This window comes from Azolla caroliniana, unplaced genomic scaffold (genome assembly GCF_043228905.1).
Source record: "Azolla caroliniana isolate FFs.n. ecotype wild unplaced genomic scaffold, voAzoCaro1.0.p SCAF_5, whole genome shotgun sequence".
Lineage (NCBI taxonomy): Eukaryota > Viridiplantae > Streptophyta > Polypodiopsida > Salviniales > Salviniaceae > Azolla > Azolla caroliniana.
This window is the reverse complement of record NW_028230440.1, coordinates 22366293-22433711: the sequence shown is the minus strand read 5'-3', so window position 1 is coordinate 22433711 and position 67419 is coordinate 22366293. Positions and strand designations below refer to the sequence as shown.

Genomic DNA, 67419 nt, shown 5'->3' with positions numbered 1-67419 from the left:
GAAGGTGAAACCGGCCGCGGGCCACTACCTGCCGATAGCGAACAAAAGAGGAAAGAAGTCTCGGGTGATCTGACACTTCGGAAGTCTGTGGATATCGGACATGCCTTCACGGATGAGACCCAGAAGAAACTTCGGATCGGTGGAGGTGGTTTCCTTTTACAAAATGAAGAAGAACGATTCCGAGGGATGTTGGAACAACATGGGGAAGCATTTGCATTCACATCGAAGGAGATAGGGTGCGTTGATCCGAAGATAGTGGAGCGGATGGTGATCTTCATGATTGACCATGTGCCGTGGAACCTGAAGCCGATTCTGGTGCCACGGGTGCATATTCCGAAAGTCATCGACTTGCTCAAGGAGAAGGTGGCGATGGGGATTCTAGAGCCATCAAATGCTCCGTACTCAAATCGATGGTTTACGGTTCCGAAGAAGAATGGGTCACTCCGATTTATTCAAGATTTGCAACCGGTGAACAAGGTCACGATCCGGAACTCCGGAGTCGGTCTGATAGTGGACGAATTTGCGGAAGCATTTGCCGCTCGCGCGATATACTCCATCGGAGACCTATACTCCGGATATGACCAATTCCAACTAGCCGTGGAGAGCTGAGACGTCACTACCATGCGGACACCGATAGGATTAGTCCGTATGTGCACACTATCACAAGGCGCAACAAACTCGGTCGCACATATGATGAATGCAATGAACAAGGTGCTCTGGGACTGCATTCCGGAGATAACGATGCCGTTCCTAGATGACATTCCAATGAAAGGATGTGCGGTAGAAGAAAAAGATGAAACTATGGATGATCGGGGATGCCGAAAGTTTGTAGTCGACCATATTCATGATTGCAAGAAAGTGCTTCGAAAATTAGAAGATGTGCACCTAACACTTTCCGGTGAGAAATCGGCATTCGGGCAAGAAGAAATATTGGTAGTCGGACATCTATGTGGGCCCTACGGCCGAAGACCGTCACCAACCAAGATCGATGCGATTCAAGCTATGAAAGAAGTATGCGAGTCACAATCCGAAGTCCGAAGGTTTCTTGGAGCATGTGCGTTCTATCACATATGGATTCCGCACTATGCACATATTGTGAACCCACTCTATCACTTGTTGCGGAAGGGTAAGAAGTTCGAATGGAAACCAGAGCATACCAAAGCCGTGAAGAAGCTCAAGAAATCACTACGGAGAGCAAAAGCACTAAAGAAGCCGAACTATGACCGACCGATCATAGTAACGGTTGACAGAAGTCCAACCGGAATCAGATGGGTCATCAATCAAGCCGACTCGGATGGTTCGCGATATCCGATCCGATTCGGAGCAAAGGTTCTCAACGAGAGGCAACGCGGATATGCACAAGTCAAAAGAGAATTATGGGGAGTTGTCTCGGCAATCAAATCGGATCGAGATTATTTGATCGGAGCCGAAGTAGTGATCAAAACGGATTGTCTTCCAATACTCGGGATGATGTGGTGTTGCACGATACCAGATGTGGCTATGCTAAGATGGATTGCATATGTTAAGTCGCTTAATTCAGAGGTACGACACATCTCCGGAAAAGAAAACGCGGTAGCGGATATGCTATCAAGGGCGTTGTTCGGAGATGACATAACCGAATCCGATAATGAAGAAGTTTCCGAAGACTAGTTTGCTTCGGAGCACATATGCCGGGTGAACGTAATCCGAGAATTCCGGGAAGAAGAATACGAGGGAGAAAGCTTGCTGATCGGGAAAGTGCTACAAGAAATTGAGGAATAATCGGACAATAAAGAGAAGAGAGCCGAGATCCGAAGTAAGACGCGGCAAGTCCGAAAGTTCTTCTTGAGAAATGGATTAATATGGAGGGATCCGAAAAGAGCGGATAGCATACCATTTCGAGTAGTCAGGGCGAAAGAGCAACGAAACCAGATAATGTCCGAATTTCACGAATCTGATTGGGCTAGACATCAAGGAACGTGGGCAACTTTTGTGAAAATCAAACAAAAATATTGGTGGAAGAACATGTACAAAGATATAGCGGAGTTCACGGAAAGCTGCGAGAAGTGTCAAATCTACTCCGGAGTTCGACACCGAGATGAGTTACATCCAACATTCTCACCGACAATCAACTTCAAATGGATGGTCGATATTGTAGCCATGCAACCAGAATCGGACAAAAGAAGTACTTGGTGTTAGCTCGGGAAGATCTCACAAACCAAGTAGAAGGTCGGGCGTTACGAAGGAAAACGTGTTCTATAGTATTCCAATTTCTTTTGGAGGAGGTGTTTTGCAAGTACGGGTGCGTAGGACAAGTGATTGCGGATCGGGGAGAACTCGACTCTAATAAACCTAAGGAATTCTTCACCAAACATGGATTTCGGTTAACACTGACAACGGCATACAATCTAGAAGCTAACAGGAAGATCGAACGAGGACATAGTCCGATTGTCAAAGCACTTGTGAAGGCATGCGATGGAAGGATGAAGAATTGGTCGCAGATGCTTCCGTATGCACTATGGGCGGATCGGACGACGCATAGCTCCGTAACCGGTTACATGTCGGCAGAACTCATGACCGGACAAGCACCGGTGATGCCAACGGAAACCGCGATCGCGACATGGACAGTGCTACCGTGGGAGGAAGAGATGAGTCGGGAAGAACTACTAGTGGTCCGGATACGACAACTAGAGGGAAAACCGGAAGACATAGCGGAAGCAATACGCCGACAACAAGAAGCGTGATTCTGGAATAAAAGTCGGTTCGACACAAAGCACCGACTACGACCGCGGAAGATTGAAGAAGGAGATTGGGTGATTGTCTACAACAGTAGTTTGGATCATCAACATACAACGATGCGGAAGTTCGCGAAAAGGTGGTTTGGGCCATACGAGGTTCGGAAAGTTTTCGACAACGGAACTTACCGACTATGCGAGTTGGATGGAACGATGCTACGAGTGCCTATAGCCGGGAAACGGGTGAAGATTTTCAAGACGCAGACTGATGAAGAACCCTATGTGATCCTAGACAAGACCGACAAGAAGGAGCAATCGGACGAAGATCGCGATGATGCGGGAAGCGAAGAAAGTGGATTACAACTCATAGTCGACTTAAGGGGAGAATCGGAGGAAGCTTCGGATGAAGGTGAATAGCAAGCATCGGGGACTTCGGCACATACCGGAGGATGTGCGGGTTCGGAGGGGGCGAGTGTCGTAGTGTATTCCACACACTACGTGAAAACCATAAAATAATATATCCGATTTTAGATACATATAAATAAATAAATAATATATCAAAATATTTATCACGTGCATAGGGCAAGATTCAAACCTTGCACCTCCACATAGATAAACTTCAACTTTACCATTGTAATAACTTATCTTTAGTGTTATACATATAGATTTAATACATATAAGACCTTTATTTACACATAGCTTTATTAAAAGGTAAAAATCATGTATTCTTTAGGGTGTGAATATTTTATTTACACGTGACATTAAAAGTGACTCATGCACATCTAGCGTGCATGAGCCCTATACTTAGGAAATGACAAAGCATCACATGCACATTTAGTGTGCATGGACACTTTTGGTGAAAAAGCATGAAGCCATGCTTAGCCTCTTCCATCTTTATATAAGGAGGAGAGAAATATGTATAAGGTTGTTGATTAATATACAAGGATTGATCAATCTAATATATTCGTGGGATTCACGAATATTTCCATCTAAATTACTCTTATAATCTAAATATTGTTTTAAATACACTAAACTCGTGGGATTCACGAGATTGCTATCTTACTTCTCTTTCTACTATTCATAACTAGCCTTAAGTTGTATTCCTCTTCCTCCTAGTCCAAAACCTCGGCGGTTCCCACCCGACTCACGCAACGATCCGGAGCTGAAAGGCACGACAACGTGAAATATGTAAAATACTATATCCGATTTAAAGTACGTATAATCAATAAAATAAAATATTAAAAATATTTATTATGTGCATAGGGTAGGATTCAAACCCTATACCTCCACATAAACAAATCCCAACCTTACCATTGTACTAACTTATCCTAAATGTTCTAAATATAGATTTAATACATATAAGACCTTTATTAAAAGGAAAGTCATGCATTTTTTAGAGTGCGTGAATACTTTATTTATAAGAAAAATGTACACCAATAAAAAAATGACTCGTGCACATCTAGCGAGCATGAGCACTATATTTAGGAAATAAAAGCATAGTGTAAAAAGGCAACTCATGCACATTTAGTGTGCATGAACACTTTAGAAAAAAGCATGAAATTATGCTTAGCCTCTTCCATCCTTATATAAGGAGGAGAGAATGATGTATGGGGGTTGTTGCTTATTTTACAAGGGTGGATTAATATAATATAATCGTGGGATTCACGAATTTGCTAATTATTTTTCTCTCTTAATTTGAGTACTCACTAATACACTATACTCGTGGGATTCACGAGTTTTTCATATCTTTCTTTCTTACAACATATTTCATATTCTTCATTGCCTTAGAATCTTCTTTTCTCCTAGTCCAAAACCTCAGTGGTTCCCACCCGACTCACGCAACGATCCGGAGCCGAAAGGCACAACAACATACTACACGTTCCAACTATCACAAAGAACCTGGTGTTGGTTAGACAAATCGTCAACTAGGGGATGTCGGTGCAGTTTACACACCTCGGTTGCTTCATCGAGGAAGAAGGCCGGATAATCGCGCAAGGGTGCAGAGAGGGAGGATGTTCATCCTCAACACTAATGACGTAGGCACCACCATGTTTGCCAAAGGACAGAAGATTGAATCAGACATCAATATCTGGCACAAGCGGATCGACAACGTCAATTACCGGAGGCTTCAAGACCTACAATCGAAACAAGTTGTGTTCGCATTGCCGAAATTCAGTGGCCAGAAGGCCGAAATTGTTGAAGCCTACCAACTCGGGAAGCAACACCAGCTTCCATTCCCCACCGAACAAAACCGGAGCCATAACAAGCTCGACCTAATTCATTCAGATTTATGGGGTCCGACACAAAACGTTAGTCTTGGCGGGAGTCGATACTTCGTCTCCATCATCGATGACTACAACCGGCACACATGGATCTACCTCATTGAGAGGAAGAACGAAGTCTTCGAATGTTTCTGAAACCTTCAAAGTTTAGTTGAACGGGGAACAGAGAGGAATATCAAGTGCCTGCTGTCAGATGGCGGAAAAGAATACTTTTTTGACCAATTCAACAATTATCTGCAGCAAAACGGAATTAGGAGAAAATTCAGTTGCAGATACACACCGGAGAAAAACAGCGTGGCCGAAAGGAAGAACCGGTCGATTGTCGACGCGGCAAGGGCAATGCTGGAGGAGAAGAACATGCCCCATTTCTACTGGGCTAAGGCGGTCCAGACGGTCGTCTACATCCAAAACCGGATCATTGACAAGGTGTTAACACATGAGCTGTATTTCGGGCGGAAGCCGAATTTGAGACACCTTCGGATATTCGGTAGCATAGCATATGTGCATGTAATCCTTAAGGTTGGATATCAATGCTTTAAGAGACATGTGGGTGGGCATAAGGTGTGTAGTTTTCCATGTAATTCTTGGTTCGACGATGAATGTAAGATGTATCTCAAATAGTTTAAGTCCATAGAAGGGGGGAATGAAAAGATTGTTGCATGGCACATATAAAGAAAGTTGTGAGGAGAAAGAAAAGAAGATATTTCCAAATGCAAGAGATGAAAAAGAAAAACTTGTTTAAGCTCAAACCAAAATTAGCATGGGGACAACTCAAGGGTAAGAAAGAAGATGTGAAAGGTCACTTTACAAATGAAGAAATGTTAGACTATGTACAAAGGTTATATATGCATGAAGGTCTGGCTCCTATGGTTGAGAAAATTGAAACTCCGTGCACTACATGTATCGATATTGATGATGTCAATAAGGGAATAAAGAAGATGGCAAGTGGGAAAGCAATAGATTCAACCTACATCTCAAGTGAGATTTTAAAATGGACAATGCCACACATTTGTCATTGGATAATGACAATTTTAGAGCAAGCTATAAAACAAGGATTTCCAAATGATTGGCTTATGAATTGGATTAAACCAATATTTAAAGCTGGAGATAGGAATCAAGTATCAAATTATCGTACAATAATGGTGAGCTAAATTATATAGCACTATTATGGAGCAAAAGATAAGCACATGGGCTGAGAGTACAAGCAAAAGAGCACTTGGGCAAGCTAGATTTAGACCAAAACACTCCACCGTGGATCATTTGGTCACATTAAGAGTAATCATGGAAGAGAGTCGACTACAAGGAAAAATACTTTATTGTTGTTTTGTTTATTTCAAGAAATCTTTTGATACCGTACCACAAAGTGAGCTTTGGAATAGAATGGTAGCCATTGACATGCCATTAGCGTACCGAGTTGCGGTTGCACACCTATATGAACAAGTTAAATGCCAACTAAAAATGGATAGTGGATTCTCAAAGCACTTCTTAAGTAACATGGGGGTCAAGCAAGGATGTCCACTATCACCCACACTCTTTGGCTTATGTATTGATAAATTAGAAGAAGTGGTGAATAAGGTTGCAAGAGAAGAAGGATTGAATGGCCCCAATTTGATGCAACATGTTATCTTATTGCTTCTATATGCATATGTATGTACTATGAAATGTATATAATAATATAGTTATATTACATATATATTTATAACATGCTTAAAATAATATCATCATCATGTAATAATGATATATATTTTTAAACCTTTATTCTTTACTAATAATATTAGTTTAAATTTGATTGAAATTTTAAACAATAACCTTTATTAAATACTCTAAGAGTGTAAACTCTAGGTTTGATTTTAATGTTTTAAGTTTTAAGTTAAAACTTAAATTTTTACTAAACTTCTTTTTCGATAAAATAACCATTTTTAAAAAAAGATAACCTTTTTTTCTAAAAAAATAACCACCTTTATTCCAAAAAAATAGCTTCATTTTTTCAAAACAATAACATTGTCTTCATACTTAATAGTGAAAACATTAACACGATATTTATTTTATGTATTTCATTATCTTTGTGAGGTAGTTATGTTTATTTGTGTTATAGTAATGACATCTATAACAATGTAGCATTTATATAGAGCTTTTCATTTTTAAAATTTGTATGTCAAATGACATGTTAGTTTTTGTAATCTTATGTCATATGACATACATCTTTAAAAAATGCCCGCCAAAAAACTTTGATACTAACCCATCAAATTTAGGCCCTGATGTTTATCACGAGAATATCACTTTCCTCTCTAAATAAGGGAATTTTGCTTTTATTTATCTTCTATAATTTGTTCAGTGATCACATCAAGATTGGGTTGGTTGGCGATTTGCCTCTAGGTAATTTACATTAGTTACATTCTCGTGGAATCTCATCAAACCCACCAGTTTGATGGGTCTCACCCCTATTTCTAGGAGCAGTAGATAAAGAGTATGGTGTGGTTTCCTTAACCCCAAGGTGTCATCAAAAGAACACATTTTGTACCTTTTTCAATGTATTTCATCCAAAAAAGGGGGCATCATATTACAAGTTCTAGATTACCAATGCATAGAAACGTTTGATCTATATCTACCAATGTCTAAAGGCGATGAACACTGCATTCGGATTCAAACACGTGAAAGCTAACTTGAGTGACTTCCAATCGATGTTTTATGCATGTTTCAGTTGGTGGGATGTCAATTCCAAAGTATTTGGAAAATTTCAAAATTTTGATAACCCTAGTAGGTTTGGCATGTGTAAACATCTCCCTTAGTGCATTGTCTTCACGCATTTAATTTTCCCTGAGTTCACTAGTAGGCCATTTTCTTTACAAAAAAAATTGTCTACAATGTGAATGAATCATTAAAGAGTGTTGAGATCCTATATCTATATCTACCATCTTTAAAGGATATCAACACTTCATTTGGATTCAAACATGCGATAGCTTACTTGAGTGACTTCCAATTGATGTTTTATGCATGTTACAATTGGTGGGACGTCAATTCCATTCCAAAGTATTTGGAACAATTTGCAATTTTGATATCTGAGGAGATTTGACATGGGTAAACATATCCCTTAGTGCTTTGTCTCCACGCATTTAATTTTCCCTTAGTTCACTAGTGGGCTACATTCGTTATGAAAAAATCGTCTACAATGTGAATTAAGCCTTGAAGAGCGTTGAGATCCTATGAGAAGAGCACCTGCTCATCTCCATAGACAAGTAGCATAATGAATCATTTGCCTAATGTTTTCACAAGGACATATTATGATCCTATAACGTGCTTCCATATGAAAGGAAATCAGATTGTGTACGTGCTTCTTTTCATTTGATGTGAAGGGAAATATCTAAACATTCTTATTATTAACAAGATTGATTCCCTTAATTTACTCTTATAAAATATGCTTGAAGATTTTGCACGCGTAAATAATAAGTTTTGTTAAAGTATGGCCTTTCTGTAGACATTCTAAAGCACGATACCCTTTACTATGGAATCAACGATATCCTTGGGATTAAGAAAGTATTGAATCCACAAAGTAAAAATTAAATGGCATCATGTAAGTCATCACATTTGTTTTTCTTTTTTCTTTTTTTCAAAGTAAAGCTACTTTCCCATTAGTTAGGAAGGATTATTACATAGAGTCTATAAGGAGACTTGTACACACATTGGGGAGACTTCCTCCGATCAAGCCAAAGAAGATGAGCCACTTACATTGCCTTGCGGCCTAACTTAATGTAAGAAGCTACCTGTATCCAAGGCGATGCCCTTCAATGTTGCCTAGTACGAGTCGGCTCTTGGGGCCTACACCGAAGAGAGGGTGGCAGGTGAGTAGGAAACAACCAACGTGGGGGCTGGTAGTTCCACCTCGGGCCACTCCTGCCTTGCATCACCATAGGTGTGTTCCGCCATTTCTGCCAAAAGCGCAAACGGGCAGTGGTCACGTCGTTGGAGTGGCTGCAAACCTCTTCTAGTTGCCCTCGTAGGCAGCTGATAAGCGCAAACCATATGTCCATGATCACTTCCTCCGGGGGCCGTACCGTACCTTGGAAGACCTTGAGGCAACGCGCTTTCCATATATACCACAAGGTGAAACCTGCGATCAACATCCAGATTTCCGGAAACCTAGGGGATGCGGGTTGCAAGCCTCTTTCAAAACGGATCTTGACAATTTTGCCTCTCGTGCATACATAGCACCAACTATCCGCATTGACGGCGTCCATCCACCCTTCGATCGAGTGATCAATCCATGCCGCAGCGCTCCACGAGGCTGTTCCTTCAACTTCACATGCCACAAGGAGGCGAGTCACTCTATCCCATACCTTTTGAGCTTGAGGGCAATCCCACAAACAATGTCTCAGAGACTCAATAGGTAGAGAGCACAGTGGGCAGCCTAACGGGCCGCCACGTTTATCTAACCATTCGCCAACGGGCACCACATTATGACCAATCTGCCACCAAAAGAGCTTAATCTTTTCATGCATGTGGAGACGCCAAAGACCCTTCCAAAAGGCAATGAGCGCCTCATCGGGGATGCCCAATGTTCGCCAGCCGTTGCGAAGGGGGCCGCCTGGCTGCAGCTGCAAAGTCCGACCCAATTTAGTGGTGTAATCGAAGAAGTGGTGGAGTCTATCGTCATGTTTCCATCTGAAATCCCCGGGGTCCCAATCCAGATCGACAAGGGGGCGACAACCGTATACCCTTAACCTCCAATGGGGTTCCACCTTAGCAACATCCGGGTCTGTCTTCCAGATGTTATCAATCTGTGCCACCACTCAGATTGGGTGCCAAGAGCCGTTGCTCTGGTTGTCCCCAAAAACTGTATCACTCCCCAATCCGCTCATGCCCTTTAGCGACTTGACCATTCCAGCCTCGTCAAAGAGACCGAACCATGCATGTTCTCTCGCCTCCCCCATCGGAACCCTGTCAACTGCCTCAGCTATCAGTCTCCGCATTTTCGTAGCTCCCTTGAGGGGAGGGAAAAGGTCCTCTTGGGCTCTTCCTGAATCAGCCATGCGTCTCCAATCGTCTATAGATAGGAGGCCTGTTTGTGCCAACTTTCCCCATGCTAGGCCCTTAAGTCATCACATTTGTTTTTATTTTGGTATATATTGAACTAAGATTGAATATGTTCAACTTCTTGTTGTGACTACACAATCATAAAGACGGAATTATAAAGTGATTAGAGAGCACATCTTATTCATCTAGGATTTATATCATGTTGCAAGGATTGCATTACTGTATACTACTAAAATTCGGAGAAGGCATAAGAAACAAATCAAATTGAAGGAATGTGAAAGTTATAGTGTATGACAATTTGACGTGTTGGTTTGCTCACATTCTAAATGAAGCAAGATTGTGAAATGCAAAATTAGTTTTGGTGAAATAAGAAAGAATTTTTGAAGTCATTATGTTGAAGTTGCCTAGATATTAAGGGAAAAGATTATAGCTTCTAGTATGCAACTTTGAATCCTTATCAACAAAAGGACTCTTTTTTTTATGTTGCAACTTGCCTATACATACATTTGATGATAATGCTTGACACTTTTAGCATGTCATTTCGATTTATGATCAATGAGGGACTTCTTGCAGATCTCCTCTAAGGACTTGGTAGAGCTATTATATATCCATTGGTTCTTTGGGTTAATCCCCACTCGGTAAGCATTGATAGTCGTTCCCACTTCACCCAAACTAACTTATTAATGGATACATTGAAATTTCTAATGGATATCTCACCATTATTCAATAATGTTTACTCAATGAGTTGATGCAATCATGAAGTAATTGTTTGTCAATTTATATGAATATCCTCCATCCGATCATTTTCTAGATGTCACAAAATGGTTTTGGAATTTAGAGCAATTTGTTAAAGTATACTTATTTTTGGTTTTAAATGCATTTGGGTGAAAAAGGGATACTCGCCAACTATTTAAATTATGCACTTAAATGTTACTAGTTTGACTAATGACCAAAGCTACAATAACCAATTGATTATTATTGGTCATAAGTAGAACATAAAATCTTTATGTTGAGAACATAAAGAATGCAATGATTATGATTTTTAACTTAGAAACCATACACAACCAAATGCCATAGTCACATAGGCTACAATGATTTTAAGTTGCACAGGATTTTCAACAAGAAATAAATTCAACGTCAATCAACAACAATATATTCCACAAAATCTATTATTTACGATAAAGGGTGAACAGAAGCAGATGATTAATTCCACTATAGGGAGGTGGGATCAATGACAAACAAGATCCATGAAGAACAAACAAGGTGCATTGATAACGGAATAATGCAAGTTAAGGCTTATCCAAGGATAACTTTTTTAGTAAGGAAATAAAGATGTGATAAGGAGCATTGGTAACCAGTTTACAACCAAAGCGAACAATTCAAAATAGAACACTTGGACACATATATACAATAAAAAGTAAATTGTATTGGGGATGAAGTGGGTAGCAAAGTTAAGTGGACAGTAAAGGAGGAATAATATATGATTGCATGTGTTATAATCATAGCTACAAAAGTAGAGCATTGCTACCATGTCCACAGTTACAAGCGCTTCTCATTGTCACCATCTAGGATCACATCATTATATTCCTTTTTCAACCACTCAACAATTCGTGAGGATGTAAACTCATAAGCCAGTGTCGGATTTCTATCACCAACACATATATAGAGGGTTTTAAGAATTGTCTTTTCACACAAGGCTCTTTCACTTTTCCTTAATGCTATCTATAATTGTAAGTGTACTTACCAATAGTCTCCTCAAGGTTTGAAGCTACTTCTTTTCTACTATAAAAACAACTCTCACACATACAATGCTCGATATTGCCTTTTGTGGATATTTACATTCATAGGTTTATAAAAACCTCTAGGCAATCCATGTGTGGCCATTCTAGTTCCTCTATCAAATTGTGATCCTCTATCAAATTGTGGTTACGATGCATTTATGAGTATAGAACATTTTAATGCTCGAGGATTCTAGATTTTGGATTACATGAAGTGCGACGGGCAAATGGATTGGATCGACATATGAGTGATGGGTGTCGAACGCAACATATGTCCAGCGTGATCACGGACCCGGGGGAACCATAAGTGTAAAGAAGAGAAAAGGAAGATAGCCTCAAAGAGGAAGGTTAGGTGTTCTATATAACGAAAGACTCTTCCAAAGTCTGATTTTTTCTTTTTGTCTTCTTCTCCAAGCTCAGGGGGTCTGTTGTTAGATTTCCATCCATTTTTCCTGATGTGGGTCTGCACCATATCAATAAAAACATGCACAAGAATGGTTTGCTTCTGCTGCTTCTCCTTCCAAAGAGAACATTCAGGCCCTAAACGCAAGAAGGCCAACCACCCACTTATAGAAGAATCAACAATATTCAGGTTTGAATCAAGATTAGTGGTTTCCAAGTCTAGGGAGGATTAGGGCTTGTTTGTAGGTCATCAACAACCCTTGGTAGAGTTAGGGTTTCCAAGGAAGGGTTGTCAAGAGGGAGATAGGTTTTGGGATCTATATAAAGGGTTGGATTAGAGATAGAGAGACAAGATGTTGATGAAGACTAGGAATGCAATCTTATGGTTGGGCCAAGAAGGACCACGGGGGCATTCGATGCTTATCCCCATTATAGTTACCATCAACTTCTTACTATTTGCGGTGACTATGTATGTCAACAATTGCCCCGTCCACAATGGCGGCGCGTGCACACTCTCCTCGCTCGGCCGCCTCTCATTCGAGCCGCTCTATGATAACCCGCTTGTCGGCCCCTCTGCCGCCGCGTGAGCTCTCTCTCTCTCTCTCATGTTGTGTTGTGTTTATTGACCTTTCTTTCTTTCTTTGTGTGTGTGTGTGTGTGTGTGTCCATGTTATGAAGGAGGGCACCTAACTTGGGAACATACTGGTGGATGATGTTGGGATGGACAAGTGGCGACATGACCCGAATGTGTGGTCACTTATGTAGGGAGGCTCAACTCTCCTCATCTTGGGGAAGGATGCCCTAGCTCAAGATTTAGCCATGAGCTCATGAGGCTAAGATTGCGAGAGTGGCACTCTCTAGGGGGGTGATTGTTAGAATCTTAATTAATAAGATGGGACACTTATTAAGGTTAGATGAAGGAGGGCACCTAACTTGGGAACATACTGGTGGATGATGTTGGGATGGACACGTGGCGACATGACCCGAATGTGTGGTCTCTTATATAGGGAGGCTCAACTCTCCTCATCTTGGGGAAGGATGCCCTAGCTCGAGACTTAGCCATGAGCTCATGAGGCTAAGATTGCGAGAGTGGCACTCTCTAGGGGGTTGATTGTTAGAATCTTAATTAATAAGATGGGACGCTTATTAAGGTTAATTAAGATTCTAATAGCGACATCAAGTAATGTGTGATAAGATTGTCTCATAGTAGTTGTTTGTTGTCCTCAAAGACTCGAGGGAAGACATTGGAACGTGGTTATGGTCACTAGGCTTAGTTTGCTTTACAATCATAGGAGATCCTATAGCTAGGAGATTGGCATATTAAATAAGCAAACATATAGTGGGAATATGAACTAAATTGATTCTTAATCACATGTCAAGCTCAAACGTGTTGATTATCCTTGTCAATTGCAATTTTATGCACTAAAGCATGCATGCACACATGGCCCTCTTCTATTGCAAATCAGCAATTTTCAAAGATAAAAACATTTCCATCCTTTATAGATAATACAAGCAGGTCCTCACAAATCTAACATTTTTTAGTCAAGCAATTGATTCTTAATCACTACTTCATTCCTTGCTTATCTAACATTTTCATATAGAAGCAATTGATTCTTAATCACTGTTTCGTTCCTTGCAAATGTAACATATCCAAAGATCCAAACAACATATTCATGAGCTTAACAAATTTACATAGAATGGAATTACTGCCAATTATATGGGTTGGAAATATATCGCTTCTAAACCATAAACCACAAGACACACACAAATGGCCTCACTAATTATTGTCAAATTACAATTTTCATAGGCTCAATCAACTCCATTATAGCATATGGCATCTTCACATTTGGTAATTCTATCATAATGATATGGCTCAAGAAATTGCGTGTTAGGTTCATTTGGAACTAATGCGCTACAATCAATGGAAACACCTTGAGTTTTTTATAAGTCAATGCTACACACAGTTTGTGTTTTCATACAATTGAGTGGCACACAAAATTTGTGCTTTAGTACTATATAGGCCATAGGAAAGGCTAACAAGAAAACTTAGAAGAAATTACTAAACAAGCTTGAATGCAAAATCCGCTACCATCTAGGACACTTCTCCATAGGACTAGCAATAATGGACATACATTTTAAGTTTATTGAGAGCCATGTCCCCATAAAAGGATTGAAAAGAATGGATAAGATGAGAAAGCCATCATTAGATGAGTTACGAATCCATGTCCCTAGAAGTTGTCTCGGGATAAAGTTGTAAAAAACTCGGAAGGGCATTAAGATGGAAACCTTCAAGTTGTACATTGATTAAATCTCCAACCATATCAATGATCAATTTTAATCTAGAAATTGATGTTAAGAAGCATTTACAAGGCTAGTGAAATACTTGGTGTCTCTCTCCTAGTTATCATAGCAAGCCTTTAACGGTGCTATGAGTAGGTGATTTTGCATGCAATATGCGAGTCAATAAATGCGAAATAACAAGTTCTTATGTTTTTCACTCTTTAGGTTATCTACAATGGGGGGGATATCATCAAGCAAAGTTGCTCAAGGGCATCAACTTTGGCGTCCTTTTAGTTGTCTTTGGCTTCATGCAGGTGTTGTGCACTTGATTGTGAACCTTCTAAGCCTCCTATTTCTAGGCATTAGGCTAGAGCAAGAATTTGGTTCATGTGAGTGTTCTCATTTTCGCTCACACTTCCTTTAGAATTGTCAATTGTATATTTGTTGAAAATATGATACATATTTCATAATATTATAGGGAGAGTTGGATGTGTCTACTTCTTATCAGGCATTGGTGGCAGTTTGTTTTCAACATTGTTCATCGAAAATCGTGTTTCAGTGGGTTCCTCTGGTGCATTATTTGGTTTAATGGGAGCTATTGTTTCTGAAATTGTTCCGAATTGGTCAAAACATGAAGGGAAGGTGATTTTCAACACTCCTACACTAGTATTCCTTTGTTACTCCTTTTGAATTGTAAAGAATGCAAGTGGGTTTCTCCAACCCTACCGGTATTTGGTTTAATGGGAAATTGTTCCGAAGTAGTCGAAACATGAAGGGAAGATGATTTTCAACACTTTTAGACTAGTATTCCTTTGTTACTCCCTTTGAATAGTAAAGAATGCACGTGGGTTTCCAACCCTGCTGTCATACTCATAATTCAATGTCTTTCCTTTTCTATAACGCACGTGCTTCATTTTTCTTCTTGGTGATGGAACTTAAATGTAGTTCTAAATCATAATATAGAGCCCAAGGAGTTAGCTAATGGCGCACACATTTGTTGCGAGTGACAAGGAAGTTCTTGACATGTTTGTTAGCCTTTCTTGTGAAGAGGCACAACACATAGCGTCTAATGGGCAATGTGTGATAATGGATCAATTAAATCTCACTTTCCTCATATAAAAGCATGTTATGCACTAATAAGTATTTGGTATCTAAAATAGCTAAAGATAGTCACATATTAGTAAGTTAGTAACTAATTAAAACATTCTTAAATATTCTAGCCTATGTATGGAAACATGCACACATAGTTGTTAGCTCCAAGATTTTTATCCTTTCTAAATTGTGGGTTTCCACGCTTCACTCTAGTAAAAACTTAAGAAGCACTTTGCATGACATACATACACACAATCATACAAAATTCACTACATTTTTGTTTCCCCAAATATGCTTAGTCTATATAACAACTACATTGTAGCACGCTTGCACTCTATTTTTATTACAAACCACCACAATATTTACACTTATCTTAAAAAAAATGTTCACAATTGTTTCAGGCTCCGACATTTATGACACTTGGGATCATGGCGACACTCCTCTTTATCATCGGGTTGTTTCCTCATGTTGGAAATTTTTCGCACGTTGGAGGCTTCATTTTTGGTATGTTATTGGGCTATGCATTCTTTCGAACAGACCATTGGGATTGGTCAATCTACCAATCAAGCCCAATAAGTAATCGTGTGACGGATTTCAATTACGATATTAATTACAAAGTTTGCAAAACCTTTCTATGGGCTACAATGGTCATCGTTCTAGTGATATTGTAAGTTCATTATCGAAATAATTCTATACTTTCTATGAAATTAATTGTAGGATTTATATTGTATGCTTGATTATTTCGATAGAAAAAAATGTATGTAGCATTGTAGTGTATAGTTTAATTTTTTGAATCTCTTTGATTTGATGGTCTCCTGTGTTAGATACCTCATTCTCATGGTTCTCGCATTCAAGGGAGTAAATGCAAATGAAAATTGCTCATGGTGTCGCAATTTTAGTTGTGTTCAAAGCTCGCATTGGAAATGTGGTGACAGTGCAACAGTTTGTAAGGTATGTTGTAAAGCTTAGCAATTAATCTTTAATACGTGACTATGTGCAAGGCATTAAACTATGGCACTTTTCACATGTTCGATTATAGTAATCTATTGTTCGGAAAATAAACATGTTATTGATTCCCTCCTCCAAACTTCCAAGAGTTTGAACATTTTATAGTTAATGAGTAAAAAAAACATTAATTAGCCTTGGCAATGAGGTCTACCACCACGTAACTTAGGTATTCTCTTTTGAAGTAAGTCTAGTAAATACAACCTTCAAAAACAAAGAGTAACATGGTTATGATATCATCTATACCTTGGCATCTCACGATTTCCCAACTATTGAAATCTTATCCCTTGTTCAAACTAGAAATGAGAATGAAAGTAAGCACTCATTCAAATGTCTTACCGTTTTGCACGTGTTATGGAACAAAAAGGACAATTCATTCCCCAAAGCTACATCATCGAGAAACATATCCAACCAAGCTACAACCACAATTGGGGGTTACAGGTATAGATGTAGCAAGCTAGATAGATGTTTTCTAACCATAGCTTGAAACACATAACAAAATTAGTTAAGGTTGAAATGGTTGATAGATTTTGAGAAAGGAGCCTACATCTCAATTATCTATAGGGCCTTCAAACCCATAAATAGAACCCATTTGAACCTTGGTAGGATGAGTGAACGAGAAAGAACCCAAGGGTTTTTAATTGATTCCTTGAAAACATTGTCTATGTTCAAGGCAGGTTTCTTATGGATAATAAGATATAAACGCTTTGTTTTCTGGAGCAGAGATAGTCTTTAGAAACTTTTCTTGGTTTCAAAAAGCAATTCGAACATGGATATTAAACCCCAAATTTCGATGGGATAGTTGAATATACAAGACAAATATATTTTGAACATGTTAAAATAAATAGAATGCGTACTACTACTTACAGTTTATTGTTCCTAAGTTGTAGAACTATATACTTGTGACAAGGCATGCCTTTCCACATTCTCTTTTTAAAGGGTCGTGAGTAACATCAATATATCCTTTATCTTATCTAACAGTATATGATGAGTGGAACTACTATGATGTTGACATGTGAGGCAAACGACAGATCACAAATATATTCAGGCGTATATACGTCCACCACCATTAAACAACTATGCTTAGAATTATGCAAGTAAAAAAGCCTTTTGGCTTGTCAGATAGTGATCAAGATTCAAAGGACTAGCTCCATCAAGTGTTAATTTGTGTGCAGGTATAATCCTCAATTCACATTGAATTCAAAATGAATATTGGATTTTGTTGTGTATATGCAACCTGAATGCTATACACTTAGTTTTTCAACACATTATTGTTACATGATGTATAACAATCTTGATATTTACTCAGGTAAATATTTCGAGACAATGTTCAAGACAATATTACAAAAGTTAACAAGATCTTGTGTAATTCAATAATTTTGGAATGTCACATAAACCATACAACAAGACATGATGTGTGTTAGTCATGCACCGTGTTCGGTACGTGGAATCCTTATTTCGTTCAAGATGGACACTTGTAAATCTTGGAAACAAACATGTAGAGCATCAATTTATCGAACAAAGTAAAGAACCCAACTTCATCTCCAAGTTGGAGTCATGTTGTTCATGTAAAGTTTCAAGGCTTCAGTTATTTTTTAGAGAGTAGCCATTTCATCAATTCATGGGGTTTCCACATTTGGTATGAGTTTGTCATGACAATAAGATCCTCCTCCTTTACCTCTTGGCCTCCCCTTTCGAGTAAAATAATATATATTGCTTGTAACCAAGTGATGAATTATTTTAGCCTTCGAAATGCACAATCGATGATCTATGAAGGGCAACTCTACACTATATCATCAATATGCTAAGCAAATATTTCGTATTACTTGTAAGAGTGAGAGATTAGTTTCTCCTCCATCTATTCAAATGTTGGCTCTCGAAAATTATCGATCATGCATTTATATTGCTCAACAATATTTGTGAAGGCATAAATATATATGAGGGCATGTACGATCTATAGCACATAACTCTTGGATGTTTGATAGAACAATGGCTATTGCATTGACATGGCACAAACAAACGATGACTGATACAAAAGCTTTGCGCGTAGACATAAAGCATATAATAAGATGATTCCATTTCGCCCGAGATACAATGAATATATGTATACATACCGACATTTCATGTCTAAACATCGAACGCCATAGAATATACCATCATAGGCCTGGCAACGAGCAGAGTCTGGCATGCTAAGCTGGCTTATTCTAAAATTGTTCATTTCCGAGCGCTGGAAGTTCCGCCGGACAAAAAGATTAGACAGAACGAATTGAATCGATGGAAGGTGTGTTTGGGGAGGGGGGACCCGAAGCTGATGCCGACGTGGACACGGACACAAGATGGGCCTCTCGAGAGTTCCCACCCGCCCTAAATGTTTCCAAATCTTTTGAAATGAAAATTCGAATTTGAATTGGAATAAAAATTTCCCCTTTCCTTTTTTTTTTGCTTTAGCTCTTTTTGAAGTCTGTTTTTAAAATTTTTTCTTTTTCTTTTTTGAATTAAAGCGAAAAAAATAAAAATTAGAAAAAATGATGGGTGCCCTTTTTTTTTTTAAATAAAAAAGAAAAAGAAAGACAACACTACAAACAATTATGTGAAGGAGCGCCGGAAATAGCCGTTGATGGCCGCTGCCTGGCCGGCCGTTTCACGGTGTGAAACGGAGGCGCGCTCCTGCCGCCGAACCGGCGGTGGCGGAGTTGGCGGCGCCGCCTGTCTGACGGTGGCGGATCTCAGCTGAGACGAAGATCTCTGCAGCGCCGCCCCTCCCAGCCCCTCCTGAGACAGCCTCCTCTTATTATTATTACTACTATAGTTAGCGGCATCTCTAACGCCGCCGCCATGGCTCCACCGCTGCTTCGGCGCGCTCTGCGACCTCACCACCTTCGCCCTCGCCGACTCCGTCGCCGCCATGTACCTCCTCGCCGCCGCCCTGCCCAACTCCTGCTGCTGCTCCTCCTGCTCCTCCACCTCCTCCTCCTCCTCCTCCTCCGTCATCGACAAGTTGTCTCCCACCACCTCCAATGGCCTCTCCTTTAATCCGCCGCTCACCCTCCCTCCTGCGCTCCATTCGCTGTGCCTACACCTCGGGCTGCAATCCTCCATCTCCTCCGCCGCCAGATCCGCCATCGCCGCCGTTGGTGGTCGTACACTTCGACCTCCATTCGCCGCTGGAGGCTCGTGAATCGTCGCCGCCGCCGCCGCCGCCGCTCTGTCTGAGACACTCGGGCTCGGGCAGCTGCTCGTATGCGGCTTAGCTAGCCCCGCGCCATAGCTCGCCCGCCCACCCGCAGGCCGCGCCGCCGCCGCCGCCGCGAAAGGGCTGAACGCCTGCGGCGTCGTTGACGCTGTGCTGGCTGGATGGATGGAGCTGCCTGCTTCTGACATGCACCGCCCGTTCACGGCGATGCTGTTACGCCTTTTCGCCTGCCCCACGGCGGCGGCGGCGGAGGCGGCGGAGCTTGGCCGGCCGGTGTCCATCTCCACGATTTTGGCCGGGAAATTGTTGAATTGGTCCAAATGGCGGCGGTTAGCTATGGCGTGGCTGTCGAAGGAGGGGCGGGCGGCGATCCAGCGGTCAAGCCAGGCGGTGGAGGATTTGGCTGAATCGGCTTCCTCATCGGCGGCGGCGGTGGCGGAGGCGGCGGCGATCCAGTGGTCCTGATCACAGTAGAAAAGGCAGGAAATTAAGCAGAGAGATGAGAGATTAATGGAGATGTGGCTAACCACGATTGAGTGTGGGGGGGTTCCTACTCACTGCTGATCTCCTGGGGCGGCTGTCCTGCTGTTGGTGCCTCCGGCGATGGTGGTGGTGGTGGTGGCGGCGGCGATTCAGGAGGCGGCGCTGTACGGCCTGGCCTTCCTCCGACATACGGACGCGGCGCGCCCTCACCAGCGCCTGGACTCGCACCAGCGCCTGCATGCATCTCAGCGTGCTGGCCGCCTGCTTCCGAACCATGTGGCCCCTCACCAATGCCTGCAGCTTCACCAGGCCTTTCAATGCCCGCAGCGCCCGCCGAGCCTGCACAGACAGTCCGGAAGATTCAAATTATGTGGTGCTCTCCGATCTTTCATCAAATTTCAATCGTATTCCTGACATATCGATCAGTGCACATGAAAATTCATGGGATCCATCAGAGCATATATCAATGATATTCATGGATCGATCAAGAGCATATATGACTGACATTCATGGATCGATCAGAACATATATGAATGAAATTCATGGATCGATCAGACCACATATGAATGAAAACCATGGATCGATGAGAACACATGAAAATTCATGGATCGAACAACAATCAGCACACATGAATATTTCATGGATCCAACAGAACACATATCCCAAAATTCATGGATCAATCAGAACACATGTCTCAAAATTCATGGATCAATCAGAACAAATGAAATTCACATCCTTTCAATTTATACAGTCACTTAGATAGTGTACCAAGTATCCACGGAAGGCAGTCTGGATTCTGACGGCCGCTTGATATCTCACATTCACGAGGCTCGTCTTGCGAGCCAGTGCGCGGCCACTCATCCTCGGCCGGCCATGGCCATTCGAGGTGAGGCTCACGACAGCGGAAGCCGCCCGTGCCGCAGTGAAGGCCGCTTCGGCGGCTATGGATGTGGCGGCTGCGGCAACCGCAATTGCGTGCTTCTCCTGATCCGAAGATCCATCGGCGGGGACTGTGGCGGCGGAGGATTGAAGGGGTGTTTGGGCCCGGGGTTTCAGCCAAAGACCGAAGGCCCAGTATCGATACCGCCACCTGCTGCGAGGCGGAGGTTTGATTTCATCGGAGGTATGGAGGTGAGAGAGCTTGGGATTATTGGCAAGTTTGTCTGGATCATCATCATCATCATCATGGATATGGTCTGATTTTCTGCCTAGGTCAAGGAAGCTCTTCAACCATTTGCCAGGCTTCACCATAGCTAGCTAGAAATGGTATTAGTAGTAGTAGTAGTAGTAGTTAAAAGTAAAAGATAGTAGCAGCAAAGTGATGAATGGAAGTGATTTGGCTTGATTTTCTTTTGCATATGTGGGGGGGGGGGTAAAGGAAAAGAAGCAAAACACGAGCAAAACAAAATGAGCTATAAAGGGAAAGAGGGGAAGAGTGGAGTTAATAATAAAAATATTACTTAAAAGGGAAGGCCAGGAGGTACTAAAGACAAAGAGACATAGACATAGACATAGACATAGAGAGAAAGATGAAGAAGAAGAAGAGATGAAGCATAACGCCATGGTGGCCTTGCCACACCACAAACCTTTCCTACCACACCTTGGCAGTATGCCGTGTGGTTCCCTTAGATCTTTGTGACACGTGTGTGTGCGTTTGTGTTATCGGGCTATAGTTGCGATGGTTGTGTCGGTTCGTTTTTGGAGACAAGCCAGAGGCTGTTAGTTCGAGACCACCGATTTTGCATATAGTTCCAGGATAAGTCATATACGAATGAATGTCGCAAATATGTGTGTGTGGACCTCGTGTTGCTAGTTTACAAAGTCGTTGGTTCGACACTCAGATGTGACATGTGGTTTAGGATAATTGACATATAGTGTTAACAAAGATGCTTTGATATAGTTTACTAGCTTGTTGCATGGAAGGTAAGCTCACATTAAGAGAGAAGAAAATTTTGTGTATGTCCTTGACTGTGGGCATATGTTCATCCTTCTCATATGCAATACTCACTTACACCATAAGCTTGTGTGTCGTGAGATTTCGACAACTTGTGTTGGACGATACCCTCATGCCTCCATTTTCAAGGAAATGCGCACCTTCAAGGTCAGTGTATGATGTCAGCAGAAGTAAAAGGCCAACCATTTTAGTGTAGTTTCAAAGTCCTAGCTGGCCTTTATTGCCTCTATAAGCTAAAGGATTGTCTGTGGGATTTGCACTTTGAACCATATTTGGTCAATGATGTGTGTGATGGTGAGCAAAAGATCACTCACTTTGGTTGAAATGACAAGTCAAAGGGGTAGGGAAGAATATGTTGCCTAATAAAGAAACATCTTTTCACCTAGCGATGTCTACTTTGGATTTTTCTTCCTACCATGTTGTTATGATCATGCCACTTGACGAATGTCTGTTTGGACAAGCAAATCAAACCTTTCTTCATCTTCTCTAGACTTGTCCCTGTAAAGTGCTTTTTTGCATCAAGTTACTCCTTGTGTATACTTACAAATTCCGCCTTCTCCATCTATCCGTAAAGTTCCTTTCGCTCTTTGGCATTTTCTCATGGCACCTTGGATCCTTCTTAGCCGTCATTTTTGCATTAGTTTTATACTAGCATTATGAATGCTTTCAATAATTGCCTACACTACCAAATACAATTGATGATTTTTGAAGCTCCTTTTGCTCCTTGGCTTTTTAGCATGGAACCTTCAATACATTATTATAATTTTGCATGGGTTTGATACTAGCTCTATGGACACCTTGAACCATTTGTACAGACCAACATTTTGGGTGACTGACTTATTTGGCTTTTATTTTTTATGATCCTTTTGTGTTATGTCTAAGTTTTGTAAACATTTTTTTACTCACATGTCTTAAATCTTCTTTGTGGTTTTTTACCTTGCTTTGAGGTCACTCACTCCCAATACAACGCATTTCTAAAAACTAGATTTCTATAAGTAGGCAAAAGGTTGAAGAAATACTCTCCTATTGGTAACAACGAAAAAGGAGCATTAAGGTTAGAATATTAATTACAACCCAAAATTTTCACAAATTCCACTCAATATATTAGATAAATCCCAACATAGTGTGACAACATTGGGTCAAGCTTGCCAACAACTCATATTCGTATGTACTATATAACTAACAACGTTAGAAATGTCTTGTCTAGGGCCAAATAACTCAATTTTCTTAAAAGTTTTCTATGGCTCTAAATGCTTTTGGGTTCCATGTATTTGGCCTCCCGAGGACAAATTCAATGTTGGTATTGAGTTTGTACACTTGAACATAATATCAATGCTCCATATCCATAAACTTTGGGAGTATGCAAAATGTTCTCTAATCTATCTAAGAAATTCAAAATTGCACTAATTCAAAGTCGGTGAATCCACTCTACATTGGTTGAAGGATACAAAAAAACAAAATGGATTTGTCCAATTCAAAGTTGTACATATGTAGAAACAAGTACGCATGTAGTTCTACTTCTTATTCACCTTGAGTCCAACTTTGTTGTGCCTAGGTAGTAGAAAGTACACTCGATAGAAAATCATTTGCAGTAAAAGAAATATGTCTTATAAATCAGTAGAAGGTAGAAAAAGAAAATTTATCCATGGGGATGGAATGCAACAAGGAAAAGAAAGGTTGAATGGGTCCTGCAAAAAGTGAGACAAAAGCTAAGCTATTGGAAGATTGCAACATGGCCACTCCATGTCGGATTGAGGATCATGCAATCTATATTCATGGTTTACATGCAATATTACTTATTTATGATTCGATTGGCCGAAACACACGATACAAATGATTAACTCAGAAATCATAAGCCACTTTTGGTGCTCTAAGCAGTCACATAGAGGTATACGACTCCAATCACTAGAGAAGATATGCACTCCACGATTGACTGGAGGACTAAATATTCTTAATTTGCATTTGCATACGTTGGCTAGAAAAGCTACGTTATTGCCAAAATTTGTTGAAAAAACATTGCCTTGGGCAAGAATGCTAGCTGATATGTTTGATCATTTGAAAACCAAGTCATTTGGCTCATGGGATACTAATCATTGGGATGTAGTGTTTGGAAAGCTTGACGGGCACATCAAAGGATGTATGTTTAGTTCAAAGCTTCTAAAGCACTGGAAAGAAGTATTGCACCACACAAAATGGAGAGGTAAGAATTCAGAATCAGGGAACTCTTTACGCCTAGAAAGCTTACATTGGAGTGTTATATTCCCACAATCACTAGCTGAACAAGAGCCTAGGAAAGGTTATGTTTTAGCAAAGAAGGGTCTGAAATAAATTGCAGATGTGGTAAATGACCAAGGTCACTTATTGCACTTCAATGACATGACATGTCATTATATTCTTAGGCCACATCATCGCGTTATCTGGAATCAAGTCACAAAGTTGGTACTTTCCTTAGTACTTGTGCCACCTCTAGATGGAGATCGTAGGATTCAAGATTGGATGTTACAAAAAGGGAACATTGTTGTTCCAATGCATAATATTACAACACATTTAGTGTATATGTTGTTGCAACCTGTCCCATGATTTCACAAACATGCAAATGCATTATGGAACCTACACAAAACGCAGTCCTGGTGGAAAAAACAAGCTTACAAGCTTATGGAGCTATGGTCTTCCACTTAAGCAACGAGTATTCCTATGGAGATATCTATTGGGTGTGCTACCGACTAGGTCGAATCTTCAAAAGAGATCGATAGCCTCACCACATTATGCAAGATGTGGTGGACGATTGGAAATGGTCCCACACTTATTACGAACTTGCTCATTCACTAAGACATTTGTACAAAGACTAAGTGCATCTCTTTATCACAAATTTCCTCGTCGAAGGTTTGGTAAAAACTTTTGAATATTTGGACAAATTCCATGCACCCTATACAACAATGCCTATTTTCTCCAATGGACACGATTTTGGGCACTTTGAACCATTTGGACAACCCGCAATAATAAGGTCTTTGATCGAAACCAATTACATGAAGTTAGCTTCTTTAAGCAATCCCTCAGGCAATCTCTATTTGATTATCTGCAACTTAGAGACATCACACTACAAATTTACAATCTTTACTTTGACTGCTTTTAAGCTCTTTAGTGTATAAGCGACACTTGCATATTTTTCTTTATTGTTTGTGGGTTTTCACCTCACTTTGAGGTTTCCCACTAGTAATAAAAGTGTTACTAAGAGAGAGAGAGAGAGAGAGAGAGAGAGAGAGAGAGAGAGAATTATTTACAACAAGATTGAATGAGATGCTATGGTGGCGCAAAGTAGATTTCCATTTCAAATGGCGTACGAGAACAGTCACGATTTTTGTGCCCATGATGTCAAAGGTGGCTTGCGTCTACTTGTTCCCTAAGACACAATTCATGAGATCATGTTTGAAAATGGTTGATGGATCATGATCCTTTGTACAAACACTAAGAACCTATACAACAGTAATCATAAACCAAAGATAATTATGAATCACACCATTTTTATCTTTAGAAAATACAGCAAAAACATATTTCTTAGGATCAAGGAGATCATCTTCGTCAAGGTTAGGATTCGTAGTAGTTCCCTCCAAAACAATCCTAAAATGTCTTACGGCCATTTAAATTTCCTTCTTATTCATGGGTTATGCATTGAATCCCATCATGTTTGAATTTCGAAAAACTTGCAGAGAGGTTCAAATTTTGAGATGTGACTGGGGTTTACCAATGAGCTCGAATAGCTTAACGTGAGTTCTTTAGGTTCTTAAAGTAATAATAATAATATCATCATGCATCAAAAAAATAGTTAAAACATGCATCTTCCTTTTCCCAACCATATAAGATTCTATGAACTTACAACCTTGGGCGAGTGAAAACGTCCTTGCTTTTTATTATTATTGGATGCTTTGCTTTCACACCCTTTTCTACGTAATTATCTCTCCACATTCCACCCTTCTCTCGCTCGTGCTCTCGAATTTCTTGAATGTCATCCATCTATCTCATCCATGTTCATTCTCCAGTTACCATGACACTCTCTCACTCCCTATGTGGTATCCCGGACTTTCAGGGCGCATGGCTCATCCTTCAATACATATGAGCCTTTTCTACAAGTTATTACATGTTACCTCCTATTGGTTACTTCTCGTTTTCATTATCTTCCATGCTTTGAATGACGAATGCCTTTATCATATGTGGGAGATTTTTTAAAGCTTGATTCCTCTCCCTTCTAGGTACCTTCGATGTTTAAAAAGCATTGACAACATATGTTACTATATAATGGCTCTTCCTTTGATTCATCTAGATCTTTTACAATTTTAATATCTCAAAGTTCAAACATCGATGGGCGTGGAGTCGATTGCGTGCTCTAGTAAATGTCGTATAATTTAGGACTAAAAGGTAGATGAAAAAAAGTTATAAAATTCTTATTGGTTTGCATACTCTAAAACCCAAAAAAATATCAATATTGTTTGTGAAACAATAAGAGAGCATTGATAGAGTGCATTATTATCGCCCCATTCTAAATTTTTACAAGGTTTAGATCCTTGCTTGTTGTTGATTAGTGACCCATTTTGAATTGTATTTAGTTAGTCAAAATATAGATGACCACCACCAAGCCTCAAATTCTCTTTGCCTTGTTAGGGAGCTCATAATTAATGTGGCGACCATAATCAACATGAAGACTTGCACAATACAACTATTAACCATACCCCTCTAACTTGTATGACACTTAATCTCATCTGCCCTTGCACTTTTATGCCCAACACCTAGTTGGGTGTGTGCGATTGGGGTCTAGGCCAATTACTATAGATACAAGACAGTATGTATAAATAAACAAAAAGGTAATAACTCAGCAAATATGCGGCCTTACAAGAATGGTAGTAAAAAAGAGGGATCAAAAAGCTCAAAGAAGTGAGGAGATTGTTAGATGGGTACAATCATAAGCCCCAATATGGGCAACCACAAACTACCTTATTTGCAAGCACTTTGTAGGCCTAAATATGGGCTAAAAACATTGTAACCTTCATATTGGCATCCATAATTAATCAATGTATTTAAGCAAGTATTAAACCAAGAGGAATCTAAGGATACCTTCAAACTTATGCTCTATCATATCATATGAACCTATTAAGGGCATTTATATTAGGCCACCTTCATCTTCAAGAAGTAGATATAATTTAGGAACCATAAAGACCATAAACTCATATCCCATTTAATTCAAAACTTGATGGACGTCACAATATTTTTTTACCGTCAATGATTGAACTCTTTCTTGCACTACATGGGTCAAAATACGAGCATGGTTCACAACATGACAAAAATTCACCTTGGGGGCTCTCACACATTCCCACCTTGGGGCATGATCTTAGCCTTTAGGGGAACATGTGGTCAAATAAAGCAATGGCATGAATGTACACAACTAAATTATTTAAGTTAATTCATAAGGAAAATGCCCACAAATTTCCATATGAAAGTGCCTATTCACGTGGAATCTCCTACAAAACCGAAAGAAATCATTAACGTTGGCAAAGAGAGCAAATGTTTTCCATTTTACATGGATCTTAAACACATATGGTACGGGTGAAGACACAATGAATTTCTAGTTTGTGTGTAAATGTGGTTTTAGAATGACGCTACTAAGGGATGGGACAATTGCCCCTCATGATTCTTGATTCCTCATCAATGAGATGAGATTCAAGATGGCACACCATAAAAAATATTGAAGCGTGTGTACAAAACATGGATAATTACGCTAACTCCATATGGTTGAAATTTTCTTGATTTAGAGTCAGAGCACCTAAAAGTAAAACTAAAATTTACCACTCAAACCATCATCTGTGGAAAGTGGAATTAACAAGTTGTTCACATCTATATTTAACAATCAAAGTGTCTGGATACTTTTGTTCACATTGTCCACATATGAATTTATTATGTTGATTCATGTTGCGCGTTCTGTTTACGTGCACGATCGCGTCATTGCTACATACACAAGTCAAAATTTTCTTGCAAAGGTTTGGTGGCATTGTGTGCGGGTGCATTATCGTGTTTTTTGTTATTAATAACATTAAGTATGTTGAAATTGTCATACTCTTAATCGTGCCAAGTCCTTTTGGTGGAATACGAGGAAATTGTGCACTTCAAGGGTGGGGTTTGGAGATGAGGAGTTAGTCAAGACGTTGATTGATGATGCACTTATTTTAGAAGTTTTTCTGGTAGAAGGTCTACATACTGTGGATTAGCATGGAGCGCAATAAATCATGCAAAGGTGGGATTTGGGATTGAGTAAGTAGCGATGTTGATGGTGCACTTATTTACTGTATTGTAAACGGCCCTAAAAGTCACGTGGCAACATAATTGGATCATGACAAACATGATACTAGAGAATGCTATAAAGATTTGTTTGCCCTGCATTATGGATTGTGTAAAGCAACATGTTGATGCCAATGATAATAGCGAATCAACGATGTAATTAGTACTAGCATCAACATGTATGACATATTGCATGTGTCATACATGGCACATCAATGGCAAGGGGTTCAAGGTGTATTGCACACATGTGATAGCTTCATTGTGTGTGTGTGTGTGTGTGTGTGCGCGTGCGCCCCCTTTGCGATAAATTGATGCACATCTGCCCTACCTCCCCGAAAGGTGCGATAAATGTGACAATTACAATACCACCTTAATATCACGACAAAAATGCGTTGCTAGCATATGAACCGATCACATGTACGATACCACCATATAACCTTGAACCATACACCAATATATACCGACCCATGATCACGTGTATGATACCTCTATATAAAATAACATCTCATCAAACACCGCACTAACACATCATGTGGTTTCTACCCAAGGCGTAGTTAGGCCCTACTGTCCGAAAAGTGAATATCTAGTAGGTTTAAGGAGATGGGGGGGATATTGGGGTTGGTAATGTGCACTTAGCTTTTGTTTGTTGTTGTTGTTGTTGTTGTTGTTGTTTTTAGGACAAGGAAATTATGTAGGTCTTAGAAAATTCATGTGTATATATAAATGGCTTTAAGTAAAAGCCATGATTAACACTAATCACATATGAATAATTAGAACTAATCACAATTGAGGATGAGCACTAATGACATATGATTAATTAGAAGTAATCACATATGATTAAGACTAACCCCCCTTCTACCACCCACATGAGGCCCCAATCCAATCATGGGCTGCTACTACAGTATCAAGCTGAGATGGATCCCCATGTCGATCCAGAAGACTACTACGGGCACACAGTGGCCATGGCCAAGCCCGATCCCGCAGGCGGTTATGGCGATGGCGATGGCGATGGCTTGCTCAAGGTCGTCCAGATCTTCGACCCCGTCCTTGTCAAGACGGACAGCGCGAGCTTCCCATCATTGGTCCAGAAGCTCACCGGGAGATCGGACATCTGCTCCCGCTATTGGAACACGCTCCGCGAGCTCAACATCTGCAGTAACGGGGCGATGGTCGAGGTCCGCGGCAAGGAAATGATGGACATCCTCGATTCCATGGTGTCCGTCTCCGGGACAATTGGCCATCACTTGGACCAATTGCTATGCCCATCCTCAAATTCATCCATGGATTTTTCCAGTTCCATGGTGGATGGACTCTATGATTGTAACAAGAGTAGTAGTGGACCCTATGTTGGTTCCATTGATGGCCACCATAGCTACCATAGAGAAGATGATGATGATGATGGGGCATTACGAATGGGCGAGGTGGACATATACGCCGGACTCTTGGCCGACACCCCTGTGCCGGACATCACCCTTCTACCTCCGCTATTGCTACCCGGCCATTTCGCCATCTATCATTGAGCGAAACCGTACCTAGCTAATACTATAACTTGCTCTATGTTTTCTAAGTTTATTTGAATACCCTACTTCTCTATGCTACAGCCACTATGGTGTTATTTAGTGTGATCTCAATCATTTATTGGTACTAGCATATGCCCCCATTGTCCTATAAATGTATACTACTATCATAATATATGTAAAAAGGAAAACTATACATATACATATACATATACATATACATATATACATACATACATACATATATATATATATGACTATCATATCACTTTCTTATAGTTTGTCATTACAGACCTATGTATATCAATCAAATGACTGAATGGTGACAATAAGGGATTCTATAGGTGACAAAATAATAGAGGATTCCATGTTGATGGATTTCTTGAAAGAGTGAGGCTTGCATAATACATGTACACAGCACAATAAAATATCTAATCTTTGCACAAGATTCTTGCGGAGATAATGTAAAGGCTCTAAGATTGTGCAACACTAGATTGAGTTAATTCATTTGAAATCAAGTTTTACTAGCAATTGTCTACATGGTTTGCATCATTGGGGATATATACTACAAATAAATATGCTGGAGTTATGATTGAATAATGTTAAAGCATTGCCTAACCATTATCAATAATTGTCTATAACTGGCCTTATTAATAATTGTTAACTTTGAAGAGCCCTAAGAAATCAGGTGAACTGGTAAAGAACACCGATCATGGATTTCTAACACTGTAGAGACATTGTAAAACAAGATGAGTCTTAAAGAATAAATTGATTTCAAACACCGTAAAAACAAAAGCAAACTTTTTACTGTTGTTTGCAAAGTTCATGGATTTAAGATTCATTGGAAACACCGATCAATACATTTTTTGTATATTATCATTTAAAACCATTTAATATACTGATCACCAAAGACATTTGGCTCACGGATCCAAATCTTCAGAAACTTTTCATTTGCAATAGTCAGCTTTGAAACAAGAGTTCAATGCAAAGTACCCCATATTCTTGTTTCCAAGCTTTTAGCCTTGAGTTATTGCTCAAAAGGCTTTGAAACGAGAATTTTCAATAGTAAGTATCAAATCCTTATTTACAAGCTCTAGAACCAAAAAATATCACGGGATAGATATTTGTTTAATATTAAGCAAACTGGATTACCTCTGACATGGAAACATTACTAAAAACAAAAATTTTAAAAAAACAATCAATTCAACACAAATTCGAGACTTGGCGATTGACACTTGTACTTGTTTGCAATTAATAATGCATCAGAAGCCTGGGGAGAAGCATGTAATCAAAGGTTTTATGGATGTGCCCCATGTCAAATACACAATAAAATGAGTTCTCGGGGATGCCAATGTGTAACACGCTTATATGAAACAAAAAACTTCAATTACACATCCTTCTGGACATATATATATGCAACAAAAAACCTCAATGAGTTTTTCTTGAGGATGGCACTATGGCATTGTGCCTAAGGATTCCCATGTTTCCATTGTCTCTAAAATCCTTTCCATTATCTCTCGTAGCATTTGTAGCAAATAGATGGCTTTTTTGTTTCTATTTAACATGCACTATTTGTACCAATTTGAAAAGAGCAGCACACGCCTAAATTGGATCATCAAGCATTGTCCATTGAAGATGGGTTGAAGGTCACATTTTGGTGTTGCAATTCATTGGTCGCCGCAATCTTTTGTACACTTTTGCTCTTTAAAAGAGGGATGAGAGATTGCACCACATCCGTCATAAGAGGTCGGTAATCCGCCTCAGGTTGTACACACATTGCAGCTATTGCAGCCACCTACAAACATACATACATACATACATATATACAAGATTGAGCAATCTTTTGATATGAAAAGAAATATAAGTGTTCTTCACTCACTTGTATCAACTCTTTCATTGCATACTGTCCTTCAAGGAGAGGATCGACCATCTCAGCAAGCTTTTTCCGGTCCGTCAGACGAGGTAATGCCTGAAAAGCATATCAAATCCTTTGTTAAAGGTAAAAGACGAGAAAATGGTATCACTACAAGATCCATCTTTTCTCAAACTAACAATTGTTTACCCATGATACAAGAACTCCTTGCCCCAAGGGTCTTTTCATATCAACAGGAACCCGACCTGTTAACAACTCAAGCAACACTACTCCATAACTATACACATCTGACTTGGTTGTTAAGTGTCCTGTCATTGCATACCTAATAACAACAAAATATTGTCATTGGTTGTCTATCATGAAATATGTAATATTGTTAAGCAAAATGATGAAAAAACTAACTCAGGTGCCACATATCCATGAGTTCCTAGAACTCGAGTCGATACAAGACCACCGATTTCATCAGATCCAAGCTTCGCCAGCCCAAAATCTGAGACCTTCGCATTGAAATTCTCATCAAGAAGTATATTGCTACTCTTAAAATCTCTATGTATTACGGGAGGGTTTACACATTCATGGAGGTATTCTAGTCCCCTTGCTGAATCAAGGGCTACTCTCATTCGGGTTTCCCAATCTAGAAATAGAGGGCTACCTGGTATTCCTGATAATAACCACATTAAGATTGGATATTAGGGTTTCATCAACAAAAGAAAACCATCATATGCTTTAGAGTTTTTCATGTGGAAAAATAAGATTTGAAAAAAACCTTTTATTAAACTATAACATTACATGGCTAGAAATTTATCACAAGAATATGATGCATGGAGAACAATAGGCATAAGTATTACTATGCAAGAAACATGAATAGGTATTGCAAAAATTTAACATAACCTGAGAAAAGAAAAGAAAGTAGGAAGTGCTGCAAATTATAATCATACCTTTCGAGTAAAGATGTTCGTGCAAGCTGCCATTTGACATGTAATCATAGACCAGGATTCTATGGGTTTGGTCAGCACAATAGCCTATAAGCCCCAAGAGATGGGGAGAGTGCAACTTGCTCAGCATGTCTACCTACATATATAGAAGTGAAACAATACCAATATGTCATTAATAAAATTGATCTTGGAGAATAGACGAAATGTGTAAAAATTCTCAGGACACACTCACATCCTAGCACAATATGAGTAAGCTATGCTTGGATTTACTATAAGCAACCTGTATACTCTTGTTAGATTATTCAATGATACATTTAGATTTAGCACCCTGACATTGACCTGTACCCCATGTTGCACACCAGATAGAGTACCCCTAGCTTTCCCAGGCTCTCAACCTATAATTGGTTTCATACCACAGTATTGCTCAAATCATATAAGCCACTCGTGAACAAAATCATAATAAATTATTCCTGAAAAACATAGATGTAGATTCACCATTGACCCATATCACATATGCCATGCCAAAAGTAGTTTATCCCTAGATTTTCTTTGATATCTAACTACTCTTGGACTTTTGGCCATATACATAGATTAACCATATCCTTCCTAGGCTCTCCAGCTAAAATTAGATTATTAGCTAACAGCTATAATGTTGTCGCCACATAAGGCACCTAGACACATTAACTCATCCTAGTCATCTACCAATGTACCATATTGGTGTCATGATCTTGCATTCATATTCAGAAAAGAATGGGAGTTGCCACAGCATAAAGTGCCCAAGGTAATCTATACTTTCTTATACACACATATTGTGTGAACTTACACAATGAGAACATACCTCCACACGAAATTCCAAGTCTCCTTGCTTGCTACTCTGATCAAGTTGCTTAATTGCAGCTGTTCTTCCATCAGGCAGCACCCCCTTATACACCGTCCCAAACCCACCTCGGCCAACCACATTTGCATCATGGAAATTGTGGGTAGCTACTTGTAGCTGCTTGTATGTAAAAACAAGTGCAGCTGAATGTTTCCCTGCCGCATATTTTGCACTTTTTGAAGCTGAATTTCCCGCAGAATCACTCTTGAACCCTGCTTTATCAAATTCAAAACTGAAGTGCTTAAGGAAGAGGGTAAAAAAAACATTTCTACTTCCATCAAATCGACCATCTAAACTCCAGCTTTAGGGAAGACAAGAATATTAATCATACAATCATGGAAAGGACCATCTAAAACTCAACTTTAGGTTTAAAATATATATAAATATGCATATGCATTCATCAACTATAACAATAAAAACGCCAGATTTGGGGTTTGCAAGAAAGGGAACAAAACAAAAGTATCATCAGAAGAACCCTTTTAAACCATCTGTTGGATAAGAGGGACAATCAAATTGCGTTACATTGCATTAAAATTAGCTCTCCAATGCTTAATCTTTTGAGAAGACATTGAAAGAAGACTATTATTTTTCCTTTTTACCGATCAAAATAGTGAATGGAAATTTGAGTACCTACCTTGACCATGGCTTTTCTTCTTCACTTTCTGTCGCATGTAGAGGTAGTAGAATAGAGCTACAAGCAAAGCAGAGACTGCTAAGGCAGAGATGACACTGAGAATAGCGATGGAAACATTGTTGCCATTCTTCTCTGGGCTACTCTGTGGTGAGGAAAATGTCATTCTTCTGGCCATAGCCTCCCCTGTTTTGGCCACAATGAGTGACAATGCTCTGGTTTCAGGGAAAAGCACTCTATTGTGGGCACTATTAGTAACAACGCTCTGTCTTAGAAAGAGAAACACTCTGCTTTGGCACTATCAGTACATAAAATCTCTGTTTCGTGAGAGAGAGAGAGAGAGAGAGAGAGAGAGAATCTATTTAGGGGTTTTTTCTTGAGGCTAGGAACAGTGTAGTTTCATGGAAGCTAAGAGAACAAATTGCTTGCAAGAGAGCACAGAGGATTTTGAAACAAGACAGAGGAAAACAGAGCATTTTGAAACAGAGACAGAGAGAAGAAACAGAGTCATTCTGTCTGATTGTTTTTGGTACTTCTTCTTCTTCTTCTTCTCTCTCTATCTCTCTCTCTCTCTCTCTCTCTCTCTCTCTTTAACTTGAAAATATGTGTTCTTTTTTCCCCCCAATTTTGAAAAACAAAAGAGCTCTCTCTCTCTCTCTCTCTCTCTCTCTATCTATCTATCTCTATCTATCTCTATCTCTATCTATCTCTATCTATCTCTCTCTCTCTCTCTCTTCAACCCTAAAGCCATTATCTTTGGATCCCCCAAGGCACAAAGGAAAAAACAATGACATTTCAATCACAAGATGGATGGGAGCATGTCCATGTCCATATCCATGTCCATGTCCATGCATCGAAACATCACGAGACTTGACATATTTCATATGCCTATCATGTATGTTTGTGTCAATCGAAGTCCGAACCCTAAACCCTTGTCGACTACAACTTCCCGTCACGTATCTTCCATGCTCGTATGCATCACATCATCGGCCATGATTCCTGCTAACGCACTCACAACTGCTCGTCCCATAGTAGTAGACATGCTATGCTCCATACATAGTTGGTGGGTGAACTACTACTATCTTCCTTGTTGGCGAAAACCGGGCTACACTCCATCTTCCACACCCATATACATCATTAGCCCTTGGTGGGTGTCACTAGCCCTTGGCTTGTTTCAAGTAACGTGTCAAAAGTAAGCAGTGAATTTGACCTAGACCTTAAATCCATAGACATGCTAACTAATCATCATATAAGGCTTAATTCACAATACCTGATTCATCCATCCTCTATGACTTGTCAACTTTGAGCAGCATATTAGGCATATATATTCATGAATCATAGGTCTATGTTGTTCGTGGCATCAAAATCCGAACAAAGCTCTATCTTCGACAACCATGTGCATGTCATTGATCATGAGTTTTGGTCACCAATAAAAAATGAATAACAAATTTTACCTGGATAGTAAATAGATAGACATGTTAACCAATCATTGTCTAGGAAATAATACAAAATATCTAATTTATCCATCCTCCAATACATGTTAAACAAGAATCCTCCAAGAAGAGGTTATCATATTTTCCATTATAATTTAATATTTTCTCTTGCTTATTATAACCTATTTATCTAGTTCACGAACTTATAGTTGGCCTAACTATATACCATTCAAGAAAACATAATTGTTCGTATTTTGTGGTTCAATTACTTTTCAATCTGGAAGTCATGAAAAAACAATGTTGTATTTCGGTATTTCGTAATATAGTGCCCATGATGCATCATTTATTGGGTATAGATACATGGTTTGGAGCTTTTAAACCTCTTCGTGATATTGTCATATGAATATGCTCATTGTGTTGTTGTGATTATGCATGCTTAGGACTCATAGGTATGTCAATTAGTCATTTCTCTTGGTGCTGGAATAGATTTTTTGAGCTTTAGCAAGGCAATGACGATTTTTTTAATCATAAATGATTTGTCATGTGACATTTCATCACTACATCGAGGTTTTCAAGACCTATTATTAAATTCACAGTCAATGTTTAATCCATTCAAAATCTTCCTTCCAGATTGGGACATTGCATCCTTATCACTAACCCATATGAGTTTACAACATTCTTCGTGAAAAATGGGACATTGCATCCTTATCACTAACCCATACGAGTTTACAACATTCTTCGTGAAAAATGGGCAGTCACAGTCACGATATATTTGACTATGATAACATGTCGTAAACAACAAAGAAGTGGATTTCCTGTACTATAGTTATTTTGATCTATAGATTAATTCATTCATCAACCATGAGTAGATGATGTCAAAACTTCAATCCTCACCAATTCTCTGGTCACTTTAGAATGACACGTCATGTATTGTGTTCTTTTATGAATGATCTTGTATTTCTTAGATATCATCAAGAGATTAACCGCTCACATTTGAATGGGTGGTTATATTTTTTGAATGACCCAAATATATGAATTCTTTTGAAACCCCTCAATAGTTCAAAAACCTAGAAATGGCATTGCATCAAGGAAATTTGTCAAAATGTGTAGTGCATGGTCTACATCTTTGCCCCAAACACACATCTTGATACATGTATGCACACACACACACACATATTAAAAGGAAGTTATAAATATTAAATCATGTGAAGTTTTATAGGTTAAATTTAATTATCTTCCATTGGTCTCTCCTATGGACACAACAATTACACAACCAAGAAGATGTAAAAAAAAACTTTCATGTTCGACATATCAAGTAAAGACACATGAAACCTTGAAACAAATATCAAGGCAATTTCAATACACTCTCGATAACTACTTTCATTTTTTATTTTATAATAATGGGTAATTGTTAAATAGCAATACTATTTATTCATTATGACATGTGGCGATGATCTGAAGACTCGTGAAATAACATTACTATTGGATGAGTTCTAGCCATATTTATAAATGGTAGGGTCAACACTCAAAAGTCACAACATTCCTCCATTTGAAGGCATATGAACTAAACCTTAAGCCCGTCTCCAATCAACTTAGCTCACTCCTAAACATTCAACCCTAGATTTGCTTGTAATGAAGGTTAAAAAGATCGATTGCACCCACGTGGCGAACATTATTTTTAAGGAACCTCTTCGAGATTCCATGAGAAGTTGACGAATGAGCATGAGGGGAATTGGGTGAAATCATGTGTAGTTAATGGAATCAACTATCAAGTTCTAGACGTTGCTCTGGTAGGCATTCAAGGACATTGCTCTTACCCACGTGTTCTTCTTTGCATCGAGATAAAGAAGGAATGCTTTGAGGATCCTACTAGGAACAATTCATTACCCCTAAAACAACAACATTACAACCAAATGGAAGATAGGAGTGCCGTGGAGTACGCATCCTAATTTCTTAGCATGACACAAAGGATGCAAAGGCACAATAAAACTAGCTACCTAAACATTGAATGCAATGTTTCATCAACAAGACATGGTAGTAAAAGTGAGCCCAAAATTGTTAGAGACAAAACATGATTATGCAAAACTGGAGAGAGCTCATTGTGACCTTAGTTATCTAGTATTGTGAATTACAATGATATTTTGAATACTTTACACATTGCATAAGTGAGCAATGTAGAGTTATTTGCAAAGATTGTAGACAGGGTGTCATGTTGAAGATAAGGGTGGGAACTCAAGGATACTACGGAAATGTTGCAAAAACAATCAAAACTTGATATAGGGTTGGGTGCCTTATCGTTTAAGCTAGTAAATTGGATTGCGCAACAATATGATTATGAGATTTTTGAACTAGAAGCGAGAGCTCCTATATTAGACATGTTGAAATTAGGCGGGTTAAATTGCATGTTATTGTGTACTAAATGCACATGTTGATGCAAATTGCACATGATAATATCAAACACAATGTTTTAGATAAAATTGGATATTTTCATGAATATCCATACATGGATGACGAATCACACTACATATTTTACCATTGCATTAATTTATTGGCGTGTTCTTCACGTAAATGAGGCAAAAGTGTTTTTATTATGCCAACTTTCTTATAACAAGTGTATTGACTTTTTTTAGCATAACATTGAATCCTTGGGCGGCCCAACATACAAAATTTTAGTTGATTCCTTGGTGTTATTATTGATCAATAATCGAAAGTGGGAATATCATGTAGACATTGTTTAGAAAGTGACGATTTGGTTTGCACCTTATCTACACAAAGTTTGATCTCTGGGCTAATGTGAAAGGGACATACTTGTTTCCTGACATAGGCCAAATTCTACGATGCAATCTGTTTTTTCTTGTCAAAATTTTCACTCAAGTCTCATTTTTTATTTACTCTCTTCCGCATGCCAAATTGAAGGAACAAAACTCATTTTAATTCTGCATACTTGTCACTTTCAAGTCTCTCTTTTTTCTTTCCTTTCTTTCACCCATATAAAAGCCTTTGTTTGAAAAGGACTCAAGATCAATGTAAAATCTACTCACAATGTCCGGAAAAGTTAGTTAAAATTTTGGAGTTGAAATGCAAACCTTCAATTTTGAGATGTAACAAAACAAAACTTCCCAAAAATTGACACGCCCACACACATTTATGTACATAAAATATATACATCAATACTCAATTTGACTGAATTGAAGAGATTGTTTATGACTTTTAATGCTTGATGTTGATTGATCAATTAAAATCAAGATTAGTTGGGCTTCTTGGGCCTTGGCAAGGAAATGTGTTGGTGAGTTTCCACTCAACAACATTTAAAATAGTGAAAAATTGAGGAAAGGGATAACATTTGCATGAGAAGCGGAAAACATACATCAATATAGATTTCTATGGGGGTCCACTTACATACATAAATATAACCAAATGGCAAGTTATAGAATGCTTCCCAAACTTTGAAGCGATTGATCAAATCTCCCAATGGGCGCCCTCGATTCAAACCATTGTGAGGTGGGGGCATGTTCTGAAAAGTCAATCTTTTCAATGTGGAGAGCCACAACATGTAATCGATTCCCGAAAGCTAAACACATATCGTCTCGCTAGGTGTCAGGCGCGTAATGTGTTGTGAGGTGTCAAGCCCATAATGTTTCTAAAACATGTTATGCAATAGTAGACTAAACTACCGACTCCAACCCTGATCCTTCTGCCAAATAACTAGACTATCGGGCCCGACCTTGCTACCAATAGACTAATTGACGACCCCAATTCACAAGTGACATAGGTGGATAAGTTTGAACACACATCTATAAATGATATATTGAGTAAGAAGAAGGAATTGATCCAAAGAAATCATCATCATCATGACTATGAAGAACTTCTTCTCTACCTTCCTTGTCATGCTCACCATTTCCATAGTGTGCTCCTCCATGGCCACATTGCACGTGTCCTCAACCCCATTGCGCGCCGATCTCCACCTGGCCGATGATGTGTACACGGCGAGCCTGCCACTTGGCACACCACCTCAGCCCCAGAATGTGACCATCACCTTCACCGCCCCCGTGTCCACCGTCCGGTGCGCCTCCTCTGCCTTCCAGCCCTCCAGATCCTCCACTTTCCACCGCCGCCACGGACACTTCGAGGACACCCTCCGTCTCAACCAAACCAACGGCAGGCCTCCGGTCGTGTCAGCCGAGGTCCGCCATGTGGCATTCCGGTGCGGCGAGTCCGGGCAGGCGGCCCTCGGGAGCAGTGACCTGGCATTGCCAGCTCAGATCTCCGGCAGCCTACCTGGAGCCGGTAAGGTCTTTGCATATTGCTTGCCGGATGGGCCCCTTTTCCTAGGGGGAAGCCAGGATGGGTATTTTGTGAGAGGTGGGCCGGCCGGCGATTACCGGAACCTCTCCGATCTCTTCTCTCACACGACCCTCCACGTGTCATCATCATCGTCACGGGGTAGCCGTGTGTCCGGCCCCTACTCGATCTCAGTCCGGGACATTGTGGTCGCCACGAAACCTCTAAATCTAGCCCCCTTCCGGCTCTACATTAGCGCCACGACCGCCTACACCCGCTTGGAACACAAGCTATACCTCCGCGTGCGCTCCACCTTCCGGAAGGCCATCGGGTTCGGCAGCTCCACACCTTCTGTCCCATTGTCGACCACTGCCCGTTTCGACACTTGCTTCAATGGAACGAAGTACTTGAGCACGCGCTTCGGCCCTAGCGTGGCCGAGATCGACCTCAATTTGTCAGGCGGCGCTGTGTGGCAGATCTTCGGCCTGAACTCAGTCGTTAATGTGGCCGGCGACGTCCTTTGTTGGGCGTTCGTAGATGCCGGTGTGAACGCTCCATCTGTCCTGGGCACTTACCAACAACAACAAAGGTTCGTAGAGTTCGACCTTGCTAGGTCCCGCCTCAGTTTCACTGGCATTCTCTTCGGTTATCAAACTACTTGTGGAAACTTCGATGATTAGTAGCTCTACAAGTAAAAAAGGGAACTTGGTGTCTCGTATAATCGTATGATAAACAAATTATCGTGGAACGACCTTTCGTCCGCCCTATTCATGGCAAGGGTTCTACTTCTTTGCTTTTGTCCCCATTGGCATGTAGTAGCAAGTAACATGTAATAAATTATATAATTCTAATGCAATTTCCCTTCAATCCACTTCTTTGCTCCTTTAGCTACACACTAATCATGGTTAAAGATAATGCATTGCCCTTGTTTTAGCAACCGGCTTGTGTTCCTCTTTATGCAATTGCTAAATGAATGCACTTGTTTAAAAAGTGTGGTGTTTTTGTTTTTCACACATACAATATTGCCAAATGCATCACAACTCTGATATGCATAATCATCCTTTTATTCAATATGCAAGGCTCCCTACCTATGAGCTAAGGGTTTTCATGTGCACAAATAACCCTAGTTTACAATTATGAATACCCTATTTTGTGAAATTAATGCACCCATTTTACCCCACGCATGCATGATCAAAACTCAATTTGATTCACACCTACATCAATGACATTTGGATAACTGGATTAATGATAATCATTCTTGCTGGATATACATAACTCAAACCCCATAATTCATGCAACCTACCCATTGAAGTTATGTGGAAATGGGATTGTGTTCTCAACTAATGTTTGTGCTAAGACTCAACAAAAAGATGTGTTGTAGCTAGTACACATTGGGTGGAGACGCCAATTAGTTGAATAAACCTTATGTGAACCCTTCAATCCTAAACATAAAAGGAGATAATTTGGAGTTTGGAGAAAAATGTATTTGAGTAATATTGTGGTAGCTTTGCTACCTCTCTTGGTGTATTGTCTTCTTGTTCTATTTATGATTGTTTATCGATGAATATCACTTACTTCTTGCATAGTCAATGTATAAGGTAAATTGTGAGAAGTATGATGACTGGTCAGACAATCCCGATAATTCAAGAGTGATACTCAAACCTCCATGGAGAAGGGTGAGTACATATGTAAGTGCATTAATTTCATATAGAGAGTTTTTAACAAAGCAGTGACCAATGTTGGGCAAAGTTTTTAACCCCTACCGGAAATTTTCCTACTGCTTATGATCCTAATTGGGAATTAAAAATTTTACTGGACCACTTTCCTACGAGTGATAATGTCAACCGGAACATGCTAATTATATTTTTTTACCACATACCAAAAAACAATTTAGCACAAGATGGGGGTAACAACATAGATAGAGTACATTCTATGGAGTAATTGGTTTGGAGTTTGTGGAGTCAGCCCTCTAGAAATGGTACATGCGATTTCGCTCATGAGTTAGTTAACAAAGAAAAAAAATATTGAACATTAAAAATAAGTGACCTCACCCTATATGAAAATCATAGAAAATTGAAAGTAGCTCAAGAATTAACATTGCACTACAAGTAATCTATATCACTAACCTATGAATGATTAGTAGTAGAAAAATCTATAAAATGGCACATAATCATGCTTTGAGATTACATTATTAGTCATTGTTTAAACATAAGATCTATATGCCACATAACCATAATCTGGGAAGATGGAATATGAATCAAAGACTTGTGAGTCAATTCATGCTCTTTTCTTCTCAAATGATTAATGTTGGTTTGAGACCCAATTCTGATCAAATCTCCAGGTATATGTTGGGCATAATTGTGATCACAATTATGTATTTTGTAAAACTAATCACATAATTGTAATCGGTGTTGTGATCAGTCATTGTTCAGTTCACAAAAAGGGACACACTAATAACTTGGGTCCACGAAAAATCAAGAAGCATACAAGAGTCGATTAATTAGAATCGAATTGCTTCATATGGGAAATGGCATGATTCTTGGCTCCACACATATTGCTAATCATGTAGGCAATTCCTCTCTCTCTCTCTCTCTCTCTCTCTCTCTCTCGTTCATAAGACAAGACATTGGGATGGATGTGGCTTCCAGACTACGAGAAGAATCCAACAGAAAAGATGATCAGGTTCACTGAAGATGAATCTAGTATTCGTACCCATTTCTTCTTCTTCTTCTTTGGTGAAGTTGGGGGCTGGATGATCAGGTTTATTATTTGGAATTGTAATAATTTCTGACATCTCCTTCATCATCATCATCGTCATCATCATCTTGGCCGTGTTGTCGTATTATTGGGTCAAACATTCCTTTCCGTTTTCTCACGAAACCACTTCGCCAAAAATGAATGGAGAGACTACATGAAGAAGAAGATCAATCTGGATGTTGATGATGCACCCGTGTTCAACGAAAGTTGGAAGATTTTGAAGCCTCCCCGAGCATTGTTGAAGTGAAGCTAGAGGCATATAAACCTAAATTAGGGACCATCGGTCCATTAAATCAAAATCTTGAGCCGTCCTTTAATAATTTTAAGGCACTATGTGTGAAGAAATTCATGGAAATACATAGGATATTAGCTGTGGAAGACCTCATACAACACCTCAACTCTAATCCAGAGTATGAACTTAGTGAAATCTATAAACTCAACCTCTATTTGTTTAGCAACTAAGTGAACTTAGTGAGATCTTATTGTTCAGAAACTCATAGGATAATAAGAAAGCATTTCAACCTGTGTATTATTAGATAAATTTTATCCTCAAATTTTTATTTTACAGATACATAAGCATTATTGCCATCTCCCAAGGTTTTTATACCTTCAACATCATACCAAATATGTGCATATATATTATGATCACAATCATGGGTGGTTTCAGGTTATCGACATTGTGTGAGATAGATAGAAATAAAAGTGAACGAAATATTAATGTCATCAAAGGGCCTGATATCAAAAGTTACATCCATTTCGAGTCAAAGGCAGAGGACATTGAGAAGAGGTAATACATATTACAGACACACAAGAAAAGAGGAGAAAGACGGGGAAAAGAGAGATTCGAGAGTGGGGCCAGAGGGGGGGAAACAGGAAAAAAATACATTGAAAGAGGGGGAAAGAGAGAAAATCGTTTTTTTTAACATTATTCTTTTTTAAAAATGCATAAATAGCCGGTTACAAAAATATGAACCAGCTAGATTTCGGTGTTTGGGAAATTCTAGTCGGAATTAGTTCTCGCTCCCCCCTACCTTGGCCGGCAAATGTCCCAACCCAACTGGAACGCTGACACTGTTCTTGGGACTTCGCCCAAAACTAGCAGTGACCCCTTCTAATTTGGAAGGATTCACATACAAGATGATATGTTGATTTGCCTCCTCGTGGATGTTCTATTTTCTGTTCTCCCTTGCTTTGCCATGATACCAACATATTGTAAAAAATGTCTTACACCATCGAATCAACTCATGTGGGAATGCCATGCTCTTTCAATAAGAACAAGTTGTCTTTAATTATAAGTAATAAAGAGGGAAAAATATTGCATATACTCGGGCGATATTATGGGCGATTGTACAAGGTCAACCAATGTTATATAAGCTAGAGGATGTTTTAGAATCTGCTCTTTCTTCGAGACATGGTCTAATTCAAAAAACAACTATACCCCCGAATAGACAAATAACGACCTTGTAAAATTGAAATATGATGATTGGCAAGTAGTATCACAATTTGGTATATTTAGAAGGCCAAGTGCTTGAAAATATTCCAAAATGTGACAAACACATGCTCAAACAATTACTTGGATTTGGACAAAAAAAGTGCATAACCTCATAAGTTCTTTGGATAACATAAAAGGTAATCCGCAACAAGCAAAGTTACAACGATTGGAGTTTCATGCATATGGGACAAAGAAATATTTGATAGACATTTCTTTGACAATGTGAAGTGATTTTACTCTACACCAAAGTATTTATTTAAGTTGATTGTTAGAACCTAACCTTGATAAAAAAACGAGGGTAATCACCTATATGTACTCATTTCCTGCACAATGCAATATCTTTTCTTGGAGTTTCTTTTATGTAAAGTTCCCTATATATAGGCCTTATATCCCCCTCATAAAACTTTTGGTTTCCATTGCCTCATCTATTATCCCTCATCTTCGTCCATGTAAGCTCCTCGCCCTCCATAACTCCGCCTTAACTCTATTCACCATCATTATCTCGATTTGACCTATGCAAAATGAATCCCATCTCCAGGGCCTCACATTGAAGGCTCCCCTTGCACACCTTGTACGGCATGGTTCCTTCTTCTAAAGGGTATGTGGAACCGTGGATAATTCTCCTTGTGATCACGTGATAATTAAGTCATATGAATGTGGTTAGGCCAATAAAGCTAGATCTTGTGTAGTAGTTAGTTTATACATAAGTAGCTTGAGAGTGCCCAACACCCACTATTGTCTATCTCGGATAAACCATTAGGTGGTTCTCGTGAAGAACATTTGAGTAAGAACTTTGACGTCCCTTTCGGAGATTAGAATCATTGCACAAAGTTGTGTAGGCAAAGAAGGTGAGGAGGAACCACCTACTATTTTTAATTATCATTATTCTTGTTTTCTTGTTGGTTGTTCTCACTTCTATTAATAAGTTACGATTCCTCCCTATACACCATATTCATCTTCACCTTTGTTAATTATTTGTTTTTTATTTCTATCAATGATTGTTTTCATAATCATAATAATTATTAGTAAACACTATCATAATTATCAACTAACATTAATTGGTACTTAAGTGTTATAACCTATTTTTCTCTTGACTCTTGATCACTCCATGTAACAAAGTTGAGAATCTTCTTGTTGTATTTACACATCCTCATGAACTGGTTATCGCTTATAAAATTTTAATGTGATTTATCTTTCAATTATCTTGGGAGAAAAATTGTTTGAATTTTCTGTGGGCAAACAAGGAGTGCATTGGATTTTTTGGCTCGAAATTCCAAGCTCAAGAGAAAACTTTATAGGAATTTGCAAAATCGATGTATAATGAATCATCGAACCCTCCTACCAGAAATCCCATCTCATCAACACGAGGACTATTCCTTGAAGATTATGAGGGATTTTTTGGATCTTGATTGCGACCACCGGGTGAGGAATTATGTTACGGGCATGACCATATAATATCCTGTGGTAACAAGTACCATAGTATTCTATACACGTGGATACTATGTGAGGGTTAACCAAGAGTGTGAAGAAGGGAGAGAGCGGTGAGAGGAGCGAGCAGCAGAGCCATGCGCCAGTCCCCGACAGAGATTTGCGGTGTGGGCGTCTCACCAGGAGGCCCGACACAACGGAGCAGCGACGCAGGAGGTTTGACCCGCACCAGTAGGTAGCGAAAATGGAGCCGAAGCAAGAGCCGTTTTGAACCGCGACAATGCATGGAGGAGGTCTGCAAACGTGGGGGTCTAGAAGCCTCCCACTGCTCATTTCGACATAGACGCCTCTCCTCCCCGCCGCGGCTGCATCGCTCTCCTCCAGTTCGAGGAGTCGATCATTTGGGGTTTCCCCTCCCCTAGTTCGAGGAGTGGGCACAACTCGAGAAGTGACCCCCCCTCCCCCCCGCAATTCGAGGAGTGGGTTGTTCATGCATAAACGGACACATGGTTTTAACCCAGAGAAAGACGCACAACAGGATGATTCCATGAAAAAGGTAACAATGTTGTTTCTTGGACTATCCTTAGAATACAACATGTTAGTTCCTACTATTGGCAACTCCTTTGGTATGATGCTGGATGAGGAACTAACGCTAGCAGATAGGCTAAAGAAGCATCTAGGCCTTCCCTCTATCCGCCTCTTGGTGTAGGACATCAATAAACTTCCCTCCAAGATCCTCATTCCCGGGAAAAATGGAATGCGAATTGAACAACGCATAGAAGTGATTGGCGCACCGGGGCAATGTTTTGCATGCAAAAAACTTGGTCATTTAAAAAAGAACTGCCCCACAAGACGTATTAAAGATCCTACAAAGGAGGCTTTGGAAGGTCAGGACACCATAAGACATCATAAGCCTCCCCCACCACAACCCGACAAGGCTGTGATGGAATGGCGAGTGGTGGAAAAAACCCATGTCCTTCGGAAAACATCATCGGCACAAAATCCTCTATCGCCTATGAGCCCCAATCGATTTGATATACTACAAGAGCTCCCCCCCACAGACGAGCATTCCCCTAGTTCTTTCTTAAGCCCCAAGGAATGACCTAAGGTGACACCAAGCACACAAGAGAAAGTTCTCGTTAAAGCTTACAAAACAGGGAAGTGAAGACGAATAAGTCATGTAAAGACCTTGTTGAGCGGCAAGCTCAACCGGAGCCGGATCGGCTGAATAAGCCGGAGCCGGTAAGCGAGACGGATCGGGCGAAACGGATCGATATGACGGTTAGCAACCGAACCGGCAAGCAGTGGAGGCCGGGTGCAATCCGTAACCGGAAGTCCAATCGGAAGCCTAGTATAGGATAGACTACTAGGTAGCTATAGTCTTGTAGTAAGTGTCAGATGCTCGTGTGAGCATTGAAGTACATGGTACTTCTGTCAGTCCCAAGAGGACTTGTATAAATAGTGCTACTTAGCACAGTGTGTATACAGAGTCTGAAAATAATTTTGAAATTACGTTCTGCTCTCTCTGTCTCTCTCTGTCTCTCTGTCTCTGTGTGTGTGTTGTTCTCTGTTTTACGCTTCCGCAAACACTCACGTTTTCATGGTATCAGAGTGCAAGGGTTGAGAACCTCTGTTGTAGACATTTAATCTTGAGAAGAAAACCCTAACAGGTCGAAAACAGACACAATAGAAGACATGGATAGAGGCATGGCTACGTCGCTCCCGGTGGAGAAGCTCGATAGGAGCAACTACGCATCCTGGTCTTACAAGATGCACCAGTACCTGCTTGGACACGGGTACTGGAGTTATGTCGAAGGAGCGAATGATGCGGCGCCCGACTCGGCACACAAGGACTTCCCGGTATGGGAATAGGCGGCAAGCAGGGTGATGTACTGCTTCGCGTCCAGTGTCGGCGATCAACTGCTCAGCCACATCCGTGACGCCAAGACACCGAAGGATGCTTGGGGGAACCTAAAAAAGGTTTTCGCCGCAAGCACCATTGCCCGGAAGCTGCAACTCAGACAGGAGTTGAGCAATGTTCGACAAAAGAACATGTCCGTGGCAGACTACACGGGTCGGATAAAGGAGATCTGCGACTCGCTCGCCTCTATCAATGTTACCGTAGAGGAAGACGAGATGGTGCAGGTATGTCTCGGAGGCCTGGCGTCCAAGTTCGGAGCGTTCCGGACTGCGGTGTGTACAAGGGAGAATACCCTCTCATTCTTCGACTTACAGTCGATGCTCCTTGTAGAGGAGAACCACGCCGGTGCATCTACCAGTGCATCCCCGGACAACAGAATGTTGTACACGGGAACAGATCGGCTCCATGGGCGTGGTGGAAGAGGTGGGTCGGCACGCAGTGGAGGCGGCCTGCAAGAGCAGGAACGGAGGTACTATGAGCGTGCCGACAGTAGTTCCGGGACTTCCACAAGCAGGGGGAGTCAAGGCGGTGCCGGAGGCCGGCAAGACAAATCCGCTACGGAATGCTGGTACTGTGGCAAAAAAGGCCACAGGGAAAGCGAGTGCTGGAGAAAGCGTGCCGATTCGGACAAATCCGGATCCGGCAAGACCGGTAAGGATGGCCGGCAAAACTCGCACTACGCAAACGGATCAGGAGGATCCGGAACCGGAAAGGCCGGTAAGGGGCCAGCCTTGGTGATGAATCACAAGGCAAACTCAATGAAGAAGACCACTTCCAAAACGGAGGAAGTGTGGTATGTTGATTCCGGCGCGTCGAACCACATGACGAGCCACAAAGAGTGGTTCTCCTTTCTGGAGAAACCGGATCGACCAGGAGTAGTCGAAACCGGAGACGACACTCCTCACCCAATCGTGCACGTCGGAGAAGTCCCTCTAAGCCACGCCGGACAGAAAGGGAAGCTGATGAACGTATTACACGTTCCGACAATCACGAAGAACCTGGTGTCCGTCGGTCAGATTGTCGACCAGGGGATGCAGGTGCGGTTTACGCACCTTGGGTGCTTCATTGAGGATGAGGGGGAAGTCATTGCGCAAGGGCGCAAAGACGGGAGGATGTTTATCCTCAACACCAATGACTTTGGCACCGCTCTGTTCGCGAAACGACAGAAGGTCGAGTCGGACATCGACCTGTGGCACAAGCGGATAGGCCACGTCAACTACCGGAGGCTTCAAGACCTGCAAACGAAACAAGTCGTTTTCGGTTTGCCGAAGTTTAGCGGCCGGAGAGCCGAAATTTGTGAAGCCTGCCAACTTGGGAAGCAACACCGGCTTCCATTCCCCACCGAACGGAACCGGAGCCGTAACAAGCTCGATCTCATCTATTCGGATGTGTGGGGACCGGCACAAAGTGTAAGCCTTGGCGGGAGCCGATACTTCGTCTCCTTCATCGACGACTATACTCGACATACTTGGATCTACCTCATTGAGCGGAAGAGCGAAGTCTTCGACTGTTTCCGGAGCCTCCAGAAGATGGTGGAACGGGAATCAGAGAGGAAGATCAAATGCCTTCGGTCGGATGGCGGAAAGGAATATTTTTCCGGCCAATTCACTGGTTATCTGCAGCAGAAGGGAATTCGGCGAGAGTTCAGCTGCAGATACACACCGGAGCAAAATGGTGTGGCCGAAAGGAAGAACCGGACACTCGTCGAAGCGGCAAGGGCAATGCTGGAGGAGAAGAGCCTGCCCCGGTTCTACTGGGCGGAGGCGGTCCGGATGGCCGTCTACATACAAAACCGCATTGGTGACAAGGTGTCAGCTCATGAGTTGTATTTCGGGCGCAAGCCGAACTTAAGACACCTTCGGATATTCGGCAACATAGCGTATGTGCATGTGCCGGATCAGAAGCGGAGAAAGCTGGATGCAAAATCGGAAAAATGCATCCTAGTCGGCTATGCTCAAGAGCAAAAGGGGTATAAGTGCTATAACCCCCAGACGAAGGAAGTCCGAGTTAGCCGGGATGTCGAGTTCGATGAATCGGCATCTTGGTACTCCGTACTGACTCCGACTTCCGATCCCGACCCAATGTCGGAAGATCAGGCCAGTGAGCATGAATCAGCCCTGGCAGAGGATGATGAAGCCGAGACTCAAGATGAGAGTCCGGAATCGTTACGGTTGAGTGGACTGAACGAGCGACTGAGTTGGTTGGACCAGTCGGATGAAGAGACGGCAAGTGGTGGAGACTCTGCCGTGCTCTCCCCGCGCAAGGAACCGAGGAAACGATTCACGCGCAAAGAGAAGGGGAAGAGGAAGATGCCAGAATTCGAAACCGGCAACGATGAGTCGGATTGGTGCGTATCCGACTCCGGAAAGGAGAAAGGTGGATCTTCGGCAACGAAGACCGAACTGGCCAAGAAGGGCCTCAAATAAGGTGACGGTGCGTTGCGCCGATCAACCCGCCAGAAGGATCCCGTCATGCGGTACGGGTACAATGAATACATGGCGCATCATTATGCGTACATGACTAAGGTGACAGAAGTGCGTGAGCCGGAGAGCTACGTAGAAGCGGCAAAGGACGCAAATTGGCGTGCCGCTATGGACGAAGAAATGCAGGCACTCGATGCCAACGAAACTTGGGACCTAGTTGATCCTCCCCGTCATTGTAAACCGATCGGATGCAAGTGGGTGTACAAGATCAAGTACAATGCCGACGGTTTTGTTAACCGGTACAAAGCCCGGTTAGTGGCGAAGGGATACGCGCAGACCCACGACATCGACTACGACGAGACCTTCGCTCCTGTGGCGAAGATGACGACGGTTCGTGTGGTACTGGCGGTTGCTGCGGCAAGGGGGTGGCATCTTCACCAGATGGATGTGAAGAACGCCTTCCTTCAAGGAGAGCTTGAAGAAGAAGTCTTTATGACTCAGCCCCCCGGATTTCAATCGGAGATGAACAAATCGGCAGTATGCCGACTGAAGAAGTCGCTTTACAGCTTGAAGCAAGCCCCCCGAGCTTGGAACGCGAAGATCACGCACCGGTTGCGTAAGCTGGGGTTTGCTGTCTCTAAGTAGGACTCTTCGTTGTTCATCCGGCAAAGCTCTGACGGTCCGGTATGTATACTCTTGTATGTGGATGATTTAGTCATCACCGGACCGGGTCTTCCCGAAATCAACCGCGTCAAGTCCCAGTTGTCGGACGCATTCGAAATGAAGGACCTGGGGGACCTTCATTATTTTCTTGGGATCGAAGTGATCCGGACCCCCGATGGCATATTGCTCTCACAACGACATTACGTGTTGAATATGTTGTATAAGTTCGGCATGACGTATTGCCGACCTGTCTCCACACCCCTGGACCGGAACCAGAAGCTCTGTCCCAACTCCGGACCGGCCTGCAATGAGAAACGGTTCCGACAGGTTGTCGGAAGCTTGATCTACTTAACCATCACCCGACCCGACATCAGCTATCCGGTCGGCATGGTAAGTCAGTTCATGCAGAAGCCGACCGTGGAGCACCTTCAGTGCGTGCAACGAATATTACGGTATGTTAGCGGCACTAAGGACCGGGGTCTGCTATACCGGCGAGGTATACCCGAAGAGCTTGTCGGTTACACAGATGCTGACTGGGCCGACGATGCGTCTGATCGCCGCTCCACTTTCGGATACATGTTCTCCATAGGTAGCGCGGCCGTTGCGTGGAGCAGCAAGAAGCAACCCACAGTGGCTTTGTCAAGCACTGAGGCTGAGTACCGGGCCGCTACCGTTGCCACTTGTGAAGCCATCTGGCTTCGACGACTGCTGCGAGACTTGCGGATCGAGGTACCGACCCCGATCCCGATTTACTGCGATACCATGAGCAACCTGCAGCTCGCTAGGAACCCTGTGTTCCATGCTCGCACAAAGCACATCGAGGTGCACTACCACTTCGTGCGTGAGCGGGTCCTGAGCGGTGAAGTTGACCTACGGTATGTTCATACGGATCGGCAAGTTGCCGACATCTTCACCAAGCCGCTCGGATCGGACAAGTTGCAGCACTTTACCGACATGCTTGGTATTCAACATCTCGACGTGCCGCACTTGAGGGGGAGAAGCAAGGGCAAAGTCTCTACTGAAACGGGCAAAGGCCAAAAAACTGTTGAACCCGTCGGTAAGAGGAGAGCCGGAAGAAGAGGAGACAAGAAGATGAAGGAAGCCGAGTCGACGAAGGAAGTCGACACATCCAAACAGGTCGGAGCAAGCAACTGTGAAGAAGAGTTGTGCACTCAGGAAGAGAAGTGCATGCTGTGCGGAGGTCATCACGACGGTACTGACCATGATGTGGAGTCGAATGAAGAATTCGATTTTGATTCACCGGCTGAAGAAGCCGAGAGAAGCATGGAGAAGGCCAAGACTCGGAAGTGGTCCGATGTGGTGAGAGGCCTGAAGCCGGAAGTCGAATCGGAGTGTACCGATTCAGACAAGAGCTGGAACGAGTCGGAGACAGCTGACTCGGATCAACAGATGGATCCGGATGAGTCGGATCGACTGAAGGACAAGGGGACACGGACACAGCGGAAGTCGATGCCATCGTGGGAGAACCGACGGATCGGCAAGCGCAGGAGTCACAACAACGTGAGTGCTAAGATGGGCCTATTGAGCAGACATGCCGACCGAGAGGGTCGAGGCGTGCAGAACCAAAGGGGTCACGGCAAATGGGACCGGACCGGACGAGGAGCGCGAGCAAGGCGGAGTGACGCCAGGAGAAGTCGGTTGGAAGAACCGACTGCCACAGAGGTCGACACTACGACCCCACCTCAGGTTGAGCTTGAGGGGGAGTGTTGAGTGGCAAGCTCAACCGGAGCCGAATCGGCTGAATAAGCCGGAGCCGGTAAGCGAGACGGATCGGGCGAAACGGATCGGTATGACGGTTAGCAACCGAACTGGCAAGCAGTGGAGGCCGGGTGCAATCCGTAACCGGAAGTCCAATCGGAAGCCTAGTATAGGATAGACTACTAGGTAGCTATAGTCTCGTAGTAAGTGTCAGATGCTCGTGTGAACATTGAAGTACATGGTACTTCTGTCAGTCCCAAGAGGACTTGTATAAATAGTGCTACTTAGCACAGTGTGTATACAGAGTCTGAAAATAATTTTGAAATTACGTTCTGCTCTCTCTGTCTCTCTCTGTCTCTTTGTCTCTCTGTGTGTGTTGTTCTCTGTTTTACGCTTCCGCAAACACTCACGTTTTCAGACCTTAATAAGGAGCTTGAGTGGAACTGCACCCAATGCAGAAGCAACAAACCAAGGCAGAAGTGTGAATGGCACGCCTTAAATCATAGTCGTCCCAGACACAAATGAGTGTGCTTCCTCTAGCCAAGGCCTTGAACCACACCCACAAAATGCCTTGAAATGGCTAGGTATAGGGCTCAAGACAGTGGAAAAAATAAGGGTACATGTATTAGCGGTACACAATAACGGAGTTCCGACGACCTCGATCTCCTTTCCACTCTTGCTTCCGACACAGGAAGATTGGTCAAAATCCAAGATTAAAGATACGTTGTCGTGAAGAAAACCGTCCCTTAGCGTAATCGGTGCATAGCGCGCGTGAACCGGCTCTTCACACATGCGCGCCCTTAATGTATATAATAGAGATTAAGTACGTAGGTATATCCTGGGTAGTTAGATTCGGTAGGTAGGACGTAAATGAGGGAGACGGCTCCCTTCTTGACGCTATAAGGGAGAGGGAGACGCAGAAAGAAGGGATCGCGCATTAAGGAGGACGAAGTGCTGTCGGACCGTAACCGAACGCTTCTCCTCTGTTCGTTCTCGATCGCTCTTCTCTGCAGGGTTTCGGGAGGCTCGCGCTGCTTCGAGGAACGCCCGTGTGCTTCCGGCAGCACCTCCACCCTTTTCTCCTTTCATGCGCAAACGAACAGGCATCGGCATCTGTTCGCCGGTCTGTTCGGTTGTAATAGCTCGCGTGCTCTGTTGTGTATTTGTTATTCGTTAATCTACAAAAACTTGTGTCTCCCTGTCTCTGTGTCCATTCGCGTCTTCTGTGTTGACGGGCCGTGCCCCTGTGTTTCTTTGCTCATACGTGACAGGTGTCTCTCTCTCTCTCTTTCCCCTTCTATCACCTGCTCTTCGGTTCAAGACCCCGGTGGTCCCGCCTCGTTTCTCCACGCACACGCGTAGTAACACGACAATGTTATGTAGCCAAGCATCGTGCTTTGTAGCACAAATAAGAGATGAAGAGCTCATGAACGAACTAAAGCAATATTGGCATAACACTGAATTTTGGTGCACCATGGATGAAGAGGGACCTCATCTTTGCCACATCCACCTGCAGACTATCATAGACACCCAACTAACTCCAAGCTTTTTCTATTTCTATGAGAAGCATGAAGGGGTGATTGAAGCTCATAGGATAGCCCACAAACTCCACTCATGGATGTGGACCACTATTCCATCCCTGGAAATGACTGGATGTCTAAATGGTGAGTGCTCCCCACTTATGACCTGCTGTACAAAGCACCAGGAACAACTGGCAATCTCCCACCCCATTGCATGAGTATGAAGATTATAACATCGAACGTGCAAGGACTCAGAAGTAGACTAGACCAGCAAAATAGATGGACATTGAGAAGGGATTTTGAAGAATATTTACTAGGGAGTGGTGTTGACATCATCATGTTGCAAGAACACCACCTCGATAGCACACAGTTAAAGGAAGTTAGAGACCTTCTACCAGGATCATGGCGAACGATTTGGGAGCCAACAATTGGGGAGGATGGAAATCATGGTGGTATTTGCACTTTGATTTGGGAACATCTAGCCCAAGGCTTAATACACCAAGAATCACTTATACCTGGTAGGGCACATTTTTGCACGTTGGCCATCCAAGGGCAACGATGGAACTTCATGAATGTTTATGCTCCATATAGCAGAACAGAAAGGGCAACATTCTGGGACCGCATCTGCCTACAAGTAGTGGGTGCGGAAGAGTGGTGCATTGGAGGGGATTTTAATATGATCAAATCCATTCACGATAGCTCCAACAACAACCCCATAGTTCTACAAGGAAGGGAACATAAGCAATGGGAGAAGCTATGTGTCCACCTTAACCTGCGAGACATTTGGCATTCTGCCAACTTCCAACGGAAAAGGGATTCTCTCCTATTCTCCCGATCAGACGGGCGGAATAGTGGACCCACCCTATCTTGCATTGACCGCATTTATGTGGGGGAGGCTCTAGAAGCAAAGGGAGGGTGATGTCGCATAACTCCAGGCACGATTTTCTCTGACCATTACCCGATAGCTGGTCATTTTCAATTGCACTGGAAATGGGGCCCATTCCAGACTCGCATCCCTCACACTATTTTCACATTTATAGACGTGAAGGACCAACTATCCAACCAATGATCATTACCCGTCAATGGCTCATCAACATCGGACAAACTTTTAGCTAAATTAACAAGAGCTTCTACTCTCCTACATGAGATTGTCAAGACCAGAAGCAAGGATGCTCAGGAGAAGCGACAGAGGACAAAACGGGGACTAATAGCCTTACAATGACTCCAACAGAGATACCCGTCCTGTATTTGGATCGCAGGACAAGTCGCCATGGCCAAACATGAACTTAGCATGGTGGAAAAGGAACTATATGACATGGAGTTTCATGGAAGCATGGCGCGATGGATTCGAGTAGGGGACAAAACCACAAAGGAATTCTTCCGCTCCAAAGGCCCGAGGCACGCTAGAATTGTGATACGCAGCCTCAACCGAGAGGATGGAACGACCACTGAGGATGTCGACGAAATGAGGAATATTGCCGAAAGGTATTACAACTGCCTACTTACCGAAGACATTATAGCTATAGGGGAAGACATAAGAGAAGATATTATCCTCCAAAGCATACCCGAGAAAGTCATGCTGGAAATGAATACATGGCTCATGCGTCCCTCATTGATTTAGATGCCGATAGCTGCCCCGGAATCGACGGTCTCACCCCACACTTTTTCACATGCCTTTGGAGCACTATTAAAGAAGACCTCCTCCAGGCATATCAGGAGATCATCACCTCTAGAAGCATGCCGGAGGAATTTGGATAGGGGATGATACATCTCATTCCTAAAAGTGGTGGGAATGCCAATGACATTAGCAAGTGGTGGCCCATAACTCTTCTCAATACTGTCGATAAGTTGCTCGCAAAAATCGTGGCACGCCGTTTAACACCACTTCTCCCTCAACTCATTCATCCATCCTAGACAGGTTTCGTTAGAAATCAAAGCATCCTAGACAACCTCTTCTCATTCTGGGAAGTAGTAGCCCTTGCCAAGCGTACCAACAACAAGGTTGCGGTGGTGCTACTAGATTTTGAGAAAGCATATGACATGGTATGCTGGAACTTTCTAGAAAGTGTGATGAGGAAACTCGGCTTTCAAGAGACATGGATCAAAGGCATTGTAGGACTTTATAGGAATGGTAGCAGTTGCGTTTTGCTGGCAGGTGAAAGGGGCCCCTTTTTTCGAATATCTTGATCTGTATGGCAGGGATGCCCACTAGCTCCATCCTTATTTCTATTATATGCCGAAGCACTCTCTTGCTTTCTCAACTCGCGACATCTCAACCTATGTGGTCTTCTCATACCTCATTCTCACCAAAGCATCCAGGATATAGAATTTGCAAATGACACAGCAGTTTAGCTGCAAGGGGACTTGGAAAACCTCCAAAAGCTAGAACGTGGGCTAGTTGTATTTTGCAAGAGATCCAACGCCATGATCAATTGGCACAAACCCTGCGCAATATGGCTCTCTTAGGAAACACATCTAGAGTGGCACCCACATCCCGCTTTCAAATGGATCAATCAAGGAGCGAGCACCAAATATTTGGGTTTCCAAATTGGTTTCAACATACTGCCGAAGACTATGATTGCACCCGTTATCCATTCCATTCGACAAAAATTGATACATTGGAGCTCAAAAAAATTGTCGCTAGCGGGTCGCATCATAGTCGCAAATTAGGTACTACTCGCAACAACATGGTACAGTCTATCATGCTGGACAATCTCCAAGGAAAGTATACATCAAATTCAACGACTGGTCCGCAACTACATTTGGTTTGGTAAGGAAGACAATGTAACTCGTGCCAAGGTCGTGTGGCCCATACTCACAACGCGTAAGTCGAGAGGGGGATTGGGTCTTATTGATCCCCTTTCACAATCGAAAGCCTTACTTGCCAAATTTGTGGTGCGAAGACTCCAACCAGGAAATGATTGTTGGAAAATGCTACTGAGGTTACGTTTCGCTTACTTTAGGCCACAAAAAGGGGTTAATTGGGCCCCCCAAATGGGATGGATTCTAAACATGGATCTCAAACCTAGTTTCTCCCGCCAATTGGAGGATAGATTTAGTGCATCCATGTGGAAGGCATGGTGTGACATTCGTCAAGGGCTCAAGTGTGATCAACTGAGATCCGAACTTGCCTGGCTCAGTCAACGTATCCTATGGAACCCATGTCTCAAGGATGAATCTAATCAACTACTAGGATCACCTAAGGGGTTGTCATGGGGATACATTGCAGAAGGTCCAGGAAAAAGTATAGAATGTTGGCGACGGTTTATGTCAACGCCACTACAAGATCAGGTGAACATACTCCATGGAATCAGGGGCGGATGGACTATGAGATCGGAAATCATTAACGCCCTACTAATTAGGGAATCTGCTACTCAAAGGATGACAATGGAGAACAGGATAGGCCACGAGGAGGAGGGATCTCTGATCCCGAGAGGTAGGGGACCACCAGACAGAGTCGAAGGCTCTGAATTGAGAGACACTGAGACACCAACACAGAATAACGCAATTCGAGTACTCGCATATATTGGTCATAAATGGATTGTAGATCCTGATCCGATCAAAGTACAACCCGATTTGCATATATGTACTCATGAAAACACAGGGCTACGTAAGGTCAGTTGGGACCCTTTGCAATGGACATGGCGTGATCCCTACGCGGGGCAAGGAAGCAAACCCATCCCTTTCTTCCAGTTCACAACTAGATTGGGTCGCCACATTCTAGCTGCTCAAATTGCCCGAGAACTGGCTGTTGCGAAGGTCTGGCCCACATTTCAAGTTCCTTGCTTTGACACCGTGGAGATGCAAAAGAGATCGTAGGCATCAGTGAAGAATCCCATTCCCGCGATCACGATCGCGGTGAAGTGGTACCATTGCGGCTTCGCCACGTCCAATGCCGATAATACCTCCAATGTTTGTGATTCGCGTTTTCTGAGACTGGTCGATTGGGATATAAGCTGATCCCAATCACCAAGTTTTGGCAGAAAATCTGGAAACAACAACACGCGAGGCGAATTACCACGTTCCAATGGCTATTAATACATAAGTCCCTACCGGTGGGATCATGGCAACGTGGGAACCTTAGCTCTCCTAATTGTGTAGAGTGCCCACATGCAGTAGAATCAATACGACACACTCTGTGGGACTGCCTAATGTCCCATCAAATATGGTAGGGGGGTTGGCCGCTTGTTACAATTATGCTAGGTGCAAGGCTCAATCAAATGGGGAAATATATGTTGGCTATCATGGCAGACCGCAATTGGAAGATACGAGCATCAGGAGGAGGGGATGACTTTGGTGATAAAAGCACAAGAGGTCCTTTTCTCCTCCAGCGGCAATGTCCACTCCACTCCTCTTAATGACAAATGTCAAGAGGTGTTGGAATTGGTCAACCCAATAACCCTTTGGATTCTATGGAAACAACGATGTAGGCGAGTCTTCTCCAACCAAACCGCACATCCAACAAGGTTACTGCAAGAGATATGGAGTGAAATTGTAGCCACTCTGAAGAGCCAATATGATGGCCTCAAGGGCGGCTCTGAGGGAGTTGAAAGACAACGAATAACCTTCATCCAACAATGGTCGTCCTCTCCCTTTCTTGAGTCAGTGGGCATCCACATAAGATGGAACTATCGCATCCCTTCAGGGATTTGTACATAATCGTCTCATTTGTAAAATTTTATAACTAATGGAAGGAGTTTTTTTTTTGGAAAAAAAAAGAGTGTAAAGAAGGGAAGGATTACTTTTAATCCTTAGGACATGTATAGAATACTACAATACTTGTTACCATAGGATATTATATGGTCAATGTGTCCGGAACAAATTATGCCCTCCCATAAACTATCAGACAATGGGAGTCAGACTCGCCACGTTGGCCACAACTGATGTTCCCTCCACCGGATGATGCCCGAAGTTGGGGTCAAAACAATAAATTGTTTAAACTTATAGGTGCATCCCCTTCAGGAGGCTACAAAGATAATTTAAGGGAAAGGGGGACCGTTGTCTCCACCACCACCATTGCTTTGCTCTCCACCCACTATTGCTAGCTGGTCGTCGCCCACCGCCATCAATTGTTATTGGTTGAACATCACCGTCCACTGTCTGACGGTATCGGTTGTCATCGCCTAACCACCCAAAACTAATTAAATATTTATAATAAAATATAAAATACAAGTAATAATTGATAGATAGTGAGAAAGGCTAAAAAGGTAAATTCTCACTATTTATGAATAGATATATAAGCTAATAATACGAGGGTTTTTTGTGCGCCCGCTAAAATATTTTTCAGTGTGTCTTTTTTCTTGTGCTGTCTTCTGTGTGTTGTTCATCGTTTCCTCTGCAGAAAAACAACAACTCATTCGCTTCCCGTTTCTCTTCCAACAGTGGTATCGGAGCCTGGACTACATGCAAGACATCATTCGTGGTGGGAATCACTCATTTTTCCTTGTCTTTGCCCCTCTGCGTATGCTGTTTTGTCAAGAACTCGTCGAACAGAGGTAATATCTAGTACTTGCTTTTGTAGTAACTCATTTTCAAGCTTTTTTTGGGGGAAATATACCTTTGAAAGGTTGTTTTCTTCTTCTTCTCTAAACCTAGAAACAGAGAGGACTCACTCGTTTCTAGTTTACAAAAGAGAGGACTTGCATTTTTTTTTTCAAATGCTTGCTCACTTGATGCGAGATTGTGACATTGGAAGTTGTGTCTTAATCACATTCCATTTACCTTTGGCTGAGATAAGAGTGAGGTGTTGTTCTTAGGCGAACACACATACATACCTTTGAACACGGTGATAGTTGTACTTGAGACCTACAAGTAAGTAGTGTCCCAACTATCATTAGGTGCTTAGAGTTGCAACTGACTAGGTTTACTTACCACTCAATGGCTTCTGAAATGTCCAAGGTTTCGAGTACCTCACGCGGTGGTTCCTTTAATTCCCATAGAAATCACTCTATGAGTGTAAAAGACCACCTTGAGATCCGTAAATTTGGCGAATCCAACTTCGCCTTGTGGAAGAATAAGATGAGAGATGTTCTGATTCAAACAAGGCAATTAAGGCCATTAGGTGGCAAAGCCAATAGACATGAGGGCATGACCAAGGACGATTGGGAAGAGCTCGATCTCTTGGAAATGTCTAACATAAGATTGCACCTAGCTGACAATGTATACTTCACGGTCTTGGACTATGAGTAAGCCAAAAAGTTATGGACTAAACTGTGCAGTACATACGAAAAAGAGATTGCATCAAATAAAGTTTATCTAATGAGAAAAATTTAGGATCTTCGAATGAAGGACAACGATAGTGTCGCATCTCATTTGAATGATTTTGATGCATTATGGTCACAATTACAGGCTCAGAAAATGACTATGGACGATGAGCTAAAATGTGTATTTCTGTTATGCACTTTGCCTAGCTCATGGGACACATTTTGCACAGCTATTAACGCTAGTGCACCAAATGGGAAATTAGTCTATAATGACATATGTGGAGCACTCTTGGGTGAAGAGATTCGTAGGAAATCTATGATTGCATCACATAATAAAGATGCATATAATGTTTATGATGTTGGTTCTTGCAAGAACCAACACCATGGTAGGAGCCAAACGAGAAATAGTAGTCGAAATAATAGAGGTAGAAGCAAATCTAGGAAGAGAAATATGGAGTGCCATTATTGTCATAAAAAGGGACACCTCAAGAAAGATTGTTATGCCCTGAAAAATAAGGAAAAGGATAATGCTAAATTCAAAGGTGATGGGCATGAAAGACAATCAAGTGGTCCCTCATCCTCGGTGGAAATAGAGGAAGTAAATGTAACATATGATGAGGTAGGCATCTTGGTCTTAGATGATATTAGCACACATGTCGGGGTGAATATGGTTTTTTCTCCATCACATACGTGGTTGTTGGACTCCGATGCATCATTCCATGTGACTCCACATAGAGAGTGGTTCACATGTTATGAAGCCAAGTCACTTGGGAAAGTTAGACTTGGAGATTCACATCAGTATGATGTGATTGGTATTGGAGATATCTCAATGCACTTTAGTGATGGTTCTCATCTTACCATTAAAGATGTAAGCAATGTTCCTCAACTAACTTGTAGACTAATGTCCATTGGTCGGCTTGATGACAACGAATATAAGGTGACATTCGCTTCTGAATCCTTCTTCGTATAACGAAAGGAAATATGATTGTTGCAAAAGGGAACAAATTTGGTTCCCTCTACCCTCTAATTGTTCATAAAAAAGAACGTTTGTTGGCTGTCACAAACCAACCAATGACGAGCATTTGGCATGGCCGTTTAGGCCACATGTTGAGAAATGGCATAGAAAATTTATCTCGTTGTGGCCACTTACCTAAGTTGTCATTCTCTGATTTTGCCTTATGTGAACATTGCCAACATGGTAAGCAAACCAGAAGTGCACATAAGACCAGTGTTAACTCATCCACTAAACCATTGGACCTTGTCCACACGGATGTTTGTGGACCTATACCCACAAGATCTTTGGGTGGTGTGTTGTACTTTGTTACTTTTATTGATGATGCCACTAGGAAAGTTTAGGTTTATCCTATTAAGGGTAAGGATGATGTATACCCTACTTTCAGAAAATGGCTTAGTCCGGTTGAGCTGGGAAAGGACATAAAGCTTAAGGATTTACATTCGGACAATGGAGGTGATTCTAGAGGCATTCAGAGAGAGTTTATAGCTCCTTACACCCTTGTCCAAAACGGTGTGGCTGAGAGGATGAATAGAACAATCTAGGACAAAGTTGTCTCTATGTTACACCATGCAAACCTCTCACAAGGTTTTTGGGCAGAAGTTGTTTTAACATCAGTCCATGTGATTAATCTATCACCGAACACAACCATAGGTCTAAAAGTGGCACAAGATTTGTGGACATGCAAGACACCTTATTATGTTCATCTTAGAGTTTTTGGATGTGAAGCATATGTACACGTTCCAAAAACTCTAAGAAAGAAGTTGGACTATAAATGCAGAAAATGTATTCCTTGGTTATGGAATTGATGGACAATTTGGATATCGCTTATGGGACCCTGACACATGGACTATGGTCAGAAGTAGTGGTGTTGTTTTTTATGAGAACAAAATGCATAAACAGTTCGTAAAGGAGGTAGAAGTGAGAAAGTTTGTGTTTAAAGATATTATGCCTTCTGTTGATGTAAAACAGAAAAACCTTATTGATGTAGATGCTTCTACATGTGGTTGGTCACAAAAAACTGTTATTGGTCAGTATGATGATGCTCAACATAATGATGTGCAAAATGATGATTTTCAACAAAAACATGCTCAAAATGATGATATGCTCAAAATGATGTTTCTCTTGCATAACTTGATAACACGTTCGCGTTCACAAGTGGAAGGATCGCGCATAAATGGAAGGATGTTGAGAATCAAGCTCAACTTGGTCTAGTGTGTGAACTCACCTCGAGACTGAAGAGACACTCCAACGGTCAAGAGTCACCATTATGTCACCACTTTGTATTCTAGCATTTAGTATGAGTCATAGAATCATATTCTATGACACATAACTTATGAGCTTTCACATTCCCCATGCTCCATGAGTCTTGTAGTTAATGAAGAGAGAGGGTGACTATATAAAGCACCCTCCTCCCACCTTGTATGTGTTGTGTCTTTCTCCTTTGTTAATATACTTAACCTTGTGTATAGTCTATGTCTCTCTCTCTATCTCATACACACACACACACACACACACCTATTCCGCTTCACAAGAATCCATCTCTTGATTCTTTACAAAACCGAACCGTTGTCGATTGTTTCTCCAACGGTCAAGAGTCACCATTATGTCACCACTTTGTATTCTAGCATTTAGTATGAGTCATAGAATCATATTCTATGACATATAACTTATGAGCTTTCACATTCCCCATGCTCCATGAGTCTTGTAGTTAATGAAGAGAGAGGGTGACTATATAAAGCACCCTCCTCAGACCTTGTATGTGTGGTGTCTTTCTCCTTTCTTAATATACTTAACCTTGCGTATTCTCTGTGTCTCTCTCTTTCTATCTCATACACACACACACACACACACACACACACACACACACACACAGAGTTCACACCTATTCCGCTTCACAAGAATCCATCTCTTGATTCTTTACAAAGGATAAGGGAAATTTTGGTTGATTTTAGGGCTTTTTCAATGATTTTACAAAACACATTGATACCAGTATCATACATGTTCAAACATACTATGAAAAAGGTTAAAAATCCACTATTTTCGTGATTTAGAAGTAACTAAAAAAAGAGGAATTTCAAAAAGTTACATTCTCAATTTATATCACAAACTTTACAACCAATGTTATTTTATAAGAAACGATTTTTTAGAAATCATAAGAATTCAAAACACATGCTTTTATATTACTCGATTTGTTACAAGCGGAATGTAGTTACACTTAATAGCCAAATATACATTCGTGATCACTCCTTTACGGAGAATCACTACTATAACTAATATACAATGACGATTCCTCCTCGTCATCCTCGGATGTACCAATCAGTGCATTATCTTCGTCATAAACCAAATGGTTTGACTCTAGATTATATGTAGCAGATCTCGTTTGCCTTTGACTCGAGCCACCTTGTAGACCTGGTAATTTTTCTTTTATTATATCTATTGTTGACTTCCTTAATCGTCCGGCTTTTGTAAGTGTGAAGTCGTACACGATGATATCCACATCAGAGATATCAAGGGTCGAGGTGTTAGGAATGTTTCACTTCCGCTTCCTACCTCCCCTTCTTGTTGGGCATTCAATCATCTCCAATGTATACTTACATGTAAAAGCATTTGCACTTCTAGTGTTGTACCAATGAACATTTATAGACTTGATCGTGTTTTCTATTTCATGCATTAGCACTTCTAGAATTTTACCAACCCAAAATTGGTGGTTCTCATCAGTCGGCGTTGCAATCAACATCCCCGCGGTGAGCTCTTGCAAATTGCCTTGCCATCTAGCTTCGGCTGCTTTGGTCATCCTTGGTCCCACATAAATGTCTCTTTGTTGTGGATGGACCAAGTTGTCATTAATCGCATTTGTTGGTTGCTCCGGAGTTCTATTTACACGATCATGTTGCGGCTACCATGTGAATGACGTTTCCAAATTCCAATTATCACCAAATACACAATTGTCTATAATTCCTTTGTTATCACTATAAAATACATCCCATCATGACGTGTCTTGTGTCTTGTTGTGCAGCATGTTTCTTGGCGACCTCAATATGCTTTCTTTTTTCTTCTAAGGCTTGGAGCCATGACCGTTTTTGGTCCGATACCAAGTCACTCTACAACTGTCCTTTCTTCTCAATTGGCATTTGCTTAGCTCCATGGGCAATTGTACTCGGCATACAAAGTAATAACTGGCAACCACCTTCAGGTTCCCATGTTGTAGAAGATGAATATTGTTTAGCATACAAAAGTGTAGAACCACTTATTCCATTTTTCTTTATCATAAAAATGTGATTGAAACTTATATTGTTTACCAGGGCAAGCACTTTAGCATTCCCACCACCCCCATCTGATATATATCTCTTAAAGTCATATACCTCCTTCAAGTGTAACACTTTTGGGCGTGGTGTATATGCATCACAAATGACATCAAATAATTTAGGTAAAGTGAAAGCATCATGTCAAGACAACTGTCTGGAGAATGTGCTAAACATCTGATCTATATGGTCATGTGTGTGGCCAACCAAAAGAAAATTGACTTTCACTTTCCTAAACAATCCTTGGTTGACCAACATACTTAGATAGCCAAACACAGTTGAATTTTTGTTCTCTCTAGCAGTATTGTCCAATTGAATGTATAGAATAGGGGGAAAGGTTGGCCCCAAGACATCAAAACTTGGTGAATCATTGTAATTGTTAGGTTAAGGTCATTGTGAACATTGGGGTATGTAATGAAGACGTGAGGTCCAACAGACCTATTATAAGCCAAGCATCCCACCAAGTGCATTTGAACAAGGCACTCATCATTGACATCTTTGGGGAGCCTCCGCATATGCGGCAAGCACGTCTTCTTCTGGCATAGTTCTAGCCATACGTCTCATTCGTGTCATACTCAAACGTCAATATTCGTATCATACTCATACGTGAAAAGGCTCCAAGTATGATTGAAATCCATACACGGTACATAGATATATTATATATACATATGGTGTATATGGTGTACATAGTGTGTGTGTGTGAGGGGGAGAGAGAGAGAGAAAGAAAGAAAGAAAGAAAGATATATTAACGTCTTCTAAGGCCAAAATTGGCCCATGAGACAAAAGGTGTACAACAAAAATGGGATATTTACCCATTCATCGAAAGTAAAAATAAAAATAAGATAAAATAGAGTTTAAGCTAAATAGTTCTAAGAAAACAACAAACATGTTCTATATAAAAAACATGTTCTACAATGAGAATGATTCTATACTAGGCCTAATTTCATTTCCATCCAAGTCTCTCGAAGAGAAGCGGGGGGTCAAAGGGTTGCCATGATGTGGATGTGGCCCGTGGTCCCCATGTAAGAGGTGCCCCAACCATAGCTTCGAGTCGACGTAGCTCACGTTCCCTTATCTTCTTAATCTTTTCTACTCCACGTTGACTTGTGTTGAAGCCCAACATCCGAGGACGTTTGGTTGCTCTTTGTATTTCTGCTTCCTCAAGGGAGAGGCCGAGCGGCATAAGTGTATCCACATTCATCGTCTCCCCATGTTCCTGAAAAATTACACTAGGTACATGTTGATGAGTAGTAAAAGGGTTATGATTAACACTTTGTAATTTATCCTCCCTATGTTGTTTTAGCTCTAAGATATACCTACCTAGTCTCTTTACACTCGGGGTATCTAATAGTTTGGAGAGGGTGGGAGAGGGTCCTAGTATGTCTTGGTATTCCGCCCGTATCTCGGCATAAGTTGGGCACTTGCATGTGAAGTGATACTCATCCTCTATCTCTATGTGGCATAACCTACATAGCCTTTCCTCTCTAGGGACTCTATTAGCTCGACCATTCTCAATCTCAAGTTGGTGAGATGATATCCTAAGTTGTCCAATGGCCACCCTTAGTGCATTTGATAAGAAAGTATCTAGGTATCTTGGTCGTGTAATAAACCCTAACTTAGAGAAGTGCAAGAAGTGTTCCTTATAGTACACCATTTTAGATGGGAGTGGCTCTCGTGGGGTGATCCATTTGTATCGAGTGTAGATTTGCCATATTTCTTGGCGTATCACTTTATTACGATCTTCACGAGAGATTAAAGTTTGATCAGTCCCATGGTTGTACTTAAGGGGAGGTAGGTTATTAATGTCTATGCCATTTGCAAATAACCAACTCACCACAATGCTATACCAAGAGTTGGTGTCTCCAGACACATGTAAGGATCGGGATGCCTCAAAGGCTCGACGGGATATCCTATCTTGTGGTTGACTATGTATCCGATGAATAAAAGCTACCACTTGAAAGAGTGCTTCTACTAACATCGGGGGTAGGCTAAACTCCGCTCTAATAATGTCATGTGGTACTGTCGATTTGCTTCGGAGTTGACGTGATAACATCACCACTAAAGGTCTCTCCAATTGCGTCCACATGAAAGATGGTAGACCTGGAGCCCATACTACTGATGCATACATGAGGGACGGGGTCACTAATGAGTCGAAAAGCCATCCCTTAGTCCGTGGCTCTTGAAAGTATGCTTGGTGGCATTGTCTCTCAAAGAGTGAGAGGGATGCATATCCTCTCGTTAGCCTATCTTTGGCTGCCTGGGTCATCGAGAATTTACCTGAGCGAGCACTAAAAGTGACTCCCAAGTATACATAAGATCCCACCACCTCAACTAGTTTATGAGAGAGGATGAGGTGACATTTACTCCTAACTCTGGACGATGTATGAAAGATAAGGACTTTAGTTTTCGCTAGATTCACTACCAGTCCTCGTTGTGTACAAAAGTCATCTAGGGCATTAAGATGCTTTTGTAGGTCGTGTTCCGACTCCGAGAGCAAGACAATGTCGTCTGCGTAGAGTAAGAGACTAACTTGCGTATCCCCAATAGCCACTCCTTTGCCTCCCTTACGAGCAATAAAATCAGTGATCTCATCAATGTAGATCCCAAAAAGAGTCGGTGATAGGGGGCAACCCTGTTTTACACCAATGGTGCTAGTGAAACAATCGGATAGGCCACCTGGGCATCTTACGCGCCCTTAGACTTGCTCATATAGGGCATAAATGGCCCAAATCATGTCATTTGGTATCTCCAAGCTCTTAAGTCTATCAAACAACCTCTCCCTAGGAACTGTATCAAAGGCTTTGCGAAAGTCCACAAAGCAACAATATAGTTTCTTCTTACGAGCCTTTGTTTGGTCAATTAAGCACCTAAGTGTGAAGATGTGGTCAATA

The 67419-nt window shown here is 41.5% G+C and overlaps 5 protein-coding genes across 6 annotated transcripts; 3 read left to right on the top strand and 2 right to left on the bottom strand.

Annotated features, from left to right (window-relative positions):
* The first annotated feature begins 11728 nt into the window (after positions 1 to 11728).
* On the top strand, positions 11729 to 18132 carry LOC147864473 (RHOMBOID-like protein 2). 2 transcript variants are annotated; one of them, XR_015529853.1, is made up of 7 exons: positions 11729 to 12790; positions 14713 to 14876; positions 14966 to 15129; positions 15981 to 16246; positions 16404 to 16530; positions 17566 to 17759; positions 17894 to 18132. XR_015529853.1 is itself a non-coding variant. In XM_087320327.1 (6 exons), the coding sequence occupies exons 1-6, from the start codon at positions 12561 to 12563 to the stop codon at positions 17683 to 17685; spliced, it is 1071 nt and encodes a 356-aa protein (XP_087176453.1). In that variant the 5' UTR covers positions 11729 to 12560; the 3' UTR covers positions 17686 to 18132. The 2 variants fall into 2 exon arrangements, 1 of the variants encoding a protein (XP_087176453.1); XM_087320327.1 differs by having other exon boundaries at positions 17566 to 18132.
* A 1926-nt stretch (positions 18133 to 20058) lies between these two features.
* LOC147864472 (uncharacterized) lies at positions 20059 to 21549 on the bottom strand. The gene is made up of 3 exons (XM_087319168.1): positions 21029 to 21549; positions 20332 to 20599; positions 20059 to 20238 (listed from the first exon to the last, which is right to left on the bottom strand). The coding sequence occupies exons 1-3, from the start codon at positions 21509 to 21511 to the stop codon at positions 20195 to 20197; spliced, it is 795 nt and encodes a 264-aa protein (XP_087175294.1). The 5' UTR covers positions 21512 to 21549; the 3' UTR covers positions 20059 to 20194.
* A 7762-nt stretch (positions 21550 to 29311) lies between these two features.
* Positions 29312 to 30593, top strand: LOC147864471 (uncharacterized). The gene has a single exon (XM_087319220.1). It carries the CDS (start codon positions 29372 to 29374, stop codon positions 30056 to 30058), a length of 687 nt encoding a protein of 228 aa, XP_087175346.1. The 5' UTR covers positions 29312 to 29371; the 3' UTR covers positions 30059 to 30593.
* Positions 30594 to 31340: 747 nt separating this feature from the next.
* On the bottom strand, positions 31341 to 34908 carry LOC147864470 (putative serine/threonine-protein kinase PBL7). Its single transcript, XM_087320325.1, has 7 exons — positions 34375 to 34908; positions 33702 to 33952; positions 32867 to 32999; positions 32331 to 32589; positions 32118 to 32250; positions 31935 to 32024; positions 31341 to 31850 (listed from the first exon to the last, which is right to left on the bottom strand). Exons 1-7 carry the CDS (start codon positions 34547 to 34549, stop codon positions 31671 to 31673), a joined length of 1221 nt encoding a protein of 406 aa, XP_087176451.1. The 5' UTR covers positions 34550 to 34908; the 3' UTR covers positions 31341 to 31670.
* Positions 34909 to 39604: 4696 nt separating this feature from the next.
* Positions 39605 to 40956, top strand: LOC147864469 (putative aspartic proteinase GIP2). Its single transcript, XM_087320326.1, has one exon. It carries the CDS (start codon positions 39656 to 39658, stop codon positions 40763 to 40765), a length of 1110 nt encoding a protein of 369 aa, XP_087176452.1. The 5' UTR covers positions 39605 to 39655; the 3' UTR covers positions 40766 to 40956.
* Positions 40957 to 67419: the final 26463 nt, after the last annotated feature.

Bases quoted from the DNA above. Each gene is read 5' to 3' on its own strand.
- LOC147864469 (XM_087320326.1), top strand. From the start codon at position 39,656: ATGACTATGAAGAACTTCTTCTCTACCTTCCTTGTCATGCTCACCATT.
- LOC147864473 (XM_087320327.1), top strand. From the start codon at position 12,561: ATGTTGATGAAGACTAGGAATGCAATCTTATGGTTGGGCCAAGAAGGA. The intron at 12,791-14,712 runs GTGAGCTCTCTC...TTCACTCTTTAG, and splicing joins GTCGGCCCCTCTGCCGCCGC to GTTATCTACAATGGGGGGGA. The intron at 15,130-15,980 runs GTGATTTTCAAC...CAATTGTTTCAG, and splicing joins GGTCAAAACATGAAGGGAAG to GCTCCGACATTTATGACACT.
- LOC147864472 (XM_087319168.1), bottom strand. From the start codon at position 21,511: ATGGTGAAGCCTGGCAAATGGTTGAAGAGCTTCCTTGACCTAGGCAGA. The intron at 20,600-21,028 runs GTACACTATCTA...CTGTCTGTGCAG, and splicing joins CTGCCTTCCGTGGATACTTG to GCTCGGCGGGCGCTGCGGGC. The intron at 20,239-20,331 runs GTAGGAACCCCC...TACTGTGATCAG, and splicing joins CCCCAGGAGATCAGCAGTGA to GACCACTGGATCGCCGCCGC.
- LOC147864470 (XM_087320325.1), bottom strand. From the start codon at position 34,549: ATGGCCAGAAGAATGACATTTTCCTCACCACAGAGTAGCCCAGAGAAG. The intron at 33,953-34,374 runs GTAGGTACTCAA...TTGATAAAGCAG, and splicing joins GAAGAAAAGCCATGGTCAAG to GGTTCAAGAGTGATTCTGCG. The intron at 31,851-31,934 runs GTGAGTGAAGAA...GTATGTTTGTAG, and splicing joins CAATGAAAGAGTTGATACAA to GTGGCTGCAATAGCTGCAAT.
- LOC147864471 (XM_087319220.1), top strand. From the start codon at position 29,372: ATGATTAAGACTAACCCCCCTTCTACCACCCACATGAGGCCCCAATCC.